General features: G+C 46.0%; 1 protein-coding gene across 2 annotated transcripts; it reads left to right on the top strand.

Annotated features, from left to right (window-relative positions):
• The first annotated feature begins 14,198 nt into the window (after positions 1 to 14,198).
• On the top strand, positions 14,199 to 49,572 carry LOC149306649 (hexokinase-2-like). 2 transcript variants are annotated; one of them, XM_089538143.1, is made up of 18 exons: positions 14,199 to 14,495; positions 35,895 to 36,057; positions 36,376 to 36,524; positions 37,127 to 37,246; positions 37,617 to 37,712; positions 38,613 to 38,712; positions 38,872 to 39,055; positions 39,780 to 39,935; positions 40,060 to 40,293; positions 41,050 to 41,354; positions 42,199 to 42,347; positions 43,522 to 43,641; positions 43,846 to 43,941; positions 44,073 to 44,172; positions 44,274 to 44,457; positions 45,209 to 45,364; positions 46,161 to 46,394; positions 46,504 to 49,572. In XM_089538143.1, the coding sequence occupies exons 1-18, from the start codon at positions 14,445 to 14,447 to the stop codon at positions 46,646 to 46,648; spliced, it is 2,742 nt and encodes a 913-aa protein (XP_089394269.1). In that variant the 5' UTR covers positions 14,199 to 14,444; the 3' UTR covers positions 46,649 to 49,572. The 2 variants fall into 2 exon arrangements, with proteins under 2 accessions (XP_089394269.1, XP_089394268.1); XM_089538142.1 differs by lacking the exon at positions 14,199 to 14,495 and adding an exon at positions 26,682 to 26,747.
• The last annotated feature ends 21,709 nt before the right edge of the window (positions 49,573 to 71,281 follow it).

Raw genomic sequence — 71,281 nt, 5'->3', positions numbered from 1 at the left:
CTATTCAAAATGCTGGTTTGCAGGATTGTGTTTCTGGATGCACCTTGGATAGTTCCTATAAAATCTGGAATAAAACCTGGAGCGGACTCACCAATTCTGATTACGAAACCTGCTATCATTGACTTCCTGGGCCATGCCTATGACAATTGACCCTTGCAGCGTGGAGTTTCTTGGCTTCTCCTCTTCTATAACAGAATAGATGGATGCCTTTCCAAGCCGCTTTCCTAACCCAGGAACCTGTAAGGCATCCAGCTGCATTTTTGGCCTGGTCAGGAGATGCCTTAGTTGGCAGCAGCTGGTTATCAAAAGCAAGGGCAGTGTTTTAACCCTTGCCGGTGCTTATATAACTGCCTTTGCATCCCTGGACGAATGTGTCTCTTCGATTTTCTCAGCCCGTTGCATTTTGCAGGCGTGCCGTTCAGCACATGCTTCCTTCTCCAGGGAGGGAGGCGGCGACGCTGACGTCCGCCTTTCCGCATTGCGCATGCACTCCCCAACCGGGGAATGTCTTATGTTATTTTGAGCTCACTTTCTGCAAAAAAAATGTGAGGAAGCAATTCTGGGAGAGTTTGGCTCCATGCGGAGTTGGGATCATGTCTGTCACTGGGATGCTTATGGGTAAAGAGAAGTGGGGTTGCCCATGTGTCTATTAACTGGCCGGGGGTTGGGAACCAAGGAGGAAGGGTGCCTCTCCCTCCGTTTCACAGAAAGAGTCCATCTCAGGGTGCATCGGCATTGCAGAAACAATGTGGTTTGACACCACTTTGAATGCTGCAGCTCCATCCTATGGAATAGTGGGGTTCATAGCTTGTTGGACTCGGACTCTGACTTGGACTTGGACTAAGGCAACCCTATCAAGGGGTTTTCTTGACAGGTTTCTCCAGAGGAGGTTTGCCATTGTGACTCACCCAAGGCTACCCAGAGGGTTTACATGGCTGAGCCAGGATTTGAATCCTAGGCCTGATTCCCATTATCTCTTAAACTGGATCACAAATTGGTTTGAACTGGTTCAAATGAGGCTGGTTCCCACTTGAATCGTTTTGCTGAAGCAATTCAGAGAGGGGTGGCGGCACTAGACCCATTTAACTCACGTCTTTTTGACGCTGATTTTTTCCACCTCTTTTTGGATAAATCGATTCTGCTCAAGTGTGAACCAGATGCGGGTCAGAATCGATTTAAATTTGCCCTTCGGCCGGCTGGAGTGCATCCATTTTGAAGTGATTCGTTTGTCAATGTGAACCACAAGGGGGTTATTTTATTTTATTTTGCAGCAAGAATATGCAATTGGGGCAAATGTAATAATAATAATAATAATAATAATAATAATAATAATAATAATAGAGTTTATTTATATCTTCCCACCTCTCCCAATTGGATTGAGGTGGAATCACAGCAGAGTTTAAAACATACAATTAAAACGTTACAATATTATTCTCACACAAGTTAAAACCACAGTTAAAAACATAAAATCAACAATGATGGGGTCAGATGCTCTTGTTCCAGACAGAACAGCCTGTAATTCATAGAAGGCCAGGGGGGTATGTACGCCAAAAGAGCTCTGTCTTAACCGCCTTCCTGAAGGTTTCCAGGGATGTAGCAAGGCGGATCTCCTCTGGGAGTCCATGCCATAGTCTGGGGGCGGCTATACTAAATGCTTTTTGGGAAGTAGAAACATATTTAGAGGCTGGTACCTCTAACAATTTCTTCCCATTTGTTCTGAGAGTGTGGGGCGGATTGTATAGGGAGATGCGTTCCCGTAAGTAACTCGGGCCCAAGCCATGTAGGGCTTTAAAGGTAATGACCAACACCTTGTATTGCACCCAGAAGCTGATTGGGAGCCAGTGTAGATCTTTCAGAATAGGTGTTATATGGTCAAATCTCGAGGATCCGGTGACCAACCTGGCTGACGCATTTTGCACTAATTGAAGCTTCCGGACTAGGTACAAGGGTAGCCCCATGTAGAGCGCATTGCAGAAATCAAGACGAGAGATTACCAGAGCATGCACTACAGCTTCCAGGTCCTTTCAGTTGAGGTAGGGTCGCAGTTGGCGTATCAGACGAAGTTGGCACCAAGCACTTCTGGCCGTCGCATCCACTTGAGATGACAAACGTAGAGACGGATCCAGAAGTACTCCCAAACTATGAACTTCCTCCTTCAGGGGAAGTGTAACCCTGTCTAGGAGTGGTGGACAAATTTCCCTCCCCGGACCTAAGGAGCCTGTGGCAAGTATCTCCGTTTCCTCTGGATTCAGCTTGAGTTTGTTTTTCTCATCCAGCCCATTACTGACTCAAGGCAGGGATTCAGAGGGGAGAAGTCATCCTTAGTCACTGTAACAGTCGGGGACATAGAGAAGCATATTTGGGTGTCATCAGCGTATTGATAACCCTGCGCCCCATGTCTCCGGATGATCTCTCCCAGCGGTAGTGTGAACCACACTCTGATGTTGAATCAGTCCATCGATTCGTATCGCACACCTATTTATTTGTAAGTGGGAATGCAGCCCTAGTCTCCAGAGCCACAGTCCAATGCTGAAGCCACTGCACCATCTCATCTTTCCTCTTTCTCTGCCTTGGGGCATAAGTCTTCTTGTGACAGTTAAAAGCACAGTTCTAAGCCACACCGAGGCCTGATTTTGAGCAGGGGACAGAAATGGGGTATTGATAAGACAGATAAGGGACAGACAGACAGCCATGACAGTTTGCAGGGTCTGCAATAGACAATCTCCTCTCTTCTTGGGAGGCAAATCTCAAACTGTCCTTGAATCCCATCAAGGCAGTTATCAGGCTCCGTGTGCGACAAGCACCAGATACTGCAATAAAAGTGTTAAGCACCGTCTATCTTTTAGATAAGCATTCAGCAAAGGGCAAAGATTAAGGCTATTAAACTTCCTTAGGGAGGGAGCAGCGGAACAAGTATCTAGAGAACAAGTGTCTTCTTCATTCTTCTTTTCAAAGGTAGGTGAGAGGTGGTGGGTTTTGGAGGCAAAAAATTGACTCCTAGACCTGTCAAAGTTGCCTGTCCCTAATTTTGAGTCAATGGCCATGGCTGGCTGGGGGATTCTGGGAGCTGTAGTCCAAAAAAGGAATGCCTCCTCGCCAAGTTCATTGAAGGTATGCCTGTGGACTGTAGAAACCAAGTAAAGTCATTATTCACTCCAGAATGCTGAAAGAGCCATTTCCAGGTTGCTTTGCAAAATAGGGCACCAAAAATAGGAGTTGTCTGTTGAGATCCAAGTCAGGAAAAGGAGAGAGATAGCAAAAAAAACCACAAAACCCTCCATCTTAGAAATACATTTTTCTTCTCCATGTTTTTTTTAAGTTGGTGCCGAGTCGTCTATACCCAAAATAATAAAGAATTAAAGAAAGGAAGAAAAATGGTGTGCAGCCGCCTTGGAGTCTAAGAGGAGAAGAAGGGCAAGAAGGAAAGCTTTCAGGGGAGAAAAGGGAACTTTTCAGCCAACCTTCAGAGCTGGAGACCAGTAGCTTTTTTGTTTTATTTTGATGCAACGAAGTTGTTCTGATGCTGTAACCGGTGCAAAACCAATTGCCCACCCCAGATTAAGCAATAAATAATAGTAATAATAATAGTAATAATAATAATGATAAAAGTTATTTATGTCCCGCCCCTCCCTACGGATCAAAACCTCTTAGTTTAATTATGTGACTGTTATGCAATTAGTTGTCTAATTAATAAATCATCTTAATTATGCACAAATTTAGCACATGCAAATTTGTGCAAACCCCTGCACACTTAAGTGCACTCTTTTTCTTTTTGGTGATGCATGACCTCCTTTGGGTGACCTCTCCATAGCCATCCTCCTTTCAGCTTCAAGGAGAGATGGCATTTCTTAATGCCAAGGCTAGGTAAGAAAGCTCCTTTTGAAGGCATCCAATCTGTCGAAGGGACAGAGAAGCCATCTCAGAAAGGAGCCACCTTCGTTCCTCTGCCTCTTCTACTCTCCTCCTTGCATAATGACCTATTAATTTCCCATTCCCTTCTCAACTTTGCCAGATGCTGGGCCCAATAGAAGCTCCTCATTGGAATGGAGGTGAGCAGCAGCCTGGCTGTGTGAATACAACAGGGAGCAATTCAGGCCCCGGTTTGCATTGTGCCAGTCCTTGTGCCAAAGCAGCCTGGAGCATCCTGAGGTCACCAGCGGAAGAAGAAGAAGGTGGCATGTGGCCTGGCATCTCCCTGCCTTCCTCCAGGAAGAAAGATGATGATGAGCTCAGATTGCAAAGCTTTTGCAACAAGAGCCTCCGCCGACTGTACTGGCCTCATTCGCCACAAGGGTGCATGGCGTTTTTCTTAACTGTCACATTTCCAGAACCCAGGCAAAAGATGTGGTTTCTGATGCTCTGTCATGAGTTCCTCATGTGGATGGAAATGAGACCCACAAAATACTCACCAGTGCATCTTTTAGTGTAAAAATGCATGCACTGAAATAAAGCATGCCATTGACAAGGATAGGGCAGAAAGCATTATACAACAAAGAGATGGTAGAGCTGAAATATTGTACAGTAGAAGTACAATACACACACACACACACTTCACAATGAGAGTACAAGAGAAGCCCAATTGGGATTCAGGTAGTGACCCATTTCTTTTAAAGCCTACAACCAGGGACGTAGCCAGGATTTTGGGAAGGGGGGAGTCCAGACTAAGTGCCATCATTATAATGGGGCTTAAATGCGGTGGCGCAGCAGCACACACCATTCATTTTTCTAATGGAAGGGGGGGTCCGGACCCCAAGATCCCCCCCTTGGCTACGTCCCTGTTGCAACCAGTGCCAATTCTGCAAGAATCTTGGGTCTCTCTTTGTTTCAGTTGCTATTAAAATATGACCAGCCTGCAATTGTGTCTCGAGTCTTAAACCATGCAATTTGATCCTTGAATAAATTCAATGATTCTAGTGACCCAACAAGGCTCTTTGCTTATATTATTTATACTTTTATCTGGGGTATAGTTTGGATATATGGATTTTTTTTTTAGCTTCAATATGTCTTTTATATCAGTTATGTTTTTGGCAGGTAATATACTTGCAAATTGGTGCAAATAGGTTTTGATTTGAAATGGTATTCTGTTTGCTTCTATGTCATGATTCCCCCCCCCCCATTTCGAAATGTCTGCTCATGATGCACTGAAGGCGCATTATTGACCAGCTTAACCTCATTCCATGAATAAAGTCACAGGAAATCCTCTTGCCTTTAACTCCTCCGTAGTGTAGCTTACAGGGCTTTGCTTTTCTGCCAACGACTTTCAAGGTTGACCCAGGACGGCTTTCACCCAAAGTTATTTACCGTGACTTGACCATGTTTGGTTTATCCACTTTTCAATAGGCATTTGCAAGAGATTTCTGGGCAGAATTTGAAGTTCCGGTTACAACCTTTAAAATCCGGCGCAGGTTGAGTCCAGACTATTTGAAAGACTCTATTATCTCATATGAACACTAAAGTTATGTTCGTCCAAGCCATAGCATTTCCCATCACCATGTCTGGATGTGAGATCTGGACAATGAAGAAGCCTAATAGAAAGAAAATCAACTCAATGAGATGTAGGGCTTGACTCAGTCGCCCAAGACACCAGATTGCTTAAGTACCTTGAGTATTCCCAGTATGCCCAGGTTGCCCAGTTCAAGTTCAAGAAAAGGCAGAGAGGACTGGAAAATCAGTTGGTTTATTCCTTTATTCCCTCCTTCAGTGGTTGCCACTCATTTGGGAAGCTCTGGGAACAGGTGAGGCTCCTTTCCAGGCAAGGTGAGGGTAAGTCCCTCGATCGCCTGTCTCCAAATGGTTAGGAAACACTTCCCAGGGATCTCCGTCCTCCTTTTAAAGAGCTTTCATGACTTGTGTGAGCAAGCTGGGCAAAGTGGTTGTGAATCATTGGTTTGACAACTTTCACATAAAGACTGGTTGCCATATGCCGGCTCCCCAAATCCAAGCCAGCTCAGTTGGCGCATTGTGCAAACAGCTGGCATAGCATGCAAATCTTGAGGCGAAGGGCGAAGGTATGTAGGAAATTTCCCAGAGGGAGAACCTTCAGCTATTTGGTAACCTAACAAATCTGAATGGAGCCTTGCAAAAGACCCTGGGTTCTACACACAACTGAACCTTATGATTATCACCATTACTACTACCATTACTACTATCATTATCATTATTAATTTCCTTAAGAAGACAGCTCTTTCCCAAAACAGGGACTCAAGTGCGGAGTTGGGAGGAAAGAGGTTGGACTCTGTTTCTGTCTGATGGGATGTTTTGCATTTTGGGAAAAGGGTGACTGGAAATCCAACCCATTAAAAAGAAGGAAGTTATTGCTGGGATAAAATTCTTGGTAATGACCACTCCTGCAATACATTAAAGTGCTCTTAATACTCCCCAACACTAGTTAAATTGCTGAGATGTCACAAAACGTTGGACAGATGAGGAACCTTGTTTTCCTACCATTGATACCCACACTTTAAAGGAGTTTCCTTGGTTGAATCTTATTTGTCAAAACAGATGCACTCTTTTAAAATCCTAACTGAAACACTGAATGGATCGCCTGTCCCAATGACATAGGAGCCAACATCTGCCTCTTCAACAACCACTGGATGGCCAAATCCTGTCCCTGGCTTAGAAGCAGAGATTCACTGAAGCTGTTTATTCGTCCCACTTTGAATGTTGGTGAGCAAAAAATTTGGGACAAAGGGATGTGTGTGTGTGTTTGCATAAGAATGAGAGAAAGGAGAGGGGACCTTTGCCTTTCCAACTGCATTTTTATCACACTTCTCCATTAAAAACAACAACAACATCTGAAGGTGCCCAATTCTGCTGCAGGATCAATGCACTTTGACATCACTTTGCCATGGCACAGTGCTATGGCATTCTGAGATTTGCCATTTCGTGAGCTATTTAGCCTTCTCTGTCAGATAGCTCTTGTGCAACAAACTACAAATCCCAGGATTCCACAGCATTGAGCCATGACAGTTAAAGTGGTGTCAAACTGCATTAGTTCTGCAGTGCAGATGCAGCCCCAGGCGCAATTTTGTATAGGTGGCTAAAATGCTCAGTGCAGTGTGGGAGCATCCAGCATCGCAAAGAACACATTAAACAGTAAAAAGCATTGTAATCACAACTAAAAACAAATGAAGCCTTGCAACCATTAAAAAGGTTGCATTAAAAGTGTGTGTGTGTATTTATAGGTATATATGTGTATGTATATATGAGTCTGTACTTGTACAGCTGTATTGTTTAATTTGCTTTCAGTTATGGTTTTAATGGTATGTGTGTTTGTGTGCAATATTTTAAAACGGCACTCTCTCTTTGGTGCCTGATGGTGCCACTCCAGCCTTAAGAGCCCCTGTGAGGCCTGAAGGCTGCTTTTACTACTGAAGAAGATGCCATTGAGTCCCTTGCAAGAAGCCAACATCTCCTGCAGCCATGGTCAGTCATGTTGCTATAAGCAGAGCAGATGAGCGCAGCTTCTTCCTCTTCCTCCTCCATTGCTCCTCTCCCTCCTTCCTTCCTTGCTCTTTCTCCCTGAGGTCAACATTCTCCTGAAATGACTGCCTATTCCCAGCATCCACATCCAAGGAATTTCTGCAAGGGAGGCTTGTGGTTTAGATTTCCCCAAAATGGTGTTGGCTTGTTGTTTCCTTTACTGGAAGTTTACTTCCTTCTATGCCACCTGGAGAACGTCATGAAAGGTGGAGATTATGGCTCAGGTCCAGGCTATTTGGCAGACCCTGTCCTTAGGACTGGAGCATGGCTTTGGCATGGCTTCTGGCCTCTTAGGACGCATGCATCATTTAAACAGCATTCCTCCAAAGTGACCTGAAGCAGCATTATTCTGGCCTGTATGTATGGGCTCATAGTTACTTATGCTGAATAAGTAAATAATCTAAGAAGCCAAAGATATATATATGGATCTATTATGCAACAGTCTGTCCTATGCTCCAGTGAGCAAGTGCCCCAGGAACCAGGTAGTTGGAAAGCAAGGACTATGAATGGAGTAGTTAATTCAATCTGGGTCAGTTACAGGCTATGCAGCACGATGAAGGGAGAAACAAGAGAGTGGATTACAGCCAGTCTGGCAGTTGTTACAAAGAGTTAGTAGTCCAGATAAGAAAATGCTAACACCAAAGAGTACTGCCAGCCACCAAGACAGAACAGTTGGAAGTAACAAATGCCCCAGGGAGATCTTGAAAGGATGGCAGCCGTGTCATCGGCATATTATTTTATCTCCCAGATAAATACAAACAAATAAACTGTCTGAAGGGGAAATTGCACCCAACACTTGCAATAGGGCTAATTTTGGACGGCAGGGCATCCATATGATGATTTACAGCCACCTTCTTGAAAGTTTGGAAGTTTCTAAAGAAACGTGTGTTCTCCTAATGCCAGTGATTCAGAGATCGCTCTTGAAAGTGGTTGAGAGAGGAAAGGGGAATTCATGCTGGAAACAGAAGTGGTGGGAAGGAGCTGGTTTTGGGGATCATGCCTCTGATGTCTCATTCATGGTTCAGAAAGTCCCCCATGGACACATATCTCTGCACCAGGGATGAGCAAAGGGAAGAGTTGCAACCAGGTTGTTGTTGTCATTGTCATGAGCCTTCAAGTAGTTTTATGACTTTTGGAGACCCGAAGGTTGAGAGTATGTGATTCACCCAAAGTCCCTCAATGGACATTTCATGGCCAAGCCTGGAACTGAACCCCCTCAAAACAGATTTGATGAACTTCAGTCTCTGCCTGATCCTTTTCCTATCCAAAATGAGAACATGGATTGCTTTTCTTGGAAGCTTCACTTTCAAAATAGGTTGCAGCCGTGGCAGCAGTTGGACCCTGAGTCCGTGGGGCAGGGAACCCATTGCAGCAGGGTTTGGCTTGCTAAGAAGTTTCTCTCCAAGGACCTATTTGGGAAGATAATGTTCAGCACCGTGGACCGTTTTTTACAAGCCCCCTTTAAAACCTGCATTGGACTTAGGGCCCCACATGCTGCCCTGGGGCTGTGGAGTGGTCAAAAATACCTGGTTTTCTAATCCAGAAGTGGACCTCTAGATGCTTCTGAGTTTTTGAATGTTTTGCCAGCCTATTTTGCTCCTTTTCAGAAAGTCCCATGGCAGAAAATGAGGCTTCAGGGCTACTTCAGTTGCTCCTCCCTAATCTGTTGTTGTTGTTGTTGTTGTTTTGTGCCTCCAAGACACCGTCTGGTGTATCAATGTCTTTCTCAAACTGTGATGCCCTGAAGTGGATGCATGAGGCCTAACCATAGAGAATAATTGTTGTTGTTGTTGCTGTTGTGTGTTGTGTGCCTTCAAGTTATTTCTGACTTATGGTGACCCCTATCAAGAGGATTTCTGAGGCTGAGAGCATGTGACTTGCCCAAGGTCTCCCAATTGGTTTCCATGGCTGAGCAAGGATTCGAACCCTGGTCTCCAAACTACTGCTCCACACTGGCTCAGATTGACTGTTTTCCAGGGAATGAATTTTCTCTACCTTCATATATTTTTCCTGAACGGGAACAACCCCCCCCATCTAATCCTAAATCTTCCGTTTATTATTTGTTTTATCACATCTATTTATTGCATTTATTAGAGGCCAGTCTAATTGGTATTATTTTCCAGATTAGATTAGAGGTTCGGCACAGCAGTCATTAGGAAGAGATTATGATAAAACTGGTGATACCAGAGAACACTTAATGATTAAATTGCAATAAAAAAGGTTCCTTGAGAGGCTGCCCTGCAGAAATGTTCCTCTTTAAAATGCCCTTAAATTGTCTGTGGTTTTAGGTGCAGGAGACCTAAGACGGGCGAAAGGAGCCCTTTGGAGGGAGACTGTTCCTCAGGAATATCTATGCCAGGGGTGAATGAAGGGGGCTTTGGCCATCCCCTTGGCATCCAAAGTGCCCCCCTAAACTGGCATGGGAACTCAACATCTCAATTGGGAAGTGTTCAAGAAATGCCAGGAAAAGGGCAGACGGGGGAATCTGCTGGGATTGGAGCCCATAAAAGCAGCTTAGGGGCCACATACAGCCCCAGGGCCACATTTTGGCCACCCTTGATCTAGGCCTTATGCCCAGGAACGCATCTGTCTATATCTGGTTCATACCACTTGAATTGCCATGGGTTCACCCTATCGGATCTTGGGATTTGTAGTTTCATGAGGTCCTTAAAGGCATTTGAGCTCCCTAGCAGAATTGTTCTAGGCTGATAGAAAGACAGAATGGAACCGGAACCGGAAAGATCATTGACACTAACTGAGCTCTGCAGAGACTGGAAAGACCTGTCTCACATTACTCATCCCTTAGAAAATGTAGGGCAAGGACATGATTTGCAACTTTCTGGATCCTGTTACATTCCATCCTACTCCCACAATGGCATAAATCTGCTTTATAACCTGAGGCTTTAATATGCCTCTATTGTTGTTCTTGTTGCCTTCAAGGCATTTCCATCTTATGGTGACCCTAAGGCGAACCTATCATGGGGTTTTCTTGGCAAGTTTCATCAGAGCGGGGTTGCCATTGCCTTCCTCTGAGGCCAAGAGAGTGGGACTTGCCCAGGGTCTCCCAGTGGGTTTCCATGGCTGAGCTGGGATTCGAACCCTGGTCTCCAGAGTCATAGTCCACTATGCCATGATGGCTCCAATATGCCTCCATACTGCATCCAAAAAAGTGGGTTTGTAATCATGCTCCTCTCTGGGCCCACAACAAGCTCCAACTCCCAGAATTCCATAGCTTTGAGCCAGAAAGAGTTAAAGTGGTGCCAAACCGGGTTATTTCTCCAGTGTGGATGCAGCCATGTCTACCTTGCTGCGATATCTTCACAGCCTTCCTTCTGAGGAATACAGATAATCAAATGAAAGTAATCAGTTATGCAACAAAAAATAACTCCTTCCCCTTCTCTTTTGTTACTCTCTGTTTGCACTGATGAAAACAAACACTTGAACCACAAACAATTAATTGGACTATTTCTTGCACAAACAAGAATTGAAATTGCCCCAAAACTGGAAGACAGGGAACGCTGGGATGGGAGTTTGGTGGACTAGACTGGGGAATGGGATTCCTGATTCCTTCCATCAGAGTAATTCTCCTTGCTTTTCATTTGAAGGAAAATGGTCTTTGTTTTTACAATACATCGATGGAATGACGGGTGCATGCCCTCCACTGTACAACATTTCAGTTTTGGGTCTGATACTTTGATAAATGAATAGCTCTATTATCTCTTCTTCTCTATTTGTAATTGGCTTCAGTTTTAACCTTGCAATCGCATTTTCAACTTGCATTTTGTAGTTTTGCATACCATCATTTATGGCAGTTGTATCGACAACTAAAATGTTGTTATGTATTTAAAAATGGAAATAATCTAGCTTCGTCTCCTCTGGGTTTATGTGTCCATTTGCTTTTTCCATCCTCTCCTTCACCTGTCTTCAAAACTGGTGTAGCAACGTGGAGTCTTTCGACAGTCACAACATTCTTCATCCGGCTGCAGCTCAAAACTTGCACAGTGTTGCAGCGACGAAGGATGGGATGCAGGAAGGCGTCTATTGCCACGGATTAAATCCTGTGCCACATTGGGCTTATCTGAAGGGGGTCACTTGGGGATAATGCTTCTCCCTCCCACCCACCCCCTGCGCCGCTGCCTCTGTTTGCAGTTGTGGCAATCCATATAATCTCGATTTGATAGAATTAATAGTGCACCAGCGCCACGCTGCCCTTAACCTCTTTCCTCTTGCGTTGCTCATTCCATTGGACACAAGAGCGGAGCAGGCCTTGCTCATGCGCGCCTCCCTCTTGCGCTCTCCTGCCGTGTGTGCCTCCGATCACGTACTTAGCAGAGTGAATGGAAAGCCAAGCGAGTGACTGGGTTGGGGCACTGCCAAGGAAGCCAGGCGGGCATCGCTGCCGCTTCTTCCCCTTTGCTGCATCTTCCTTCAGTTGGCATGGGTCCTCTTCCCCGCCCGATGATCCCTCTTCCCAGATTTTGCTTCTGCCACAGTGCAGCTAACACACAAACACACACAGATTGAGAAAGTGAGCGAGGGAGCTCTGAATAGGCAGAAGCCCTTGGTGCTGCTGTCACATGAGATCCCAGAGCTGATTATCCGCTTTAGAGGGCACCCATTTAATGAATGGCCATGCGCCCAGACACGTGGCCAGCAACACCCCACTATGCGCGCACGCACACACACACACACACACACACACACGCACACACACTTCTATTCCTCTTGCCACATGCTCATGAGATGCAATGCTACATGGACAGATCCGAGCATCCTGAGGGCCCTGCTTGCTTTTGCAAAGTCCAGGAGAGGACAACATTCACTCTCTCTCATTCGATGCGTTTCATTGCTTTAGCTGTGAATGGACATATATTTTATAAACCTCAAGAAAAGAGAGTTTTTTGGAAATATGGTCAACTTATATCAATGCATATCTATTACATTATGCATATCTCCCCTTCCTTCCTTCCTTCCTTCCTTCCTTCCTTCCTTCCTTCCTTCCTTCCCTCCTTCCCTCTTTCCTGTTTCCTTTCTTTGCAATCATACTTATTCTTTTTGAAAGGGCACACGCATAATGGACCACCATGTGCACCGACACATGGACAGCAACATCCACTCTTCCACAAGTAGTGTATAGAGAAGGCAGGCCCTCCCGCTGCTTCCTCACATTTGGTACTCCAAGGTAGACTACTCCCAGACAGAGAAGCTCCATTAGGCAGCTTTGGCTAATGACCATTAGGAAGCCCAGTCCTCCCTCAGTTTGTGTAACTGCATTGCAACATCATTAATGTCTCGCAAGTGTTTTACGGTAAACATTGTGTCCTTATCTGATTATAGAACAAGGAAATTAACCCACTATATTTCTTTTCTGGCTTGACTCCAGATTTGCGTAACTGAAGTTGTTCCGGTTCAGTTCCGGTTCAGGGCAACAGAGGCAAGTGGAAAGGTAAATGCTATTCCCTCCGTGTTGCTTCTCTTTCTGGATGGGGATAAGATGACTTATAATGTTGCAGCTGTTTTCCAGCCTTAAGAGTTGTCAAGAAGTCCTCCCTGTTTTTGAAACCTGGCCAGCAAACTGGGGGTTTGAGGGCCACAAAAACAGTGCTGTGGCCCCAGGGCCCCACTTTGCCCTTCCATTTCTTAGAGGGAGCTGTTTTCGACTGAGCCGCACCTGGTCCAGTTGATCCGTCTCCTCCGGTCCAATCTCCTTTCCCAGAACTTAAGCCACAGACATCTTCTTCTAATCCTCTATCTGAAAGACTCCCACACAGAGAAAGAGGCTGGCAAAGCTAGACAAACAGACAGGCAGCCGGCCAAGGAGGAGCCACACTGCACATTTATAGTGCTTTCGTACCAATTTAACACCTGTGGCATCGTCCTATGGAATCCTGGGATGTGTAGCTTTCTGGGGATGGGCCTGAAAATTCTCTCTCTCTATTCCGCTCTGCAAATTGCAGTGGTTTGCGTGTTGGACGATGACTCTGGAGACCAGGGTTCGATTCTCAGCTTGGCCATGGAAACCCACTCAGCGGCAAATCACACTCCCTCAATCTCAGGGTAAGGCAATAGCAAACCTCCTCTGAACAAATCTTGCCTAGAAAACCCTATGATGGCATCACCATAAACAAAAGTATACAACACAGAGAGAGAGCTCTCTAGCAGAGAATTCTCAGTCTCTCCAGAAAGGACAAAACCCAGGTTTCCATAGGATGGAGCCATGGCCCTTAGAGAGGCATCAAAGCACTGTAATTCTGTTGTGTGGATATACCCACAGATAGGCAGCCAGATATTGAAAGTGTGCATGCTGGATCCTGATCCAGGTTTCTATAGGATGGAGCCATGGCCCTTAGAGTGGCATCAAAGCGCTGTAATTCTGTTATGTGGATATACCCACAGATAGGCAGCCAGATATTGAAAGTGCGCATTCTGGACCCTGACCCTGGAGCAGCTGTTTGTCCCTGGTTTGTGCTCCACAACTCTGCTCCTAGACCGCATGCAGCTCCTCACTGAGTCACAGCCCTGAAGGTGAAGCAACCTCAAATAAATAGGTTGCCCTAAACCCCATGTGCCACTCCTGTGTGCCAGAGATAGGCGGAAGCACTCGGGAGTTTGGGGAAACCCCTGGGCCTCCAAAACACCCCACCTGGCATCTCTATTTAAAGCCCAGGCCCTGGGATCCTTTGCGCCAGGGGTGAATTATTTATCTTTGCTCCTCGTCTCCTCTTTGCTCAGCCAAGGCAGGGATTAAAGGGCTGCCTAGTACTCCCCAGTCTGCATGCCATGCCTCTCTCCCTCCAGTGACCTCAGCCTTGACGTTGTTGCGCACAGATGCTCCGGGAGCTCTTTCTACATTCACTCACACAGTCCTTCCCTCCTTCCTCAGCAGGTCCTTGAAGAGGGAACTCTAGAGCATACAGGCACCACCACAGTCTTCTTGGGTTGCCAGCAAAGGACTGGAAGCCATGGCCGAAGGGTACCTGCAGGATGCCAAGGATGGGGAAATCGTGGACCAGGTAAGGGCAGCTTCTTTGAAAATACCTTCTGAGTGTCTCTCCAAAGCCTTGGCTCCAACTGAGAAATCATTTTGCATTTGCAAAATCAAGAACTTTGCAAAAAGCATGCACCAAGGCATTGGTTCCTTGGTGCAAACAGGTACCTCACCTCTCAGGTGAACTTGAATAGCTTTTTGCACAGGTCTTAGGGAATTCTTGCTGTGATGTCCTTTAAAACAAAATGAAAACAAAAGGAAGTCGTCTCTGTCCAACGTTTTTGCACGCACAATGAACTGTGTTTTGTAGTCGCCTGCAGCAGTGTTTGTAATTTTGAAAAATTCAGAATGGAGAGAGATAGATCAAGGGATACTTTTCAGGGGATGTTTTCTCTTTTGATCACTCTGTGGGTTTCAGATGCTTCCTCAGCCTTGTAGGAAAAAAGCTGAGAGGTTTGTAGAGATCATAGAAGGCAAATGTTTTGGTTCAGCAACAAGGGGGAAAAATTCAACTATAATCCAGCTCTGCAATGCAAACCTATTTCCTCACATTCTCTGGGACCCAGTTGAGAGTGATCCTGGGTTAAAGCGATGTCTAGTTAGACAGATCCTAATTAACTAATAGAAAAGGATGAGCAGATGTTTAGACAGCAGAATCTGGAAGCAAAGAAGAGCTTGGAAGGGACCTTTTCTGCGACACATGCAGCAACAGCCTTGTCCTAAAGGCACCTTTGGTCAAACCAAAAGAAGCTTTTTTAAAGGGGAGAGATCATACCATGAGCTGAAATGCCCACTTTCAGACTGTATTTTTGAAACCAGCCAGAGAAGTTTTTAATCCTATCACCCCCTTATTTTGGGTCCCTTTGCTTCAACTGGGATGGGCAAACCTTTCCCAATCCCTGGAGTTTGTTCCTCTAGCACCCCAAAAACCCTTTTCTTGGGAGCAGAAACAGCAGGTGGTTCACATGTCAATGGGAATCCATATTTAAAAGGCATTATCCAAGGTGCTGAACCTATTTTGGGGATAGAGTCCATCCCTTGGAAAACTCCTTTCAAGTTTGGACTAGAACCCAGAATGGATTCACCATCCCCGCTGCAACCCTGATATGGAAACCACCAACCACCATTGTTTGTGGTCTGGAAGACCCCTCTGGAGGAGGTTTAAAGGGGGGATTCAGTGGGGCAGAGGGAGAGAAAGTCTGATTCTTCAGGTATTTGGATAGTGAAGGGTAGTGGTTGGATCCTGGCCTTTGCTCTGTGAGAAGAACCAACCCTTCATGCAAGTGTATGTTATTATTACTATTATTATTATTATTGTTATTATTAATATCCTGCCTCGATCCCTTTGGGGATACAACATAAAAAGTACATAAGTGAAATACATAGATACACACACAATTAAAATTACACGATCCCCTTATCCCCTCCCTTAAAACTAAGCAACAACATTATAAAATGTGATAAAATCACTTAAAATTAGACATAATTGAAGTGAGATATCTTGTCTAAGAATGCAAATGCTATGCAGGGCTTCATCTACAGTGCAAAATTAATGCAGTTTTATATTGCTTTAACTGCCATGGCTCCATGTTATGAGATCCTGGGATCTGTAGCTTGTTGTGGCACCAGAGCTCTCTGACAATTAAGGCTAAACGTCTTACAAAAATACAAACCCCAGGAGCATTCAGCCTTGGCAAAATGGTGTCAAACTGCATTAATTGTGCAGTGCAGATGCCCCTCAGGAGTAGTAAATATGGATGTAGAGAGAAGGATGCTTTGGAGGACCTGGGGGGCAAAGCGGTTCTGTTTTCTGGCTGGATTTGGGTTCAGCTGGAATGAATCCCATTCTTGGGTTCTGGATGAAATCATTCCTGTTGGGTTTATCCTAAAACCAGAAGTCCTCTGGGAAACTGTACAGTTGCAGCCAAACTGTGTGAGCATTTCTGACTGTTTGTGGAAAATAGGACTTCTGATGGGTGTCCACAAGTTGCGCAGGGTTAAGAATCCCAGTTTTGCCATCAGGACTGGTATTCAAAGAAACATGAAGTTGTGAAGTGTGGGAGTGGATTGGACACACCTCTTCATTATGCAATAGGCAAAAGTTTTTTTAATGAACTACGTCTGACCCAAGAACACATTTGATAATATTAAAATCACCCTCGTCATATTAAGTAGACAGTTCCTGCGAAACAATATCTAGGGTTGTTCCTGGAAAAAAATGCTTGTGGGGAGAAAAATAAAACCTATTTTTATTTGGGGGAAAAAAAGAATCCAGTCAAATTTCCAATTTAGACATAGATGCCAAAAGCTGCTGGCATGAATTCATTGGTTTTAATTGGGAGATGGGTTGGTTAATTAGTTAAATATGTATTTAAAAGGTGGGAGTTTAATTGCTCTCTTTCCTGGCATTGTTGGCAGTAATTCTGTTGGACTCTTAGATCAGAGGGAAGCCTTGAATAAAGGGATTTCCCAAGGAATGTGTTAATTGTGTGTGTGTTAATTAACTGAGAAGCTATCTCCCTTTGATTGTGATGCAGTTATATTTGCCTTAAGCAGACAGGTGGCTGGGTTTGTAAGCAAGAAAGTTGGCAAGCTACACGCTGTTTCTGGTGACTAGTCCGAACTTTTGGATGCTTCAGTGTGATTTGACCAACGCTTGCAAAAAGAGAGAGAGAAAAGAATTCTCTCATTGATGGAAATTGACTTGGCTTTAGCCAGATTGCAAATGGATACCATTAAATGCCACAGTTCCTTTGTTTGGGTTTAAAAGCTGAGTTTTTGGTTCTTCCACTTTCTCCCTCTGGGTTACTTGACTTCGTGTGCTCTTCTTCCTCATTTCGTCTCCAAATGTGTCCAATTCTTTCTCCCTCCCAGGAGGCTGAGACAGTGACACTGAGACTGGCTTCCCCAGACAGTCTTGCAGTGAATTCTGGACCAGTCTTTGCAACACACTTTTCTGTTCCTGTGATGAAACCAGTTGCATAAGAGCCCATCCTTCAGTTTGGAGGAATGCTCAGCTGGGGACCATTTTATCTTCTCTGGACTTCTTATCAGGCAGCATTTCGAATCTGTGCATTTCAGCCATTATGTGGCACACAGCAGAGAGTCCAGTGAGCCCATCGGGAAAACAAAGCCCATACAAAATTGGGAAAAGAGGAGGCAATGAGTTTGTAGCAGCCTTTAAAGGAGCAATTGATCCTCAATAGGATATTTGTTGGACCAAGAAACTCAATTTATGAATGAGTTTCATTTCCATCTCACCTTCCCTCCCTCAAGCTCAAGCATGGCATACGCAGCAGCATAGAGGAATCAGGGCTTGCAAAGTCCAAGGCTGGGGCTATTTTGATGAACAGGGATGATTTCCATCATCTGCCACTTTCTCTGGATTCCCATGTTCCTTCAGTGACTCTTGCCCAAATGATTCAGCTGAGGCCATTGCACTCTGAACATATGACAAGGACTCACTGATAAAGATGATAATGCTTAGTAAAGAGGAAGGAAATAGAAAAATAGGAAGGCTGCATTACAGACTCCATTTGAGTTTGCAAGACCTGAGAAGGACTGTTGATGACTAGGGCTCTTGCCGTCTCTCATTCAAAGCTGACTTGATGGAAAACAGCAATAACAAGTATGCATCTGCAGGGCAGTTTGCTGGTGAGCGCAAGATGGAGGTTGCATTTGGAGTCCTCTTGGGGCAACTGTTTGGCTGCCATGCCAAGAGAATGCTGGACCACTGAGCTTGACCTGGCATCTTATGTTCTCCAGCAAGCATCACCATGGCAAGGACCTCTTTCTTTGGGAAGAATAACAGCCTATTCTCTTGAGCATCTTGGGAGCCTTGCTCAAAGCGTTGCGCTGACACAGTTTGACTTCCTCCGTTGCCAAATCTGGGTTTCAACAGACCATCAGCAATCCTAGCAAGTGCCTAAGCTTGCAAAAGGTGTTTTGTTTGCATATGTGTGTGCAGAAACCCTGTGCACATCTATGTATACTATTAAATGGGATACCAAGGTACAAAATATTGGAAGAGAAGACCCTGCCCCAAATTGCTTGTAATCCAGAGTTTTGGCAGAGGAAAAGGAGAAAAGGGAAAAGGAGGGCGGAAGAAGAGATTGTGTTGATTTTACTTCTTTCATGTTATAGTCCCAGGTCCTCACAAGGTGGTTTCCCATCCAAATATTCTTTAGGCCTGCTTTGCTCCCAAAATCAGGTTGGGAAAGTCACACTCTCTCAGCCTCAGAGGAAGGCAATGGCAAACCTCCTCTGAACGATGTGTAAAGAGATCTACTACAAGTTAGTCTCAAAGGGTGTTACAAGATCTCTTCACATATTGATTTTGTAGACTAACCTGGGTATATCTTTGAATTCTCCTCTGAACAAATCTTGCCAAGAAAACCCCAGGACAGGGCCGCCTTAGGGTTGCCTTAAGCTGGAAATGACTTGAAGGCACACAACTGACACACAAGAGGTGTATTCAGGGTGAGGAATGAGGGTCTTGCAAGCCTTTCCATCCCAGCAAGGGGAGTTGTGTTGAGGAGGAGCCTTGTGCGAATGGTGTCCATTTCCACTGGACTCTTCTTTCCCAGAGAATCAAAGCAGCCCTCGCTCCCATCATCCATGCTTCCCCCCATTTCTTCTCAAGGGCTGTCACATAGTGTTTGTCACAGAGCTGTACAAAACACAAAGAAAGAGGAGGCGAGATACACACTATATAAAGCACAGCCTGAAGGAAACAGATATTATTCACAACCATTTATTTCTGCAATGAATGTCATTGGTAAGGCTGCCCATAGTTGCTAGCAGGAGTATAGCCACCATTGCGATGGTGGAGGAAGGGGAAGAGGGCATTGCGCCTTCCCAAAGAAGAATTATGCCCCCTTGAAGTTTTCCTTCAGTAGCCAAATCTCTAGCATGGCAATAAATTTCATGCTTCCTAGTCATGCTCAAAATGGAGGGCAGTTTGGAATTCTTCCTGGACAGAAGGTTGAAATGTAGGACATCTCCTGGAAAAAGAGGATGTCTGGTCACCCTGAAACAGGGACATCCCTGGCTAGTCCTTGGATGGGAGACCACCAATGAATTCCAGGGGCTGGAGGCTCTATTTCAGAGGAAAGAACTGGCCAAACCACCTCTGAGTCTTCATTGCCAAAGAAAGTGGTCTCCAAACCTTGGTCCTCCAGACATTTTGGACTTCAGCTCCCAGAACTCTTTACTGTTGGGGCTTCTGGGAACTGAAGTCCAAAACTCCTGGAGGACCAAAGTTTGGGAATTGCTGAAAACCTTCTAAAAATCATGCCCCCCCCCCACAATTAAACTGAAGGCAGCCATACACATGTGCAGACCCACAGACCCACAAGTGAACAGGGTCTCGGCTGATGTTTTTTTATAAGCACCAGATATATGTGCTCTAAAATGTTCCAGCCTTAGACACTGGGCTAATATTATACCCAGTTCCTCTGTGTGTAATATTAGCCCAATGTCTATTTTTTCCCAGGGCAGCGTGCCTTTGGAAAATGAAAGTATTTGTGTTCATGCATACTTAAACTCTCCCCATCCCTCTCAGGATCCCTATGGCTGCATCCACACTGGAGAGATAACCTGGTTTGGCACTGCTTTTCAGCATCCTGACTCAAGGATATGGAATTCTAGGAGTTGGAGTTTGTTGCAGGGCCCAGAGCAGAGCTGAGGCTGAGAGTGTATGACTTGCGCATGGTCACCCATTGGTTTTCATGGCCACATGTCCAAAGTTGCAGTCCAACAGTCAAAGCAGTATGCCACACTTGCCCTCTGGAGTAGTTACACCTCTCCTAGACCTTGTACTGTTACCTGAGTAAGTGATCTGTCTCTGAAGTGTATCACAGGAACCCACAGAAAGGAGGGTGGCACCTTCTTCCAACCCTCCCAGTGCTTTGGTGCCAAGTCCTCTCCTTTCCTGGCAGGCTGAGCTGCCAGCGCACCCACGCCCAGCGTCACATGCTCTGCTTCTCCCGTACCCTTTGAAAACTGGTCCGATCACCTTTCTTTCTATTTTGAGCAGCTGTAAGGTGACCAGGACCCAAGTAAAGTGACTCCTGCCTCCCTCTTTCTCCTGATCACCCACACTTGAAGGTCTCCAACAGAACAAAAAGTGCCTTCTCCCAGTTTGTTCACATTATGGGTTTTTCTCCCTTCCTTGTGAGGAGGCTGCTGCCACCAGATGTTCTTGGTTTTCTGTTGTTCTTTCTGAAGGTGAACCTAGAGAACCAGTGTGGTGTAGTGTTTTGAGTGTTGGGCTATGACTCTAGCGACCAGGGTTTGATTTCCAGTTTGACCATGGAACCCCCTGGGTGACTTTGGGCACACTCTCTCAGCCTCAGGCAATGGGAAACCTCCTCTGAACAAATCTTAGCAAGAAAACCCCATGATAGGTTCACCTTGGGGTCATCATAAGTCGGAAATGAGTTGAAGGTGCACAACAACAGCCAGGTGAAACTATCACAGGGTTTTCCTGGTGAGATTTGTTCAGAAGTGCTTCTTTGGAGGCTGAGAGCGGATGACTTGCCCAAGGTCACCCGGGGGGTTTCCATGGTTGGACAGGGATTTGAACTCAGTCTTAGTCCAACAATCAAACAATGACAACTGCTGGGAGTTGCAGTCCAGTATCTGGGAATGGGGATATACTTCGATGACCTCTGTTTTAATGCCTGAGAGTCCAGTTTTATGAATGTGATGTACACAAGAAGCGGGGCTAAAATGAAGGCATCCCCCTCCAAATAAGAATTCTTCCCCTCACCCCCATGAAATGGTCCTTCACTTTCTAGCAATGCAGCCACTTAAAATGTCAGTTGAGCATTTAGAAGTACAGTTTAGGCATCCAAAGAAAAGGGTCAGTAAAGTGACCCAAGGAATGTGGATATAGCAAACAGAACAGTTTGGGGCTTGAGTGAATTGTGGGGACCGAAGGGGAAAGAGTTCTTATTTCTGCACCCCAAAACTCTGCTTCCAGTTCTTTCCCCAGCACTACAGTTCCCCCATGGGCTCAGGCCAAGGAAGCCATGATGCTATAACCACTTCAGATCAGATACTGACTTCAGAAAGATAAAATACCTGAGTCACGAATAACTGTCTTTGCAAACTGAAGAGGACATGGAAGCATACAGAAACAGAGAAATTGTAGATGGGTACTATCTTTTATTAGGACTAATATCTTAACAGTAGCTTTTTAAAAACTAGTAATAAAATATCTTATATTAGGACCACTGATGTGTTACAAAAGTCATGCAAATAAGTTTCACTCATGCACTACTTTTGCAACACTTCAGTATTCCCAATAAAAGGTACTGGCCATCCAGTCCTTCCATACAACCCGCTTCAGTTCAGACAGAAAAATCCAGCATGTCCAGCATTGCAAGTTGGCCAAGCGGGTTTGGCTAGGAGGCTTGTTTGTCCTGGGCATCAATTCCTGGAGAGGAAAGGTGAAATACCTGCTGGGTTCTTCCAGCCAGGGAAGGTCAGACGCCGGATCCGCTGGATTTTTGGCCTGAAGACACACAGTTCTGCCAGGAGCCAAGGGAAGGCAGCTTCACCAAGGAGCTTGGTTCGAAAACCAGTATTGTTGGAGTGGTTTGTGAATTGGACTACAACTCTGGAGACTAGGGTTCAGTTCCCTGCTCAGCCATGAAAACCCACACTCAGCAGCAGAAAAACCAAGAAGAAGGTCATCTTGGGGTCTCCATAAGTCAGAAATGGCTTCCAGGCACACAACAAACCAGATGGACTTAACTAGAAACCCACAACAGTTGGTTTCCACCAGGAAAACTCTGGATGGATGGTGCCCTTGTCTAGAGGGAAGATGGCATTCAGGGCTGTGGAAATTGTGTGTGTGTGTGTGTGTGTCTCCTGCTGATTTATGGCCACCCCATGAATTTCAGCGGGTTGTTTTAGGCAAGGAACCCTCAGAGCTGTTTTTGCCGGCTTCTTCCTCTGAAAGAGAGCCTTCAGCACCTGGGATTCCTCAGCAGTCTCCCATCCAAGTCCTAACCAGGGCTGATCCTGCTTAGTTTCTAAGAGCAGACAAGAACTGGTGCTTTTAGGGGATGTAGGAGTGTGTGGCTATTTGATGTTGTTGTGTGCCTTTAAGTCATCTCTGACTTATGGCAACCCTATTACAGGGGTTTCTTGGCAGAACTGATTCAGTGAGAAGTTGTCCTTGCCTTTCTCTGAGGCTGAGAGAGAGTGACTTGCCCAAGGTCACCCAATGGATTTGCATGGTCAGAGGAGGCAAAATGGGGCCATTGCCCCATTGGTAATACTTCTGGGGTTCCCCTTACAAGAGAAATTTCCCTTCAGTCTGCAAATGTCTAGCTTTGCAATAACTTGGAACTTGAATTGAGCATTTAGAAATAACAACTTAGGCACCAAAAAGAAAAGGGGCAGACAAAGTGACCGAGGGAACGCAGCTCCAGCAAATATCACTGTCTTGTTGCAAACAATTTTCAGCCTCCCGCTGTCTGCAATGCAATGGGTTGAGGAGTCGCCCATCTCTGGTATATGTGTTTGGAAGCACATTTTATCATTTGTATTATTTTTAAAAGCCGTTTGCAAGGGAAAGGCAGATGATCCCTGCTCCATTTGGCCTGAGTCACGCATGCCCTTTTTGCCAGGGGTTTAGTCTGAGCAGATGACCTGCATCACGCGCTGCAAAGATTATACAGCATCCGACATCTGCAACAACACGCTCTGCCTCTAAGGCCGGGATGGAGGGCCCTTGGGGTGACGCTGTTGTTGTTGTGCGCCTTCAAGTCATTTATGACCTCCCCCCCCCCCTTTAGGCAAATCTATTCCAGGTTTTTCTTGGCAAGGTTTGTTCAGGTTTGCCATTGCATTCCTTTGAAGCTGAGAGAATGTGACTTGCCCAAAGTCACCCAGTGGGTTTTCATGGCTGAGCAGGGATTCGAACTCTGGCCTCCCAGAGCCTTAGTCCAGCACTCAAACCACTCTGCCATGCTGGCTGCCATAGGAGGAAAATAAGGCTACATTATGCAGAGTTATGACGCACAATGATAATGATTTTTTTTATTTATGTGCCATCTTTTCCCTCGATTTCGGGACTCATTGCTGGGCTCTTTATCAAACATAATTATCAAGTTACCAAAGCCTAAGCCTAAGCCTCCCCTCCAGCCATTTCCTCAGCTGGAATTGCACCTTCCCCAGGATTGGAAACAAGGGTCATATTGTGTTTGCACAACACAACTGGGCTGGATTTGTGTGAATTTCCTCTGGTTGTTTTGGCTTTGCAATGATGGCGAAAGGTTGACGAAACAGGGAGAGAGAAAGGAGGAAGCTGGCTCTCGGTTCCTTACTGAGTCATTGCAGAATCCTATAAATGGGTGGGAACTCAGAAACCATCCAGTCTAGTGGTTCTCAAACTTAGATCATACAAATGGAATTGGGCTCCTAGGCGAGTCCTAGTCGACTTGGCCAAGGGTCAGGGATGCTGGGAGGTGCAGTCCCAAGGTTTGGGAAGCACTGGCTTTAGTCCCACTTTCTGTTCCTCCTTCAAAGAACTACCTTTATGGGGCTATGACTGTGGAGGATGGTAAAAGGCCGCCAGGCTCCCATGCGCTTTCCCAGAACTCCCTTGAGTAATAGCGTTCAATAAATCTGAATTGAGGTTATATTTAGATGTGCCAGATGTCCAGGGAGTGGCTTTGGAGTATGTTTAAGGTCAGCCCAGAGGAAGGAAGGGAGGACTTGCTCTCCATTGAAGGATGATAATAATAATAATAATAATTGTTATTATTATTAATATTGTTATTGTGTGCCTTCAGCTCATTTCCAACTTAGGAGGACCCTCAGGCGAAACTATCATGAGGTTTTCTAGGCAAGTTTTGCTCAGAGGAGGTTTCCCATTGACTTCCCTGTGTCGCTTCATGGGTTTCCATGGCTGAGTGGGGATTTGAACTTGGGTCTCTGGAGTCATGGCAGCCAATATGGCATAGCGGTTTGAGTGGGGATTCGAAACCTGGTCTCCGGGGTCATAGTCCAACACAAACCATTATGCCACACCAGTAATGCCCTTTCCACCACAGGGCAGAACATCATGCACACAGAATTAAAGACAAGAGCGATAAAATATAACACTATAAATATTCAGTTTGAGTCTCTTTTATATTGAATTCTGAAATCTGAAATACTCCAAAATCCGAAACGGGCGGCTGAGACAGTGGCACCTTCGCTTTCTGAATATCTTGACAAATATCTTGCAAAACTTCAAATCCCAGCATTGAGTCCCGCCAGTCAAAGCGGTGTCAAACTGCATTATTTCTGCAGTGCGGATGATGCAGACTAAGCCTAAGGACTCATTGAATCAGTTGTTGAACTGTGTGGGTCAACAGGTCAGGGACATTCCATAGGTTTACTCCAGTTAAGACACTTCATAGGATTAAGACCAATGGAGATCTGGAAAGCCAGCCTTTAATTTCCTTTGTTGGTGTTAGGCCTGAGTTTTAAGGGTAAATGGTTTACTTTGGATTCAGTTTGCAGTTATTTCCTTCCACAAGTCTACTCTGAATTGCTCAAACCTGATGGTACTTTTAGGTCAAGCCGTGTTCCACCAAATGCATGTTGTGTTGGAAAACAAAAGAACCCAGTGAGTTTCAGTCTGGAAAAGGGGCGAATAATGGCTTTCCTCTTCTGTGAGTCATTTCAGAGCCTCTGCCCAACCTCTTTTCATCCTCTATCTTCCCTTTCCCCCCTCCGCTTCTTCATCCCAGGAGCAAGCTCTCCCTGCCCTGAGCCTCCGGGGATGGAGGGCCATTGGCCTCACAAAGGCTGGCCTTTGTTTGGGGAAGAGGCTTCCCAATTGTTGCCTTTGCATCTCCAAAGGAAGGAAGAGGAGACTTAGCACCTTTTGAGGGGAGAGGATTGGCTTTGGCCCTTTGTGTGGATTGGAAGCACTGGAGCTGTGAAGACTGGGAGACTGGGAAGCAGAAGCTGGAAGGCCGTCACCATCCTCTCTCCTGGAGGCTCTGGCCCTGTCTTCCTGGATGGCCCTCTCTTCTGATTCGGGGTCTTCCTGCATGGCAGCAAAGGTTTGGACTGGCTGGCCCTTGGGGGCCCTGTGTGTTCCTGCATGGCAAATGGGGCTGGGCTAGGGGGCCACTGGGGTCCCTTCCAACTTTAGGGTCCTGTGAAGACCAGGTGAAGGGGGGAGGGGATGGCCGTCTTTCAGTAGGAGGCCTTGGATTGGGTCTCAGGGGCTGGGCTTGGAGGGCCCTTCTTGGGGCCCCTTGTAACTCTAGGCTCCGATGTCTTGAGTTCGGACTAGGTGACCCTTAGGAGACCCCTCCAACTCCAGGAGTAGTCTTTGCTGGGGGTGTTCTTGCTCGGCAGAAGCGGGGCTCCGATGGGGGGGTCCTCCTGGAGATTCCATCTGCGGGGGGGCTTCCATTTCTGGGAGGAGGCTGCCTGGGGTCCCTGCGTGGGCGGCCCAAGGGGGCTGGGCTGGGCTGGGCTGGGTGGCCCTTGGCTCAGAGGCACCGGAGGGCCAGGCCTCCTTGCCTCCTTGCCTCCGTGCGGCTGGGCACGCGCTCCGTCCCAAGAGGAGGAGGAGGAGGAGGAGGAGGCGGGGCTTGGGGCCCCTGCTGCCAGGCCCCTCATCCCCCGGCAGCATCCCTCGGGACTTCTCTGGCCCTTCTTTCTGCCCCAGTTTGGAAGGAAAAGTCCCTTTCTCTGGCCAAGGAACGACGTCTGGGCTCTTTCCCCAGGAAGCCTGATCCGGGGGCAGAGGAGGGATCCCCCCCCTCTCTCTCTCTCTCTCCCCCGGAGGGACTTTCCCTGGGGCTCGGGGGTCTCTCTCCCTCCCTCCCTCCCCTTCAGAGTCCAGAGCAGCCAAGGCAGGAAGAGAAGGCACCAAGGCTGGGGGGGGGGGGAGGGGGGCTGGGGGGGAGCCCTCTGCTTCAGGCGCTGAGAGGCGCTGTCTCTCTCTCTCTCTCTCTCTCTCTCCTCCCGGACCCGGGCTGCTGCCACACCCTCCGGCCCAGGGCCAATGGGAGGCAGGGCTGGGGTCACGAGGGAGACGGGCCCCCGGCAGCAGCAGCAGCAGCGGGAGGAGGAGGAGGAGGAGGGAGGCTGCTGGCCCCACCGACCGACGGAAGGCGAGAAGTCGTGTGGGTCTGGCTGGAGTCCGGCGCCGGGTCTCCCTGGCGGGCGCTCTTCCCGGGCGGCAGGCAGCATGATCGCCTCGCACTTGCTGGCTTACTTCCTGACCGAGCTCCAGCACGACCAGGGCCAGAAGGTCAGCCCCGGCCGGGACTCCTCCTTCGGGGGACAAGGCAGAGGGGGAGAGCCCCAAGGCCTCCGGGGCCCTGAGCGGCAGGGAGCCTCGCCCTCGCTTGGCGACGGACTTGGGGCTCTCCCCTGACGGCCGGCCTGGCTGCCTGCCTGCCTCTCGCCACGTGTTTCTCGCCTTCTTGGCTGCTCTGCTCCTTCCTTTCTCTCTTCTTTCCTTCCTTCCCGGCCCATGGCTCCCTCCGGAGGGGCTTCAGGGAGGAAGGGGTTAGAAGGCCTCGGGGGCCGAGCTGCTCATCCCTCGGAGGGAGGGAGGGAGGGAGGGAGGCTGGCTTTAAGGGGCCGCTCCTCTTGGGGCAGCCAGGGAGGGATGCTCCGCTCGGGACAGAGGCCCTTGGGCCCCAACTCCCCTCCCGCTGCTGCTCTGTTGGGGGCAGGGTTATTTGGGGCGGTGAGGGATCCTACTGGGGGCACTTCTAGCCTCCCAGCCCTGCTGCCTCTCTCGGTCTCCCACCTGGCAGACAGGCTTTCCCTCTGGCTCCGCTTGGCCTGAGTCAGCTCTCCTCCTCCATCTCCTCCATTGGGGCTCCTGAGTCCTGCCTCCATTTATTGGGGGGGGGGGTCTGGAAAAGAGAGAGCAAGAGAGAGGGAAAGGGGTGCTGCCCCTCTGGGCCAAGCCCTCGCAATACAATGGGGGCAAGGGAGGCCCTCCCTGCCTCGGCTTCCTTGGCAGGACTTGCCTTTCGGGCTCTCCTCCTTTGTCCTCCCGGAGGGGAAGAAGAAGAAGAAGAAGGGGCCCATTCAGGCCCCGAGAGGAATGGGAGGAGGAGGAGGAGGAGGAGGAAGGCCGACCCTCCTCTTCCTCCCCCAGCCCCCACCTTCGCCCTCCTCCATCGCCCCCCCAGATTCCTCCTCCACTTCCCCCCCATTCTCTCTGGCCAAGAAGGCAAAGGGATCTTGCAGCACCTTTGAGACTAACTGTGCAAAAGAAGCTATAGCCTAAGCTTCCATAGATCTGACCTCCTTCCTCAGATGTAGGGAGAAAGTGGGGTCCAGGAAGGACCTTTGGCACCACTTATGCATCTGAGGAAGGAGACCTTTGAGGCTAACTGTGCAAAAGAAGCCATTTGTAGACCTGGTCTCCTTCCTCCGAACCTGGGCCCCAGTTTCCTCCCTGCGTCCCTCCGTCGGAGGAAGGAGGCCAAGTCTGCAACTTAGTCCCAAAGGTGCCCCAGGATCCCTTTGCCTCCTGATCTTTTCCAGACGATGTCTCCGACGCCTTTGAATTCTTGCCCAGAAGTTCGGGAAAAGGTAGCCTTGAGGACAAGGAGCCCAAGAAGCCTCCAAGGCTCACCCTTGCCCCACTTTCAGGACCCCCTTTTGGGGTTGCATGCTGACTCCTGTGACACACAGACACACCCCGCTGAGGGGACTTTGCAGTTCTGGGGAAGTGTTGCCTCATTTCCTCCAAGACACAGGGCTTTTTAAACACTGTCTTGTCTTTTTAAGAATCCCTGAAGGCCTGGGAGGGGCCCCCAGGCTGACTTTGGGGAAGTTTCTTTTTCTGCAGAGGACCGATTATCACAAGCCCACATGGGTCCAAAGCATTTATCACAAGCCCACATGGGTCCAAAGCATTTATCACAAGCCCACATGGGTCCAAAGCATTTATCACAAGCCCACATGGGTCCAAAGCATTTATCACAAGCCCACATGGGTCCAAAATGTCTGGCAAAGATGACTGATTTCTAACCAGACTTTTTGCTTCTCTTGTGTCTGAAATTGCTCTCAAAGAAGCATGCGTCTGTTTGCAACGGATGGGACTATCATGCCTTTTCCTCTTCAGATCCTGTGACTGTTGCTGCTGCCTCGAAGTTGGCACAGTTAATTTTTGCTTCTGTCTCTTCCGCCAGCCCTGGAACTCCTCCAGATGAAGGATAAAGGGTTTAGAGAGATTGTATTTAAACAAATACAGGATATACTGGTTTCCATCTGGGTCGAGATGCAGTTTGAAGGGGACAATCCCATCCCAATCTCAGGGTGGTCCAAAGTTACCCAAAAGGAAAGATGAGCATGTGCAGAGTGTCTTTGAGCCATTGCCAATCTGCGACATCTCAAAGACAACCTCAGATGCAGGGAATGTAGCTAAGTTTTTAAAACCTATTCCGTCTTGTCACCAAACATACAGATAAGATGACCCTAAAACTATTTAGAGGAGGGATTTGGGGGCTTCAGTGCTCCCCCAAAGGACCTCGCAGGGCTGCCGTCTGATGCTGGTGTTGCTCCACCATGGATTTTGTTTTACCATTTCTTTGGCCCAAATGCCAAGAGCGCCCCCTAAAGGTTGTTGTTGTTACTGCTGTTTGTCATCAAGTCATTTGTTACTCATGGCAAGAGAAAGGTAAGGAGGAGGAAAGGCCGTCAATGACTAGAAAGGGAGAGATGTGGTCCGGTGTCATTGGACAAAAAGTCAATAAGCCGAGCTGATATTAAAAGGCTTTATTTATCTTGCTTGACATGTTTCAGGGGGGCTTTTTTCAAGAGCTGGTTCTTCTATTCCTCTCTTTCTTTGTGGACAGAGTTTCTGCGTCTCATCCTTGAAACGCGTCGGGCAAGATCAATAAAGCCTTTCCATATCAGCACGTCTTATCAACTTTTGCCCAACAACACCGGAGCACATCTGTCCCTCCCTAACCCTAAGGTGAACCGATCATGAGTTTTCGTGGCAAGATTTGTGCCTTTGCCTCCCTCTGAGGCTGAGAGAGTGTGACTTGCCCACCATCTTTCAGTGGCTGTTGCATATGGTCACATGCATACTTTGTGACATCTTGGCAGAAGCTGCCTTTGCCTTCTGGGTGTGGGTGCATGGGACTGTTGTGTAGATGACGGCAAGCAAACGCGCCGAGAAGAAGCAGCTGCTCTCAATGGCGTTGCAAACAGAGAGGCTTTTGCTTGTTGGCTGGGCTCTAGTCCAGGAAGGAGACAGACCCACATTCTTGTGCACACAACACACACACACACACACACACTTACACTCACTGTTACCTTCATTCATGGAAAGCAGCAGAGAAATTGCATCCCTCTTGGACAGGGTCACGCAGCTTGGCTTTTGAACTCAGGACTTCTGGAGGGGTCATCCTGTCTTTGGTCCAAAACACACTGTGGAAATAATCCAGTTTGAGATCCCTAGCGCTGAGCCAGGGCAGTTAAAGCGGACTCAAACTAGATTATTTTTGCAGTGTGTGTTTTGGACCTTTGTTCTCCCGGCCACGTAAAGTGGTGCCAAACTGGACTATTTCTGCCGTGTGGATGCAGCCTACAAATGCCAGGCTTCCATAGGATGGAGCTACAGCACTGAAAGTGGTATGAAAGTGCATTTATTTCTACAGTGTAGATGCAGGCTTAGTTTGGCTTTTGGCTCATGGCATTTACGCTGGGGAACCCAAGGCCACTCTTCCTCCTTTGATACTCTTTGCTTCTTCTCTAGGTTTTCAGAGAACAAAGGAATGAGTGTGTGAACTTCACAGTGATGGATGGATGGGGGAGATCAGCTTTTCTTCCCAATGGAGAAAGGTTACTTTTAACCAGCCATGTCAACTTGTTTCAGACCTCTAGTTAGGAACTTCTGCTTTCTCTTTCTCTTTCTCTTTCTGTTGCTCGGCATAGTTTCCTCTGTGGGTCTGTGTATATCTACTTCTGCAAAATGCAAACATTCCCCTAGTTCTACTTTCTGCCCAGACAGGAACTGAACGGCAAATATAGCGGCAACACTGCATTTTTTGTATTCACCTCAAAGAGGCATATCTTGGGTTCTGTCCTTGGGCTTGGAAATAAATAGCAAGTAAAAATGGAGACTCCCATGATCTCAGTCTCTTGTAGAGAAAGTCAGTGGAAAAACCATGTTGGGGGTCGCCCCAAAAGTGGTTCGAGAGAAATTCAGCCACTGTGGAAAGTTTGCAGGAGTGAAGTTTAAAAGAAGGAGCAGGAAAGAAAAGGCAAGGATTCTGTAGAGAATGGAGCCATGGCAGTCAAAGTGGTGCCAAACTGCATTATTCCTACAGTGTAGATGTACCCCAGGAGGACTACAGGCTTTCCAAATAGGTCTCATGGTTGACTTCTTTTTTTAATCCCACAGACACACACATTTTGCCTGGCATTTTTGAAGTCCATGCAACTCCAGAAGTGGGAAAATGTTTCCCCAGACCTACTTTGGGCTGCAGAAATAATCTGGTTTGACGCTGCTTTAACTGCCGTGGCTCAATGCTATGGGATTCTAGGGATTGTAGTTTGTTGAGAGCAGAGCAAACTACAGTTCCCAGAATTCCGTAGTATGGAGCCATGGCGGTTAAAGTGGTGTCAGACCTGATTATTCCTGCAGTGCGGATGCAGTCATGGTTGCCCACTACAAAGGCGATGCTGCCATTGGAGATGCCTGTTCTGTTCAGATTTAGTGGCTTCCTTTGGGAGCAACCTGGGAAGAGCAGGCTGTGCCTTCTCTGTTTGATCCTGTGAATTGCTTCTCCCCAGAAAGAGGAGACAAATAAACAAAGGATTTAATGGCTTTATGGAGGAAAAGAAAGGAAAGGATCAGGACTTTGATTAACTGTTTCCTGGCTCTCCCTCCCCTCTTGGTCCTTTGAAAGTTACTTATCTCCTTTAAGCCTGCTGTGTATTATCTGAGTGGCTTTTTCTGAATCAGAGGCTGGTTTGGGGCCCAGAGCAAAGGAAGGTATTATTAATTAATTAATTAATCAATATCCCACTCTGTTCTTAACAGTAGGAGAGAATTGCCAAAAGTGACTTCAAGAAGGCTCATAACAACAAACCCAGCTTTATATCCCAAGATATAAAGGCTACAAATGAAATCAGTGTAAATAAAGTAAACAATGTTCATTTTAAGCAATGAACATAATGCAAAGATGTGGTTATTGTGTGCCTTCAAGTCATTTCTGACTTAGGGTGACCCTATCATGGGATTTTCTGGGGCTGAGAGAGTGTGACCTGCGCAAAGTCCATGGCCAAGCGAGGAATCGAACCCTGGTCTCCAGAGTCACTCTCCTATGCTCAAACCACTGCACCACACTGGCTCCCAGTGTAAATACACTAAAAGCTTATTAAACACAACGAGAAGTTACAAATAGATCAAGGAGGTTATGCATAAACCATATGCATAAACATGGGTTTGGAGTGAATCGAGTTGGGCTCTGTATATGTAGCCGAGATGTGTATTTTGCAGGCCATAAAGATCTGAAGAAGCAGAAGCTAGCCATAAACACTCATGCTACAATAAACTGGTTAAAGGTGCCACAAGACTTTCTTTTCTGCTCTTTATAAAGACCAGCATGGCTGTTTCATTTGAAACTGATTTGGCAAATCTTGATGCATTGGATTGGGAGTGACATTAGCAAAGCATTGGATGCTATTTGTAGAGGCCTTGTATTGAGATCTGGGGCTGGAAGAAGCCCCTTCAACTTCCCCACTTCTCAGGTGGCCTCCTTTTGTGATTTACACCTCCATCCTCCTTTGCACAACTGTGTGTGTGTGACAGACTGTAGCCAACCAACTAGGAGTAGTAACTCTTCCTTTGTCTCCAGTCGCCCTTCCATAACATTGAAGGAAAGGCTCATATTGCAGTTGCAAAAGGGAATGTTTTCGGTTTACCCAAACTTCTGTGTAAACTGAAAACATATCTCAAATGTTCCATGATGTTCCAATGGCTCTTTCTGTGGCTATCTTGAAATGCGGGAGGAAAATATTTTATCTGCAGGACAAATCTTGTAAACGCGGTCACATTCAGATTGAGAACGCATGCACCCCATGTGCTAAATGTGGCCACTGGGCTTGTTTGAAACTTTGCACATTCTTTCCACCTTCTATCAGTATTCCTATGGACTAGGGACTTGACCCTTTTTTAAAAAAATTAAAGAAAATAGTCCTGGATTATCAAGATTCAAATACTGCATGTTGGAATCTAGAAGTATCTTAGTATTAAACTCTTGTGTCATTTAATTGTGGCTAAGGACAACCCAGTCGTGTTCCATGCTTGCTTCCAAAAAGCTCTCCTGTGTGCACTTATGGTGACCCTAAGGTGAACCGATCGCATGGTTTTCTTGGCAAGATGTGCTCAGAATGGGTTTGCCTTTGCTTTCTTCTGAGGTTGAGAGAGTATGGTTTGCCCCAAAGTAACCCAGTGGGTTGCCACAGCCGAACGGAGATTTGAACCCTGGTCTCCAGAGTCGTAATGCACAATGCTGGCTTTCAACCTCGTGTAACTGATTCCCAAACCATTTTCCTGGCAGCATTCAGAGACCTCCCAGGCCCTGCTTGGTGCACCTGAAGGGCACAGGTGAAACGCTGGCGGAGAAACCAGTCCAACTGGAAACTGACTCACCTGTGGGTGCTGAAAGGGCAACTGTGATGCTTCGTTCTGCAGGTCCTCAATGGCCTAATCCTGCAAGAGATACTCACCTTCTGGAATCCTTAGAGGAGCACAGTGTGGCCTGAAGGGCTTTAGTGTCCTGCTTCTGGCATTGCTCAGCACTGTGTCAGGATTAATGTAGACATTGCCTGGCACACTGGGAGCACGGTGCCTTGGCACCCTTTGTGGTCTCTGGTGCGTCAGGGCACCAGCCAGAGAGTCTTGGGACCAGAGTTCAATGTTCAGGTTCCCCAAATTGGTGCAATAAAGCCACAGCACTGAGATGGAGTTCTAGCAGGCGCAGCTGACATGCCACTCACAGCGGCCATTTTGAAAACTGTTTGTTTGCTTGTTTTGGTATGGCTACAATTGCAGAAGTTAATGCATAGAAAGAAGTGAAAACCCTAATACTCAATTATAAGTATTTGTTGTGGCTCCGCTCTGGGCCCCACAAAAAACTCCAGCTCCCAGAATTCCATAGCCTTGGGCCAGAAAGAGTTAAACCGATGCCAAATCGGGTTATTTCTCCAATGTGGATGCAGCCTGTGATTGCTTCAGAAATCTGTTTTGGCTGGGTCTGAGAGAGCATGCAAGGGATGTGCAGCTTGTTTTGCAATGTGTCCTCATGCCTTTCCCATGAATATTTCCACTGCTTCCTGATGGCTCATTCTTATGTAAGCAGATACATTTTTTTGAGTCTGCTCCATAAATCTCAGACGCCTGAAAAGAGGAGAAGCCCAAAGTTAACACAAAGTTAACAAAAAGCTTTATGTGTGATCTCTGCGTCTTTAAGGTGGGCGAGGTTTCCTAAATTTGCCATGCCAGAAAACAGCCATATGGAAGAAGAATGTGTGTGTCTGAGCAAATGAGCGTATGCGCTTTCAAGTGCTTATGGTGACCCTGGAATATACCTTACAAGGAAACGCTAAGTTGTACTGAGAATTAAAAAGATGGGAAGCACGTCTGGTGTTGAACTTGTCCTTTCAAAGCAATGTCAAATTCCCCGTTCTTATGAAACCTGTCAGATTGGGTGGAGCACTTCCAGGAAATGCTCTCTCTTGCCACAGTCACATCCTCCTCCTCCTATTTCTCATTCAGATTGCCACAGGGTTGTGAAAGCCAGCGGTAGACATGGCGTCTTCCAACGTAATCTGCTGCTGCCCCCTGCCTGCATTTCTCTCCTTTCTTCTGCACATGAATTAATAGCCCAAAGGTTGTTCTCTATGTAGTAGTTCAAACACTGGATGACAACTCAGAAGACCAGGGTTTGAATACCCGCTCGGCCATGGAAACCCTTGGGCAAGTCATGCTCTCTCAGCTTCAGAGAAAGACAAGAGCAAACTTCCTCTCAACAAATTCTGCAAAGCAAACAAACCCAAGAGTCATTCACACATTGTTGGTTTTTAGCGCAACTCTCCGAATGCCTGGGACCTTCTTATCCGCTGGGGCTTGGTTCCAAGGTCCGCCATGGATAACAAAATCTATGGATGCTCAAGTCGCGTTAAATATAATGTCAGAGCAAAATGGTGTCCCTTATATAAAATTGAAAAATCAAAGTTTGCTATTTGGAATTTACGGGATGCTTCTTTTGAATGTTTTCAAACCATGGATGCTTGAATCTGTGGATAAACATCTATGGATCAGGAGGACCGACTGCAATCTCACTCATGCATTCTGGGTTTGTTGTCCACACTGTGGAACCACATTTCTGTGCATCTCTGTGAGTTTGGTTGCTCACATCTGCCATTCTTTAAAGAAAAGAAAAATTAAAGTTAAAAATGGAATTTTATTTTATTTTAATAAAAGCCCTGGGGCCTCTCCTTCCTCCTCCCTCGGAGCCTCACCCCACTTGCCCCAGCTCTTCAGCATTGGAAAGAGATGCAGGCAAATGCCGAGGCCCCGTTTCTGCCCAAATACTGATGTTTGAGGAGCAGTAGGGTCACCTCCCTTTAAGGTGTCATCTGGCGTGATCTGCGACCCCCTTGAGGCACCATTGGGGTCGGAATGGGGATGGTGTCAAAAGCAATTTGAGGCTTGGTCTGGTCATTAAGCTGGGCAAACATGGGTGGCCAGCTCCCCAGGGTTCGTCCCAAGTCTTTCATCTCCCTCCATTGCCTTTTAATTTAGCTAAAGCTAGGTAATTCAATGAAGCCCTTCCATAGACTGGGATCTGGCAGCCCCTCTGTCTGGACTGTGCCACTGAGGAGGCTAATGAGGGCCTCTTGGCTGGAGGCCACCTTGGCCAACATTCAACCAAGGAGAGAGATACCTTTTGTTTGGGGTCCGTGGGGTCCTTTGATGGCTCTGTGCTTTTTAAAAGTCTCCCTCTGGCGGGTTCTGATGTTCATGATCCCCCCCCCATCAGTTTTTGTTATGAAGGTTTGCAATGGTGTTTGTGTGATGAAGGTTTGCAATGGTGTTTGTGTGTTTTCGATAGTAAGATATCAATTGTAGGATTGTGAAACGCTGGACTGGCTAAAGCAAAATTTCCCTCTGGATTCTGCAGACAATAGTCTTAAATAGGTCCCTGCTGGCTAAAGTTTTATGAAACCCTCATTTTTAAAAATCAGAAGTGAATGTCTGAAACATTTTGCTAAAAAGGCATGTGGCAGAGCGATCCTTCTGCCATGGGGCTCCATGCAGAAAGTGGAACTTGCAGACTGAGCCCTTGAACCTTTGCTTCTCTACTTTGGTGGTTCTTCCAAATTCTTATTTGCTTTTCTCTTTTCTCCCCAGATTGACAAGTACCTCTATCACATGCGGCTTTCAGATGAAACCCTGCAAGAGATCTCAGACCGGTTCCGCAAAGACATGGAGAAGGGCCTTGGGGCTGACACCAACCCTACGGCCTCCGTCAAAATGTTGCCCACGTTTGTGAGGTCTACCCCAGATGGAACAGGTAGGAAAGCATACGAGGAAAGGAAGGATCTTTGTTTTCTAAATCTCAGCTCTAGAATGTGTGAGCAGGTGAGACATGAGTGTGTCTCTGAGCTTTACAAAGAGTGCTTTTCCTTTGAATCAGTAGGAACAGTTCTGTGTAAGCACTGCTCACCTTTTTAAGGAGAGATGCCAGGTCTTAGCCAGCATAGCCAAAAGTGGGGAGCACTGGCAGTTTCAGCACAAGATGTCCATCCACCTTGAACTGCCCTATAACTGTATATTATTTTTATGGTTGGATGGATGAAATAACCTCTCTCCCTCTTCTTTCCCATTGCAGAGGAAGGAGACTTCTTGTCCTTGGATCTCGGTGGAACAAACTTCCGAGTGTTAAGAGTCAAGGTTGCTGACAATGGCAGCAAGAAAGTAGAAATGGAGAACCAGATCTATGCGATTCCAGAGGATCTGATGAGAGGAAGTGGTACACAGGTGAGCTGGGATGATGTGTGAGATGCCTTCAAGTCAACTGGTCGGGAACGGTGATGCCTCTCATTTTAGTCCATGGCAACAGTGTGGAGCCACGCAGGAGGCTTTGGTGGTCCAGATACAGCTCATGGCCTTCTGTTCTCAGCCCACTGCTAGGCCACAAAAGAGGCAATTGGTACAGTAGCTCTGAACCAATTCTGGGTTTTTGTCTGACCTTTCAAGGGTGGTGAGCTTGTTGTACCTTAGGTTTGTTGTTGTTGTGTGCCAGAAAGTCATTTCTGACTTATGGTTACCCTAAGGGTTTTCCAGAGCTGAGTGCATGAGACTCATCCAAGGTCCACTAATGAGTTTCCATGGTTGAGCGGAGAATTAAACCCTGGTCTCCAAAGTTGTAGTCCAGCTCTCAAACCGCTGCACCGCACTGGTTCACCATGCATCTTAGGTTGCTCCTTTACAATCTGGATTAAAGCCCAGATGGATTCACTGCTCCAGTGATAGTCCTCAACTCAGGAAGAGCATTGAGGCATGCTGCAAGTACCTAGTTTCTCCTGTCGCTGTCCCTGGGAGGGTTCCTTACCATGCGTCTGTTTGTTTCCTACCTTCAGCTCTTTGACCACATTGCCGAATGCTTGGCCAGCTTCATGGACCAGCTGCAGATAAAAGACAAGAAGCTTCCTCTGGGCTTCACCTTCTCCTTCCCTTGCTACCAGACCAAACTGGATGAGGTCAGTGAATTTTTTTACCCTGCTGGGTTTGAGTTTTTGGGCTTTTGGAAAGGATGCAAGAGCTCACATAACTTTGGGGGGGTCTCCTTATTCAAGTGTTGGCTTCCTATGTTAGTGGGGTGGTACATCTTCTCTAGGTCTTGGTCTATAAGGTAATGATCCATATCTCCAAAATGAGCCCTAGTCTGGCATTCAACAAGGAGGCCTGGCTGATGGAGTGTGTGAAGACCATGGTTGGGTGGTGAGAGAGGTACTAAGAGGGGAACACAAGAACTGCAAATAATATGAGAAACCTGTAGTTTATGGAACACTGTCTCAGCCTTGTTTGGATGTGAATCTTTACCCTTGTGCTTCCCTTCTTCCCAAACAGAGCATCCTTGTTACGTGGACCAAAGGATTCAAATCCAGTGGTGTGGAAGGGAGGGACGTGGTTTCCCTCTTGCGCAAAGCCATCAAGAAACGAGGGGTAATTTCAAATATTCTTTCCATTCTCCCTTCCCAGAATTGTTTCTTGTGAGCTTGAGTAGAGATGCACAATCCTTTTATCATGAGCTGGTATGGCGGAAGCAATGTTGGTGGTTGAGTCCTACCTTTCCAAGTCTGCAATGTTGCTTTAATGCCAGGCTTGGTTGCAGGGGCTGGCTACAAAAGAGGATGAAGACAAAGGCAACCATTTCCACCCCCCAAAAAGTGTCTGTAGTGAATAGGACAAGGAGCAGACAACAGACACCAGAATTTCTGGGGAGAATGTACTGAAAGCTAACTAAGGGTGAGAATCACATAGCCCATTGGAACCCTACTCCAAGCCCTCAATGCTCCCCTATTAAAAAAATCCAGCTAAGGGGGGGATCCTCTCCTTTTGGTCACAAATGTTCCAGAATGGTCAAACTTGATGTTTTTGGGATGTTTCCCCACCCAAAACAGCAAGAAACCATTCCAGAATGCTGTGCATGGCAAGGAGTTGGACTGGATGGCCCTTATGCTCTTTTTTGGTCTCTGATTCGATAAGGCAAATACGAATTATGCTATGCCACTTCTAATCTTCAAAATGGCAGCCATGCCACGCCAAATCTCTGGAGATGCTGAAAATGAGCAAGCAGGACACTCTGTGCTACATAGTATGCCCATCACTGCTTTATAAATTGCAATGACTCCGCTCTGGCCCCTTAAACATGAAGGTGTAGGAGGCACTGTATCCTCCTTTAAAGTCCATAGTCTGCATTCTTTGAGAACCAGAATGTGGCTTCATCTTCACTGGCACCGCCAGCGGATACCAGCTTGACCCAGAAAAAGATGTGGATTATTCATCGGAAGGCTGGAAGCCAGTTTGCCAAGCTGACCATACTCTTACTCCTTGTGTTCCTAGGACTTTGACATAGACATCGTTGCTGTGGTGAATGACACTGTTGGGACGATGATGACCTGTGGGTACGATGACCACAACTGTGAAGTTGGACTAATTGTCGGTAAGATTTAACGTCCAGCCATTTTCCTTGGAAAATGCAGATGTGTCTGGATTTTATGCAAAGCAAAGACAGACTTGTGGCAATGGAAGGATCTTCATTTCCCTTTCTGATTTTTCTTGGTGTTTCTTTGTGTCTTTCCTTCTCCGTCTCCCAATCCAGGGACTGGTTCCAATGCTTGCTACATGGAGGAGATGCGCCACATTGACTTAGTGGAAGGGGACGAGGGGCGCATGTGCATCAACATGGAGTGGGGAGCCTTTGGGGATGATGGGATTCTGAACGACATCAGGACGGAGTTTGACCGGGAGATTGACATGGGCTCCTTGAACCCCGGCAAGCAATTGTACGTAGAAAACCTTCACCTGGTTGCAGCCATCATGGCTTAAAGATTACCTTTGGGGATGTGTCTTGTCTTTCTTGCACGGAAAGGTCCTGCAATGCTTGATCGACTGATGAATGCAAGCAGGTGGGGCAGTGAGTTAAGCTACAGGTGAAAGGAACTTACCTGGTGAGCAAGTCCATTCCTGCAGCCCTGTTTTCCCCAGAGCGATGGATAGAGGCAGGGAGACCGAACCCAGGGCTGTATCAGTCACGCCTCGCCCTTGCATGTTCTGGCATAAGGCACCATCATGTGCAAGGAGCCAAGCACATTGCAAGGTTGTAAAGGGGCAGGAGAAAGGATCAGAGTACTGGAGCCACTCCCCTGTGGGGAAAGGATTGCTTGTTTGATTGATTTATATCCCACTTTTCTTTTCTTTTCTTTTCTGCAATATGGGACCCACAACAGCTTACCAAGCAGGCGATAACGAAATAGTTAAAACAATAGATGGTACAAAAGTATTAGATAATTAATTAAAGGTTACTTTGTTTGGGGCTGTTAAGTTGAGATGGAGGGTGCAGTCGTGCTCATGTCCTGCTGTTGGGCTTCTTGGAGCAACTATATGGCTACTGTGTGAAGCCATTTGCCATGGTTTTAGTTTTGAGGGGCTGGGACCAGCACCAGTCCTCCGTCTCATTGCAGGTTGCTCTGCCCACTAAATCCAACCTCTTGCTCTCTTGCATTGCAGATTTGAAAAGATGATCAGTGGCATGTACATGGGTGAGCTGGTCAGGATCATCCTGGTGAAGATGGCCAAAGAAGAGCTTCTCTTTGACGGGAGGCTCACTCCGGACTTGTTGACCCGGGGACATTTTGAGACCAGATTTGTCTCTGCCATTGAAAAGTGAGTGACTGGCCCCAGGGCAAGAGAACACCTGAAAAGGACCAGCATCCAGACGGATGGCTCACACGTGCATGCACTACAGAAGGCCCCTTTTTCACAAAACCGTCTTACTTGACCCTTGCAGGGAGAAGGAAGGCTTGTCCAAAGCCATGGAGATCTTGACCCGTCTGGGCCTGGAGCCGTCCCACCAGGACTGCATTGCCATCCAGCGCATCTGTGAGATTGTCTCCACCCGGTCGGCCAACCTCTGTGGGGCGGCTCTTTCCGCCGTCCTTCGCCGGATCAAGGAGAACAAGGGGGTGGACCGGCTGCGGACCACTGTTGGGGTGGATGGCACCGTCTACAAGAAGCACCCGCAGTAAGTCAAGGAGGAACCGGGGGGAAAGAGTGATATTGGAAAGCAGTAGGAAGACTGGTATGGCTAGGAAGGGGTCCTACGTTGCCCCCAAGACATCCCTGGCCAGGATGACCAGATGTACTCACCACGAAGGAGAACAGGACACTGTAAAATGTAGGACATTATATACCAAATAAAAGCTAAAAACACTCATAAATTCATGCTGCCTAGTCATACTCAAAATGGAGGACATTGTGGAATTCCTCCTGGACAGAAGGTTGGAATGTGAGACATGTCCTGGAAAAGGAGGACATGTTTGGTCACCCTGCCTGTGGCCCATTCCTGGAGAGAGAGGGGTTTCATCATGTCCAGATTTTACTTTTCAAGGGCTAATTTTAGAAACATACAGATGGCATTTCTACAAATTTTTGTGGCATTCTGGAAGTCTTCTCATCCAATGCCACCCACCTCCAAGGAATAGAAAAGCAATGAGTGCCATAACAAATAATGCAACAAGTTGTTTTCCCCAGATTTGTACTGAGATTATTTTATTTGGGGTGGAGGGGAAACCATGCATTCCAGGGATGATTTTGTTTAGAGCAACAGATTAGTGATTTTATTTGGAATTATGTTATGGGGGGAGTGGGGGGATAAGGAAAAGGGGCCTTTGAGGGAGTCTGGTGGGGATCTAGGTCCAGAGAAGACAATCTTGGGGTGCATCTGGTTGTCCATCCCATTCCTAATGTTGTCTTCTCCCTCCTCGATGCTCTGTTTCAGTTTTGCCCGCCGCTTACAAAAAGCAGTGCGCCGCCTTCTTCCAGATTGTGAAATCCGCTTCATCCGGTCAGAGGATGGAAGTGGCAAAGGGGCGGCCATGGTGACGGCCGTGGCATACCGGCTGGCAGCCCAACACAAGGCCCGGCAGGAGATCCTGGATCCCCTCCGTCTGAGCCATGAGCAGCTGATGGAGGTCAAGAGGCGGATGAGGCAGGAGATGGAGCGAGGCTTGGGCCAGGAGAGCCACCCGGAAGCTACTGTCAAGATGCTGCCCACCTACGTCTGCTCCACTCCGGACGGCACAGGTGAGGAGCAATGTTATTCTAATATTTCCACTCTATCCCACTTTGGTCAGGCCTCACTTGGAATACTGTGTCCAGTTCCATTACAAGTTGACCATAGAGTCACACTGGAGAACCTAGAAATGCCCAGAGAAGTGTTCTCTCCAGGAATGTCTAAATCAGTGGTGGCAAACCTGTGGCATGCGTGCCAGAGGTGACACTCAGAGCCTTCTCTATGGGCACACGCACCATCATCCCAACACAGAGTTTACTAGAGTTTATCACTAGAAAGCCAGAGGGATGCGGCACTTTGCGATAAATAAGTGGGTTTTGGGTTGCAGTTTGGGCACTCGGTCTCTAAAAGGTTTGCCATCACTGGTCTAGGTCCTCCAGCATGACCCTATGGTCACTTTTTGGAGACGCATACCATAGAATTGCTCTAGAGGACTGAAAAAGTATAATCTTGTCGTAACATATCAAAACCCATAAAAAATCTAGCATGCACTCATCCATTAAAAAGACTCCATGCAACCATTTAATTGTCAGTAGTCTGTTTTTTGCAGTTTGCCTGGGATTTGTAGCTTGTTGATGCGCTGGCACTTGCTGGCAAAGTATCTTACTAAAAATCCCAAGTTTCCATAGGAGGGAGCCATGGCAGTTAAAAAGTGGGATCGAAGTTGTAAAAGACCTAAATTTGGGGGTTTGTTTTTAAAACTGCTGTGAGCTTTTGTTTGTATCTATTTCCATTTTTAATGAGCTGACGTGCATCCCAGGGCAGGGGAGAATGTGGGTTATATAGGATATCAAGAACAGCCTGATGTTGTGAAGGGAGAAAGCACTAAAACCCGGGGCAATTTGTGTGTTGCAGAAAAAGGGGACTTCCTAGCCTTGGATCTCGGGGGCACAAACTTCCGCGTGCTGCTGGTGCGAATCCGCAACGGGATGCGACGGAGTGTGGAGATGCACAACAAGATCTATGCCATCCCTCAGGAGATCATGCAAGGGACAGGAGATGAGGTGAGTGAGTTGAAGCAGAGGACGGAGCGGAGGACCTTAAGAAGCCACCCTGAATCCCATTTTGGGCAAAATACAGGATATAAATCCAATAAATAAACAAAGCAAGCAAGCCAAAGTTAAGAGGTGAACCCCTTGCTTTGCCTGCAGGATGTCTGTGGCACCGTGCAAGAGCTGTTTTTGGGGCACAATCTTCTCTTTTGCAAAAAAACCTTCCTTTAAGCCTCAAAAAGTTGTATTTTAGTGGCCTTCTCCAAAGTCATTCAAAAAATATAGCCTCTCCTGTCTCTGTACAAATCTCCAAGTGAGACTCTTTGGAATCTGAAGGAAGGTCTCAGAGATACCTAAGTTCTAGGCATCCCAAGAATGAGCTGACATCTGGATCTCTTTTACTTTGAAAACAGGAGTTGTATCAGCTCAGGAAATTGGAGATTATTTTGGGGTTTTTTTATTTAAAAAAAACAGCCCTGTACTATTGTAAAGATTGGAGATGGGAGAGTTAGTTGAAAAAGGATGAACTGTTTCATAAACAGAGCCGTAGCCACGCTAGTCTGGAATATCACTCTGCAAAGGGACCTTGTGGCACCTTTGAGATTAATTGTGCAAAATAAGTTGTTGCATAAGCTTTTGTAGACTTGCATCTCAGGAAGCAGACCAAGGTCTAAAACACTGCAGGTATAATCCAGTTTGAGACCATTTTAACTGTTCTGGGAATTGTAGTTTATTGTGAGCTCTGACAGAGAAGGCTAAATATCTCACAAAACTACAATTACCAGAATTCCCTAGCATTAAGCCAGGGCAGTTAGAGCAGTCTCAAACTGGATTATTTCTGCAGTTTGTTAGGTCTACTTCCCCAGAAGTGTATGCAACAATTTATTTTGCGTCATTAGTCTCAAAAGTGCTACAAGATCCTTTTGCAGAATGATTTTCCAGACTAACAGGTCTCTCTTTATTAAACAGTTCATCATTTTGTACTAGCTTTCCCATCTCCAGTTTTGGACCCAAGTCTACGAAAGCAACATAAGATGCATAAGCAGAAATAGGATCTATAAAGGCACAAATGGGTCGTTAAAATGTCTACAAATGCAGCAATAGGAATGGATTAAAATTGCATTGTGAAGACAAAGGGACTGTGCCTCTTCTTGGGCAGGCTTGACCAAGCTCTTTTGCCTTGCAGCTCTTTGACCACATTGTCCACTGCATTGCGGACTTCTTGGAGTACATGGGAATGAAAGGCATCTCCCTTCCCTTGGGCTTCACCTTCTCCTTCCCTTGTCACCAGAACAGCCTGGATGAGGTAAGCCTTGGTCACCTTCCTCCTCTTCCTCCCTTCGCCTTCAGGAAAGTAGTTGGCAGCCCTGGTTCTTCAGTTCTGTCTCCACAAGAGACTTCTTGGGACACAGGTTGCTGTGTCCTTAGTGCTTTATATTTCACATTTGTTTCCTCTCCGCTCTCCATGTCTCTTTCCCCATCTCAACTTTTCTCTCTTGGGTTTCCGAAGGGAATTCTCCTGAAATGGACCAAAGGTTTCAATGCCACGGGATGCGAAGGGGAAGACGTGGTGGGACTCCTGAAAGAAGCCATGCACAGGAGAGAGGTGAGTTTCCCCCCTGTTGCTATTTATTTAATGCATTCTGTTAGGCTCCCCCTTCCCTCTTCATTTCATTTATATCTTGCCTTTTCCCTAATACTTGGACCTTATTGTTTTCTTTGTTTTCTCCTTCTCAGGAGTTTGACCTGGATGTGGTTGCTGTTGTGAATGACACCGTGGGAACCATGATGACCTGCGGCTATGAAGACCCTTATTGCGAAGTTGGGCTTATTGTTGGTAAGATGCAAAAGTGTGAGATTATTATGTCTTGGTCAACCTTGTGCCTTCTGTGCAATGATAACCTCCATCCTGACCCCTTGTTCCTTCTCAACCCTTAGGAACCGGAAGCAACGCTTGCTACATGGAGGAGATGAAGAACGTGGAGCTGGTGGAAGGGGACGAGGGGCGCATGTGTATCAACATGGAGTGGGGTGCCTTTGGGGACAATGGCTGCCTGGATGACTTCCGGACGGAGTTCGACGTAGCGGTGGATGAAAACTCCCTGAATGCAGGGAAGCAACGGTGAGCAGGAGTCGTTTGGAGAGGATTCCCTGTCTCCCTGCCTTGCTTTCCTCCTCTTCTTTCTTTCTTCTCTTCATCAGAGCCACAGAAATGTAGACCAAGAAGGGTATACTCTGAGCTGGACCTGGCTGCAATTCCAGGCATCCCCAAGACTTCATTTAATAGCAAGAAGTCAAGGCCCAACATTAAGGAAAAATTGTTAATGAAGATATTTTGTTCTGACATTAAGAAAACAAAAATAATGACCACAGAGGATCTATGTAATTGTAAAGTAGATGATGAATGCGTTGAAATATTCAAGACACGTCCCATTGCCAGACCATTCTTACTGTCGAGAAATTTCTTCTAATGTTCAATTAAAACCTACCGTCGTGTAACTTACAACCATTAGGATGGATTATACCTTCTGGGCAGCAGAAAACAGGCCTGCCCTCTCCTCCTCTCTGCAACAGCCTTTGAGATATTTGAAGTCTTCAGTTTGGGAAAGACTTGGGGGTGACATGATTGCCCTCTTTGATCTGTGACAGCCTTTGAGATATTTAAAGAGGGCAATCATCTCACCCCCAAGTCTTCTCTTCTCCAAACCAAACATGCCCACCTTCTTCAACCTCTCCTCATAGGTTTTGTTTTCCATGCCATTCATACACGTTCCATGCATCACCCTCCCTGGACTGGTGTCAGTCCTCTCTGCATTGAGCTTTGCACCTGGCCAGGAAACATCCCCTTCTGCCTTTTCCTTTTCCTGTCCCAGGTATGAGAAAATGATCAGCGGCATGTACTTGGGGGAAATCGTCCGGAACATCCTCATAGATTTCACCAAGCGAGGGCTGCTCTTCCGCGGGCGGATCTCCGAGCGCCTGAAGACCCGGGGGATCTTTGAGACAAAGTTCCTCTCTCAGATTGAAAGGTGAGTAGGGGTGAGCTTGAAGCGGAGCGAAGGAGACTCTATCTGTTGTGCCCCATGTGAACCCAATAGATCTGCACTGGCCAAAATGAAGGTGGCAGTGACCTTAGCAGAAGTGGGCATGGCTGCTCTGACCCCTTCCAGAACTTGGCTGGGCCATTTTAGAGCCCCATGGCCATTCCTGTTGGGATGGTGCTTAAGACATGGTTTGTAAACTGCAACAAAGGCAATTGATTGATTGGATTGGTTCAGATATGGCCTGTGTTTGCCCACCATCAGTCTCTATTAATGTTCAGTTTGTTCTCCATAGCTATTTGCTGCCACCTGGCGGCCAGAAAGATGATCGCCTTGTTGTGCGAAGTTTCCCTGCTGCAAACCTTCCATTTTATTTCGTTCTCACATGTCCAAGGCAAATTGTTTCAGTTTTTCTCCTTGCTAGGAGTGATTTGTGAAAGCTATTACAAATCTTTTTTAAAAATGTGTTTGTGTTAAATCAAACAATTTTACTTTCTTCTGTACAAAATGCATCATTTTAATATATGTTTGCACAGAAAACAGCAGGGGAAGCTAGTGGTTCCCATGTCGGTGGGACAGTGAACCTATGCAAGGTTTTAATTAGCATTAAAGGAGCTCTGAAAGTTCAGGACCTTTTCTGTGCTAAGCATTTTTCTTAACTTAGCTTTAGCTTCCAAAGTCAGGCAAGGCCAGGGCTACTAAGACTAGGAAGGCAGGATGGACAATTCCGCAAGATGGCTGACTACCATTTCCTGAGGCTCTCTGCTCCCTTCTGCCCCTCCAGTGACCGCCTGGCTTTGCTCCAAGTCCGTTCCATCCTCCAGCACCTTGGCCTGGAAAGCACATGCGACGACAGCATCATCGTGAAAGAAGTGTGCACCATCGTGGCCCGGCGCGCGGCCCAGCTTTGCGGGGCAGGGATGGCGGCCGTGGTGGACAAAATCCGAGAGAACCGGGGGCTGGACTTCCTCAAGATCACTGTCGGTGTGGATGGGACCCTCTACAAACTCCATCCTCAGTAAGTCCCTTGATCCCAGATGCCTGAAATGATCCAGAGAGGGAGGGAGCTTTGATGGAAAAAAGGAAACGCTCACCTATCTTTTCTTTCTCTCTTCCTTTTTCTGTAGCTTCTCGGCAGTCATGCATGAAACCGTGAGGAAGCTTGCTCCCAAATGCGACGTGAGCTTCCTCCAGTCCGAGGACGGAAGCGGCAAAGGGGCAGCCCTCATCACGGCTGTGGCGTGCCGCATCCGGGAAGCCGGCCAGCATTAAGTTGACCGCTGCTGGAGAACTGGGTCTCCCTTTCCCCAAGACCCACCTTTGTGGGTGTCCCTCCTTCATTCCTCTGGGGTCTCAGGCTGAATCCTCATTTCCCTCTGCTTTTGCTCCGAAGACGCCAACAAGGAGACCCAAGGCCCGGTGTCTCCCCTACAGAAGTATTCCTTGGACTCTTCTGCATGACCTACGAAGAGTACATATCGAGTCGAACCCTAAAAGTGTCTCTCCTCCCAACTCCAACACAAGTGTCAGCTGTAACCTATGGCAGTCCCCACACTGTGTCTTCTGTAGATGTGGTGGGTGGTTTAAGACGCCCTGCATTATCCCTTTACCTCCAGGGAGGACCCATCTTGTTCCCTCTCCAAATCTTAGGACCAACAGGAACAGGAATAAAATATATACAAAAGGGATGGAGAATGGGCTTGAAAGACCAAGATGATGTTTCCATGAAAAGCCAGGGCATCTCTCCTTTTCAAAGCACAAAGAATGCTCCTTTTCAGGCCTGGAAAGTTCACAGAGGGATACTTGGAGTATATCCACACATTTATAGGTCTTTGATACTCCTTTGATAGCCATGTATTTCCATCTCGTGAAATCCTGGGATTTGTAGCTTAGAATTCCATGGCAGCATTACTGCAAAATCCCAGGACTCCATAGGATGGATCCCTGGAAGTTAAAGCGGCATCAAAGTGATGCAACTGTGGAGTGTAGACCAGTGGTTTTCAAACCTGGGTCTTCCAAGTGTTTGGGACTTGCGACTCTGAATAGTCCCAGCCAGTTTTGTCTACAATTAGGGATTTTGTGGAGTGAAGTTCAAGATCCCTGGGCTTGACTTTGCACTCTGAGTATCCAGTTTGGGAGAATGATGTAGTTTAAACAATAACTCCATGGGATTTAGGTGAAGATGCTTCATTGATTTGGAAAGCTGAATGTGTGCCTGGGATTTCCAGGGCTAGAAGGGAGATTGAGGCGGTTGGCCTGTCTCCTACCTTGTCCTTCCCTTTTAGGTTCAGATGCATCCCACAACGATGTGGATGTGTGGGTTCATGTGTAGAAAAGCCTGTCCCTTTGGCAGCCGGCATCCTTTTGCCCCTGCTTTCTGCTGCTATTGTAAATAGATCAAGAGAAGTCATCTCCCCCAACACTTTCCCCCACAAAAACCTTGCAAAGCACTGTCTTTATCCTGGTCCCGAAGGCGAGGGGTCACTTATTTTCCGTCTGTGGAATCGCACCGTCACTTGACCTCACATCTGGCATGCTCCTGTAGAAGAGATCTGTTGCAAAAGGGAAAAGTGTGTGTTTCTGTACATAGAAAAAAAGAAGGCAGGGATTCTGTGTGTGTATACTATTGCCAGTATTTATGTTTAAGCGGAGAGTAGTTTGGAGGATAACACTTCTTCTTTGAGAAACCAAAATGTTTGAGGTTGGCTCATTGGAACGTAGGCTGAAAACTGCGTCTGGAAGTATTCCGAAATTTAATTTATGGACTGATTTTCTGGGCAGTTGGTTAAACTTTAAGACTTTGCCTGGAATTAATGACCATAATGAATTTGCTGCAATGGGAAAAGTCGAAACAGTATTGTTTGGTGTTTTGGTGGTTAAAATCATTTGTTGCTATAAAAGTGAACAAATCAGGCCAATGGATTTTTCTTTTAACATATTATTCCAAAGCTCTGGGTTTAAGCTGGTCTCCTAATCAGCCGTGAAAATCCCATTAACTTTTGGGGAATATGACGTGCCCACGTTTCAGTAAGTAACATTTTACATTTTATGTCCAGTTCAAAATAAAACCAATTGAAATATAGAGTCCACCACCAACTCCAAATCCATCCTTGTCTTGGTCCTATTTGATTCCTGTTGGAAGTCAAGTGGAGTTTTGCTTCCTAGCTTTAGCAGGATTAAGGTTTGGTGCTAGTTTTCTTATTCTAGAGGAATTGATGAATTTGCACCATCCCTTAAGTGTGGCTATGGATGAAATGGGGGAGAAAAGGGATGTTGGTGGACTCTTTGTCCAAGATGCTTCCAAAGGTGGTTTCAGTCTTTAAAAAGGAATGTTTTCGTAAGTGACACTTACTCACCTCTTTGGTTTCCTATTGCAGTCCTCTTTTGTTTGGTCTTCAATGTGAAGAGAGAGAAAGGAGGATTATTCCTAAGGGAAAGTCATAGCTGGAATGGAAAGGAGGGGGAAATAGTCCCAGATTCCTAAACTGCCGACCAAGCAGTTGTATTATTAAAGAGAAAGAAGACATTATTTTTGGTACCTATTCAATGTAAGGCAGTGCCTGCTGGCGATGTACAAAATACGTTCTTTGAGTTGGCTGCTGCTATCAGTTTGAAGGGAGATATTTTTGTTGTCTATTTTTTTAATCTCTATATCTATATTTATATAGCTTGGAATGACTGAAGAACCAAAACAGTATCTCCGGCAGCGAGCTCTGGATTCAGATTAAAGCACATGTTACCTTTCCTCTCTCCTTTTAGTAAATTGTCAAATGTGTGCAGTTTTGTTTTGAAATGAAAAGCGCCAAAACTGCAACGAAGGTGACAAATTCTGAAAACTGCACATTGCAATGAAAATCTGACGTTGAGCAAACCTTGACATAAATTTGGTGTGTTTTTCAGTAAAACGGGAAAAGAAGCTACTTGCGCCAAACAATTTATTGTACTGGTTTTACTGGAAATCGTGCTGGAAATGATGGGAAACACACATCTTTGATGTATTGTCTCATGGAGAGAGGGACGGTATTTTTTTCCTCCAAAACTTGAATACGAATAGTTGCCAAGATTGTACCTCCTCTGGAAATGCATTTGTATTTTGCCGGTTGTGAAATATGTTCAGTGAAAAGAAAATCTTTATTTTGCCATGATTGTTTATTCAAAAGGGAAGAAAAGAGTAGTAATAAAATATATTTTCTGTGTGACCGTTTGGATTTGGATTCATTGCAGCTATTCCTGAACGTAAACAAGTCTGAAGGTCTGAACACGTTTGGCTGAACCCATGAACAGAGTCGGCCTGAATAGGAATAGTCACATGTGTCCATCTGGCCCATGACCGCTTTGGTCAGTGGCGGTCAGAGGCCTATTGCCGGGTGGCTGGGAATCATGCATTCCTCCAGATGTGGTTTGACTACAACTCCCAGCATTCTTCACTATGGGCTATGTCCCTATCTTCAAAGATGGAAACGTAAGACCCAAATTATCACCCAATCCACCTTAAATTAATACCAAGAAAGATCCAGATCCTATGAAAAAGACAGTCTGTAAGCACTTAGAAAGGAACGATGTGACCACTACAAGTCAACATGGGTTCCTCGAGAACAAGTCATGCCAGACTAATCTGGTCTCTTTTTCTGATAGAGCCACAAGCTTGGTAGATGAAGGGAGCTGTGCGAATATCTTGATTTGAGCAAGGCCTTCAACAAGGTCCCCCATGATAGTCTTGCAAAGAAGCTAGTAAAATGTGGGTTAGGCAATGCAATTGTTAGGTGGGTTGACTATGTTGAATATGTTTATCCTGGAGAAGAGCAGGTTAAGAGGTGATGTGTAGCCCTGTATGTTTGTATGTGAAGGAGTGTCCTGGTGAGGATGGAGCAAACTTGTTTTCTGCTGCTCCAGAGAACAGGAGACGAGCAACAGATGCAAATTGCAGGAAAAGAGATTAGAAAGATCTTCCTTATGGCAAGAGCTGTATGATGGTGGCATATGATGCTGCTTTGGAAATTGTGGTGGAGTCTCCTTTGGAGGCTGGGTGGCCATCTGTCCCAGGGAGGGCTTGGATAGTGTCTTCCTGCATGTTACAAGTTGGTTCGATTGGATTACTCTTTTGGGTCCCTTCCTGCTCTAGGAGTCCATGATTCTAAGCCTTGTTTCACTCCAGGAGGTCTGTGCAAAGATCTCCATACTGGAAAAATAAAATGCATGGCAAAAAGTGAGGACACCAGATGGCACTGCTTCCCTTTCCGCTAACATTGCAGAACCACCGAAGGCATCCTTCTTCCTTGGCTGCTTTAGCAGCTCTCAGAGCCATCCCAATAAGGGCTGAGACCTTCTGAACCATGAGTTCTCAGCAGCTTATCTCCTAAAATTACACAGAAATGGAGTCCTAGCATAAGCCTGGAATACAAGAAAAAGATACAGCTCAGTGTATTGGGAGAAAGAAACCAGGATGAGGCCAAAAGAGGTGGTTGGAGGAGTGACTCCAGTCTCAGCATTAACCCAAATTTAAGGAGCTGTCCAAGATTCGGGACCCTAAGCCCTGTCCAAAATCTGCCCAGTGCCCTGGATAGATCCTAAAAAGCTCAGCATGGATTCACTGTTTCATGGACATGGGTTCTATTGTGGATGAAGCTCTGCTGAAAATGGTTTCCTGCATCCCTTGTTGGCAGAACTCTGAATTAACCTGGGACTCTTATTTGTGCCCAAATAGGCTGGAGGTAGAGAAGTTCTTGTTCCAATATGGAAAGGATGGGAACCCACTCTTTATGTGAGACCTGGCCACTCCAGACCATCAACCCTGGCTGCTGGTCACCCTAAGGCAGCAGATCCCACCTGACCTTGGAAGCTAACCAGGCTCAGCTATGGATAGTACTTGGATGGGAGACCACCAAGGAAGACCAGGTGCCCTAGATTATATTTCAGAGGAAGGAACTGGCCAAATTGCCTCTGAGGATTCCTTGCCCAAGAAAACCCTGTGAAATTCATGTGGTCGCCCTAAATGGACAGGTGACTTGAAGGCACACAAATGCACAGGCATAAAGCGGACTCAAGGTGCTACAATGCTGCAGTGTGAGAGGGACCCAGGAACAGCTGTCAACTAATCAACTAATTAGCTAGCTGTCAGAGCCTGGGTAAAGGTGGGCCTTCGCTGTCTGCCTTGAATTGATCATCTATATTTCTCCTAAGAGGACATGGAAGGTTTGGTAAGGGGTTTCTCCCTGTATCCTTTTCCTTTTGTTTCCATCTCCCTCCTTTAACTACCTCACATTTTAAAGGAGTTGAGTCTTAAGCCTGCCTTTCTGTGTTTCACTGGGAGATGCCTTTTTTCCATACCAATAAAGATCAAGTCAATGGAAGGATCTGCTGGCATTTTTCTCCATGCATCTGACTCCATGTAACTAGGATGGAAAGCATAGCCTCCTTGTTCTCTTTTCATCTTTCGCTTCTCCTCTTCCTTGGGTTGGCTGCAATAGATCATCCCTTAATTTTTCATTTTGCTAACAAGGGAAAACATTCAGTACTGCGAGTGGGAGTCTTGCCACAATATTGGCAGTGGCAGAAGCTGGAGTGTTAGAAGTTGCTCAAGCAAAAGAGCTTCATGCATTATTGCGCAGTGCTTTTGCCGCCGCTCAGATAGAAGCAAGCCCAGAAAATGAACTGTGGTATCACAGGCGAGTAGAAAGTATGGCTGGTGGGCCAAATGTGGCCTCCTGGGTCATTTTGTGGCCCCTAGAAGTAAAGGAAAATAATGGCTAAGACAGTGAATCAGGAGCCACAATGCATATTTTTACAATAACAGAGCTGTTGCTGAGCCAATATGCAACTATGCTAGTGAATTGAAATGATGCACAAGATGTTCTCTCCCACCATTTGCCACAACATTGGGTTGCATTGTGCATGTTGCACAATGGCAAGGCTTCTGCCTCTACTTGTTCAATGCTCCCAATGCAGTTGCCCAAAGTCTGTTCCCTTCCTGAGAATGCAAACGTTGCACAACGACACAATTCAGCTTTATGAAATAACAAGTCACCAAGGATCGGACTCCCCCCATGTGCCAAAACACTGCGGCTGAAATCGTACACCAGGGTTGTGGATCTCAATGTGTGACCATAAGCTTTAATAGTGCTCCACAATGCTTGTTTGAATGATAACATGGTGCATTAACAACATATGCCAAACACATGCTCCAGAATGCTTGTTGCAATAATAACATGGTGCAATGACAACATGTGCCAAAACATAACAACGCCTACATCCACATCCTTGCGCAATGTACAATGTGCATCAGGAGCAATGCATAGGTACACTTACAACTCATCTTCCTCAACCTTCAACTGAAGAAGGCCCTCATTGCTGCCAAATTTCTTCCATTGTTTGTTCAAAAGGGCTGGATTTGGGAATTTCTTTTGCAGCTACTGAGATGTGTAGACATATTTAGTTACTCTTTGGTACACAGGTACAAACACTTCTGTAAAGGCATTTACGCATGTGTAAGGCTCCAGAAAGATCCCAGCCTTTATGTTCATCCTGCCCCTGATGTTTTGAGATACACTGAGGATGAGTTAAAATGCCAAGTATTCTTTGCATCTCTAGGATCGGAGGGAGGGGAAGGGAGCGTGATTCTCTTGCAAAGGACATGATCAGACACATTCTCTTGCAAATCAGTTCGCATCAAACTTGTTTATGAGCCCAGTTTGTCTTTCTCCAGGCGGAAGAGAAGCCACGGAAAAGCCAAAGGCTGACTCTCTGCTCGCTAGCTTTACAGGATGCCCTTGAACCTCAGAGGGGAAATACTGCTTTTGGGGACTGCAGACAGCTTTGGCCAAACTGGAGTGGCATGGACCCCAGAAGAAGAGGGATAGGTTAAGGGGGAGACTGAGCCCTCCCTGTATTGATCTGGCTTGCTGCCGAACATAACGAAAACAAAAATAATGACCATAGAGGACCTACATAAATTCAACCTAGACAATGAGGAAATTGAAATAGTCAAAGATTTCTTGTATCTGGGACAAACATCATTCAGAATGGAGACTGCAGTTGAGAGATAAGAAGAAGACTAGGAATGGGAAAGGCAGCCACGAAAGAGGTAGAGAAGATCTTAAAGACATAGATATACAACTGAGCACTAAAGTCAGAATTTCCCAAGCCATGGTATTCCCCATCACCATGTACAGAAGGTTGATAGGAATAAAATCAATTTATCTGGGATGTGCCGGAGGAGAGTGCTGAGGATGCCATGGATGGCCAAAAAGACCAACAAATGGGGCCTGGAACAGATCAAGCCTGAAATACCCCAAGAAGCCAAGACGACTAAATGGAGGCTGCTGTACTTTGGACACATCATGAGGAGGAAAGACTCATTGGAAATGACAATGATGCTGGGAAAGGTTAAGGGTAGAAGAAAGAGAGGAAGACTGCACACCAGATAGGCTCTATTAGGGAGGTCACAGGTATGAATTTGTAGGACCTGAGCAGAGAAGTGGAGGACAGGGAGACTTGGAGATGTCTCATGCACAGGGTTGCCATGAGTCAAAGTCAACTCAAGGGCAGATTACAACAACAACAACCTGTCCTATACACAAATGTTTGGAAGTAAGAGCCACTTAGGAATTAGGAAAGCGACTTATAAATCCATTGCACTTGTCAGAGTCTTTGTAGGGGGAGAAGCCATGCCCATAATGTCCTGACAATGTGGGATGAGAGCAGCAGGCCAACTCTAGGCAAAACGCTTCTGAAGCAGCAATGCCACAAAAAGAAAGTGAAGAAGGAAAGCAAAGGGAGAAGAGCGGGGGAAAATAATATAGACATCAAATTCCCAGTTTGTATGGGAAGCAGAGGACAAGGCGCTCCATCTGGCTTTGATCCGTTTGCTGCTGGGCTTCTGGGTGAAGATGCCAGGCTCAGCATGCGGCGCATGGAAACTTTCCTTTTGCCACGGAGCTCTTTCCTCCCAGGTTCTAGGAGCATCAATGACTTTTGGTGCCATCCATCATTTATGAAAGAACGCATGTTTCCTGGAAGCTCCCTGGCTTCGTTTTAAGACTCAACCTTGCTGAGAGGGTTTTGGAACAGCCACGCATGAAAAGGCATTTGGGCATGAGAATGTTTTTGTTTCTGAAGGCTGTAGGCGTTCATTCTCTCTTCCAGCTATTCTGGTCTCTTCTCATCTAGTGATGCTGTTTGATCTCCCCTTCTGCTTCTGTTGTCATCTGCCTCTTTCCTTTACTGCGCTAAAAGGAGGGAGGGAAAGAGAGAGAAAAGGAGGCTCTTTCTGGGGATGGGTTTCTCTCTGTCCTGAATATGTGCCAAGGCAAATTGTGCAAAGATGTTTTGCATTTGTTACAGACTCTCTCCAAATTTTGAAATTCTCTGACTGTGGAGTTGTGTGTGGATAGATGCACCCTACTCTCCAACCCCATGGTGTGGTGTAGTATGCATGGTGTAGGACCCATGGTGTAATAGAGGGTTGATGCTCTGGGATTTTTCAATGAAGAGGGACTTAACATCACCCGCCTTCCCTCCTGGGATTCTGCATGGCTCACATGGCACAAATACACAGAACAATTCATGCAAAACTCTGCATGGACAGGTTTTCCCTCCACAAACTTGATGCACAATCTCAGCTGAAAAGTCTAGGAGATTTTATTAGCCGCGTTTTTGGAAGTGGAGGCAAATGGAGTGGTTGTGAAATGACACTAGACTACTGCTCCAACTCCAGTGGTGACCCTCTGCTAGGCGTTTCTTGGCAAGCTTTATCTGAGGCAGAGAGAGTGTGACTTGACCAAGAGGGTTTGCATGGATCCACCGCAAGCGTTTGAATCTGATCTCTTCTCCTTCTTTGCCTCTTTGTTGCAGTGGCTCTCTTCTTGGATCCCTTACCTGAAGTGGATCAAGGCCTCTTAACCAAAAAATGAGCTATATTTTTCCACCTCCTTCCTCTGTGCAAAGAATTCAGATGACTTTTCATTTTTCAAAGGCTTCTCTTCTGATGGAGAAGGACAAAGAGGACCTGTAAACAATTTTAATGAAATCTGATTTGCAATTGAATGTGTCTGATCATATTCACTGGAAATACATTCTTCCTCTATCTCTCTCCCACAAAGAACAGAATTGTTGATTATATAAAAATTCCAGATCCTGGGCAAAGATGCGTTTCTGGAAATTGCCGCTCTCCGAATTGCCCTGCCAGCATGGCTAGAAGATGCAATCCAGAAAAGTAACTTTTCCCCCAAGGTCTGGGAAAGTCAGTGGATTGCATGGAAACTAATTAAATGGTAATGAAATGCTAAGTGCATTTATCTACTTGGGATTAAGAAAGAGATCTTTCTAAAACTGGAACTGGGATGATCCTAAACTGTATAACCTTTTTCAGTTTTTGGCTCCATAAAACATTTCCATTAGGATGAAATGACAGATTACAGCAAAACAAAAATGGCTTTAAAACAACTTTTCCAGAAGGCTGGGAAACATTTTCATGTTCCCTCTTGCCTTCTTAAAAAGAAAACTAGGCCAAAGTATCTCTCCCAGTTAGCGACTATGCTTTATTTTTCATTAAATTCTTCCTCTCTGTTGCAGAATTCACAAGTTAAACTCCTAATTAGACAAAGAATCTGGGACACGGAGAGAGAGACGGAACGCCTTGCCAAGAACAAACAACATCTGCTTACCTTCAGTTCACCAGGTAACAGTCAGTAACATTATGCAAAGCCCTAGATGTTTACAGATCTTCACAGTTTCAAAGTACTGTCTACTTTTTTACACTTCCAAGTTTTAATGTGTTCCAGACTGGAGTCCTCTTGATGTCTTGCACATATATAACTTACAAAAGCAGTTTAATATTTTTATCAAATGCTGATAAAAAGTCTGCATTCAATTCAAGGTTGCAGAAGCCGAGTGTGGTGCCATTGCTCATGGATGCACAACGTACATGAATGCACAGAGACCACTACACATAGATGTACACATTGTGCATGGATTCCTATGGATATCTGGCTGTGCAATTGGTTGCACACATTATACATAGCATTTGTAGTGGAGAGCCACTAAACCAATTTATCTACTTCTTGACTCACTGTTCAGCAAGAGAACAGGTCTACTCTAGTTGCAACTAACCATGAAACTAACCCATGCAACCCCTATGTAAGAACTTAGCCTCACGCTGCATCAACTCGTTTGACACCGCTTTAACTGCCATGGCTCCATGCTATGGAATTCTGGGATTTGTAGTTTTGTGTAGTTTTTCTTAGCCTTCTATCAGAGAGCTCTGATGCCAGAACAAACAGAAGAGTATTCCATAGGATGGAGCCATGGCAAAGTGCATTAATTCTGCAATGTGCCAGCAGCCCAAGAAAATGCAACTTTGGAAGGGTTTTTTTGCAGGTCCTTAAGCAGAGGTTGGATGGCCATCTGTCTCAGGGAGGGTTGGGATGGTGTCTCCTTGCATGGCAGAAGAATGGAAACCCTAGGATTCTATGTTTCTAGGTCAGGAAAACTGCACGCCGAGCAGAGGCATCTTGCTTTTCCTTTGCGCAGAGCTGAACTTCGTCCACCGCGCATAAAACGATTACCTTGAAAGCAGCTGCCTGCTTTATGACTCCAGGACATTAATGTGGCCCAAGAGGGAGAAGAGGAGAGATTCTCTCGGCCACAACTGCCTTCCATTGTCTTGAGCTCCCAAAGTCTTGCGGCTTCAAGATTAAAACATTACACATGTGAGTCACTGTCAGGCCTTGAAACATCGCCTTAATTTCCAGCTATACAAGAGGCATTAATATTTTACTCTTCTCCAGCAATGTTTAATGGTTCAGGAAAAATGAAAGCAGAACGCATTGCAGTTTCCAAGGCAGGGCAGATCCGTTGTGTGTAGAGGTTAAAATCATGCCAGGATCCTGTTGATGTCATACAATTGTGGACGTTTTCTTACAAATGCAGTTGTACTTTTAATGGCCGTTGTGCAATGGTAGGCATGGGAAGAACATGAGTGCATCCGCACTGTAGAAATAATGCACTTGCACTAGCCCTGGTTCCATCCTACAGAATCCTGGGATTTGTAGTTTTGTGAAGCACCAGCAATCTTCGGCAGAGAAGGCAAAAGGCTTTGTAAAACCACATTTAGTTGTGCGTGCAGTTGGACATTTGGTGTCTTGGTTGAGTTGCGCAACCTGGTTTTTCAACACAAGGTTATTGAATGATACTATGTTGTGCCACACAACCCCAAAGTAGGACCATCCCCATTGATTTGGTGGGGCTACTCTTCGCTCACAGCAGTTGGAGGCTTTTAAAGTTTTTGCCTTACTTTTCAATCAAGCAGAAGAACCACCAAGACGACTCTGGCGAAGCAATCTCCCCAAGTCCCAGCCGCTGAGTAATTTATCAGGCAGCCTGGCATGATGCGCAGGAGGCACAATGGGAACCTGGAAAGACGTAAATATGCAAAAGGTGCCCATGGAAAAGGTTTGTTTGAGAAGCACCGTGTGCTGAATATTGCCGGCTGATTGATTGGGAGCCTGTCACAGAGCGTGACTCAGAGGCTTGGATGCCATTTGGAAAAGGAGATTCATTATAAAGACCGACAAGTATTACGATACTGAATTTGCATTTTCTCAAGGCTTCCTCTCCTAAAGATCCTGCAGTTGAAGAACATAGTCAAGTTTTCCATGTCAAAATCTGCTTCCAGCTCACCATGTTCATGGGGAACATTCATCATCATCACCACCACCACCACCACCATCATCATCATCATCATCTAATTTATTTATATTCCACCTTCTCTCGAGGGAATCAAGGTGGATTACAACACAATAGCCTCTAGACAATGTTAGACAATGTTAACATCTAGACAATAGTTAGAGACTGTTAGACATCTAGATAATGATAGACATAGGCTTGCATTTTATCAAGATGTTGTGGTTGTTGTTCTCAGCTCAGATATTATGGAAGGGTATTCATGTGGGCCCTTCCTCCTTCTGGCCATATGGATATAGGGAGTTTGATAAAGCCTAAGAAATACACTTTAAATTCTGTTAGCAAGGCAAAAAGATGCTCCCTTCGAGGTCCAGTTTGCCTCAAATCCTTTGTGAGGCTACAAGGCCCTTTGGTACGAAGAGGACACCGAATTTCTCTGCAGCCTTTATGAATAACCCTCCACACCTTCCTGAACTGAGGACGACAACCACAACACCTTGGCAAAATGCAGCCTTACAACCAACAACATCATTTTTCTTTCTTCCACTTGTACTGTTTTAATGCCTTTTGCCTGATAAAGAAGAAGCCAGTGGAGCTTCAAAAGCTTGCAACATGTATTTTGTGCATTTTGGTTAGTCCAATAAAGGTCTGGTATTAACCACTGTTTGGTGGGGTTTGGATGTTATAAACCTCAATAGGTGGAGTTATCAAGTGGTGTGCAACTGAAACACACCTCAATGAGTGTGCATTTGCACATCTCCATGGACAATAGCACCTTGTACCCAACTCCAGTTTTGCAACCTGGAACTGAACATAGACCTTTTGCACCACTTCAGCATAGGAACATACACACTTCAACGGCACCAATGCAATTCTGAGTAAATTTCGATTGCTGCGCGATGTTAGGTTTGTGACTTACAAGGTGACCTGCTTTCTTTCCCCCTTTTATCCCCAGGAAAAAATATTAATGGCTGCTCCATTTCATCAGGATCATGGGAAAGTCTTTATGAATCGGGGGTTAATGAGTCAGGTGCAATTGCAAGCCTTCCTTCTGATCAGAAAGCAGGAAGGCAAATTGCTGCCATTACGCCATTAGTGTTTTGATTATCTATTTCCATTTCCCCTCCTTGAGGCCACACCTAGGAAAGGATATTTTTTGCAATGCTTGGGAGGGTTTAAAACCAGCCACTATGCTATAAGTTGCTCTGTCTGTGAAAGGTGGGTTTTAAAAAACGAAATGAAACGAAAGATCTGTCTTAGTTCAAAAGATGACTTTGACTGGGAACTAACTCAGAGAGCTCTTTGGCTTAGCAAGGAAGGAGTGATCAAAGGCAAGGCTTACTGAGCCCAGAATCCAGAGATACAGCCATGAAACTACTTTCCTCAAGGTGTGCAAGGAAAGAGATACACAGCTCTGTAATTTAGGCTGCATCCACACTGCAGAAATAATCCGGTTTGACCCTGCTTTAACTGCCATGGCTCCATGCTATGGATTCTGGGTATTGTAGTTTGTTTGGGTACCTGAGCTCCAAATCCCAAGATCCTGTAGGATGCAGCTATAGCAGTTAAAGTGGTAACAAATGGCCTTAATGGTACGGTGTGAATGTCTAAAGGTGCATCTACACTGTAGAAATAATGCAGTTTTAAAACCACTTTAACTGCCATGGTTCCATCTTACAGAATCATGGATTTTGTAGTTTTGTGAGGCACCAGCATTTTTTGGCAGAGAAGGCTGAAGACTTTGTTAAACTACAAATCCCAGGATCCTATAGGATGGAGCTATAGCACTTAAAGTGGTACCAAACTGCCTTATTTCCACACTGTAGACCTGTGCCTAGTTGTCTTATGGTCTCCATAAGTCACAAATGACTTATAACTATAGCATTTCAAGTGATGCCAAACTGCATTATTTCTACAGTGCAGATGCAGGCTGAATGTCTGTGACATAAAACATGGACTTAGTTTTCCCATTTCTTTTCTGAGAGGGAGAAATACTTTCAGTACATTTAAAAAACCCAAACATTTCAGATATAACGTGTATAAATATTCTGACACATGCAGCTCAGTTTTAAAGTGGAGGCTTAGCTACAGAGAAGGAGAGCAATGGTTTTCAGACATGATTTAGTGCCTTGGTGTCGTTTGCTGTGAAGTCGAAGGGGAGGTCTGCGGCTGAAGACACCTCAAGGGCCCAGCAGGGAATGCTCAGAAGCAGTGCGCTTTGCAAAAAGCAGCCATTCATCTCCCTCCCTGTGCACTTTTTGCGTGCACCTTTATTGCCAGGCATCAAATGATCAAGGGAAGATGGATGTACAAGACTGGAGAGAATCAGGAGGCAGATGCCGATGGATCTACGCCTGGAGTTCTGCAGCTTTGGCTTCATGTGCAACGCCTAGGAACAATGACAGTTGTGTGTGTGCGCGCACACATTCTCTTTGTAGAAAGTGTCCAGGATATACAGTGCAACCCTGTGACTGCAGCAGAGGCTGTAGACAATGCTAACAGAACATTTGCAAAAACATATACTTCAGGTAGCAAATAGTAAAACCATGCTCCAGTCTGCCTGCTCCATCTGAAAGAAAGCTGACATTGTGCATCGGTTAAATGTGGATTTTAGAGCATGTACAGAATTCATTGCAGAGAAAAAGAGCTTAGAAATTACTAATGGTCCAAGGAAGATCCAAGACTGAAGTAGGGTTTCATTTCATCTGAGACCATCCAAAGCCATCTTGGCAATGGGGGACTGTGGTTTTGTCCAGTTGTGATGTTAATGGTCTAACTGACCCATCCAGAAGCTGTAGCCACTTTTTCATGTCTATCAAATAACTAGCCTGCTTCTGCTAGTTGCAGTATTATCCCAAAAAAGGGTTAGGTTTTTGGATTTATGATAGTGAATGATAAGGTACAGACACTGTAATTTGTCCCTGCAGAATATAGGGTTTGTCACTGGATGAAGCCATACAAAAACTGGGATCCTATTGCTTATGCATGCATAAGTTCTCCTTTGGAAGCTGCTTGTCATGTCCCCCCCCCCCGATAAAAGACATGTAATTACTATAATAATTGTAATAATTAGCCTAATTTGGGGGTGATCTTGAGCATCTTGGATAGATCCTGGAGTAAAGGTGGATTTTTTTGCCTTCCTGACAAATAAACCACCAGATACCAAAGAGCATATCTATATTAAACAGTTCGATTCCACTATAACTTCACCTTATGAAATCCTGAGATCAAGATCAAGATAGAATGTGCAAAGGGAGGGGAAGATGAAAGAAGAAATGGTTAAAGGAATGAGAGAAAGAGAAACGAGGGAAAAGAGTTGGGTTCTTCCTCTCCGTTTTCCTTTGAACGAGGAGGATATTGGAGAGCAGCTAGGAACAGAATGTGATTGGGATGAAAGGACATAAGCGAAAGCAGCAGAATAGCAATTACCTTCAGATTCTGAATGGTTGACACACAGGTTTGTTGGGTGTTTTTTAAGTTTGTCTGAAAGGTTTTGTTTCAAAGTGAAAATCAATAAAATGAGTAAATCATGAAATCCTGAGATTTGTAGTTTGGGAAGGGACTTGGAATCCTCTTCTGGGGAGCTCAGGTTTGCTATCTTTTGGGTGAGCGGAGCTCTCTAGAAGAAAATTCCAAACTGTTGTTGTTGTTGCTGTTGTTGTTTGCTTTCACCAGGCTACCAATCCCACAATCCCATAGGATGGAAACGTGCCAAATAAAGTGGTATCAGACTTCTCTATTATGTGATGTAGAAAGGAACAACAGAGACATGGAGCCATAGAATTGCAAGGGATCCCAGGGTTTATGGAGTCCATCCATGGCAGGAGTCAATGGGGCAAAACCATGGGATCTTAATAGAGTTGGGAAGAACCCCACAAAGGACCAGCAGAAATGAAGGAGAAACAGACTTGATAGAAGATTAATGTCACATAACTATTTTGAAGGAGAGCCGGAGTAATTGCTTTCTTAAAAACTGAAAATTGGAGTGGCGGGTATTTAGCAGCACAGACTTAATATGCACCGATTTCCCAGTCACTCAGAGAGTGACACAAAAATGGGGGGGAAAGGCAAACTGATTCTCTGTCAAACTGTTGTCAAAACAATTTCAGTCCTCCGGCAGAAGATTCAAAGCTCCCTTCATAGCAGATCTGCAGATGCTGAATGTGAAACAAGAAGCCAAACGACATCGAGGCAAAGCCACAGTTTCTGTGGGGTTTCCCTGCTCTCTCTGGTGCTTTCCCCACTTAATGGCTTCCACTGGTATTGCATTCTCTAGTTTTATGACACAGATGCAAGCGGGGCTCAGGCAGAGTCTCATGCGGCGCAACAAACGGCAAGCAGCTGCATTTCATGGGGATGTGCTACGTGTTCAAGAGAAGCCATGTTGGGATGGAGAAACACCTGCCATAAGCCACAGAGAACATCCAGAAGCAAGTAGTATGATGCATCGAACAAAATACGAAGCAGGTAGTATGATACATCAAACAAATATCGGAAGAGATGCAACACACGGATCCTTGCCATACCTTTCCCTTGGCCAAAAAGATTGGGCTGAGATGCTCCGCTGTGCTTGCATAGTGTAAGTCTACACTTTGTACTTGGATGGGAGATAGATGGTAGATTGGACAGACAGGCAGACAAATAGATATCCAGAGCTAGCCTTTCACTCACAGTTGTTTAGGAGATTCTGGGTTGTTTGTTGTTGTTGTGTGCCTTCAAGTCATTTCCAACTAATTGTGACCCTAAGGTAACCCTCTAATGCGGTTTTCTTAGCAAAACTGGTTCAGAGGAGGTTTGCCATTGCCTTCCCCTGAGGCTGAGAGAGTGTGTCTTGCTCAAGGTTATCCAGTGGGCTTCATGGCCAAACTGGGAATTGAACCCAGGTTCCCCAGAGTTGTGATCCAATGCTCAAAGCACTACAGTAAGTTGGCTCTCTGGGTAAGAGATGCATTAGCCAATTCACGAGATCATTAGGACTTACTTAGAAATAAGTGCAAAAGGGCTTCAGCCTAATGCAAGCGAAACCCTCTCTCTCCCTCATCTCCATCCGACAGAGAAATTTGCACTGACACGTTGCTTTGGAAAGGTTCAGAAATGCTGAAGTTTTCATCCTTTCGCCAGGAGTCTAACAGGAGCTGAAGACTTTATCTGGCAGCGCACACCATTCTCCCTTGATCATGACTTTTAAAAAAGTAATGGACATTTCTACTGAGTTGACTGTAATTTGTGTGGAAGGCTCAGCGCATTAGAAGCATGGCACGCCTAAGATGTTACCACAGTAGTAACGGAATGAACGATGGTGGGTGCCCACAATCAGATTAGCTTCCTCCCTCGCAGATGACAAATTGAAATGATCCTGAAACTTGCAGATGCTGATAAAGCCAGGGAAAAGAGACGAGGGAAAGGGGGAAAGGAGTTGGGGAGGAAACACACTTCTGGGAACTTCTCCATTGCAGTGTCCATCCATTCCCAGATCTGCAAAAGGCCCCATGGGAACAATGGAAAGAGGTGCGGGATCCATTTTGGGAATAGGACCCAGCCTTTGGATAGTTAGACCAGTCATTCCCTACCTTTGCTATTCCAGCTGTTTTGGACTTCAGCTCCCATCATTCCAGACTGTTAGCTTCTGGGAGCTGAGGTCCAAAACATCTGGAAGACCAAAGGCTAGGAACCACTGCTTTAGACTAATCCCTGGAACGGATTTGCCATAAGACTGATAATGGAAGCCACCATGGATTGGAGGGCTGTGGCTCGGATCTAAGGGTCCCTGAGTGACTTTCTCCTCCACAACATTCATTTCTTCTAGGAAAGTGTGGAACAACTCTGGAATTGGCGCCGGTCACTAGAAGCTTTCATCCTCAAGGAAGAAAAGTATTTGCAGATGAGTTAATAAAGTCCTCTAAGGAAGAGGAAGAAATGGAAAATCCAAGCTTCGAGCAACTATCCCCGAAATCTTGGGAATGAGAACCCACAAGGAAGACAGAAACGGGTCAAGCATGATGTTGAGGCCTGAAAGGAAGGAGGAGGCTTTAAAGAAGGCACAACCGGAGTCTGATGCATTGTGAATGGTGAAAAGGCAAGATGGCCAAAGGCTCAACCTGAGGAGCAAACCAAGACATGGTGCATTGATATCATCCTCAGCTGCCAAACAGTGATATGTTTTCCCCTCCTAATTCTATAACTGGAAAGATTTCTTTTTTATAGGCTGCTATTAATTTTCTCTGGTGTTTGTTTTTAGTCTTACAGCAAGAAAGAAGCCAAGAGAAAGGGCAAAACCCAGGCAGAGATCAGCAGCGTCAGGTCTTACTGCCTTTAGGAATCATGGAGCATGCATGCTGAAATTGCCCATAAGAAAGAAATTTTGCAAGGGGAAGAGATGCATGCATGCACATTCCTTTTGCACATGTCACCCAGGGGATGCTGCCCTTTGTGTGCATGTATGTTGCTTCAGTCTTGGGTCAATCAGGCTCTTTCCTGATCGACATTTGCTTCATAGAAAGTCACCCAAAAGAGACCCTTCCAGGCACAAAGACCCCAGGAAAAACTGGCCCTGGAAGGATGTTTCCTGCTCTTTTGACTCTGCTTCACATTGCATCCCAGCTTTTGATTCTTGCCTCTTAGGTAAAATTGTGGATGGTTGCAACAGCCAGACCCTACGCTTTGGCTTTCTACTATTTTCAAATCACTCTCCTTGATTTCTCCACAACAACACAAACAAAAAAGCCTTCCATCTTCCTTTGGGCTATAAATTACTCTCTGGCAAATTAAAACATGGTTTTCCTTGCTGACAATCTGACTGAATAAATGCATCTTTATTAGTGTCTCTGTGGCTACTTCGATTTGTTCCAGATCATTTGGAGAAAGCAGCCAAAGCATGGCATAATTCCTGTCTCCAGCCGGAGGTTTTGGAAAAGGGATGGAGGCACTTGCATGATCTTCATGAGCATGGCATTCATGCTCTATCTTATTGTAGAAGCAGGGTTCAGAAATGACACCTGATGGACTAAGGATCTGTCTGGGTGCTGAGGCTCTGTTCATCATCCCTTCTTACCTGAGAGCACCAAATACATAAACACAGACCCAAAAATGAAAATTGCACACACTCTGCTAAACTCTATATACTGAATTAAACAGGTAAGAACAAAACATTGTATGTAGCCAAATAAAAACCCCTGGGAAGTCCATGGCTAGAACCCTGTTTGTGTTTTACACAACCCCAGCTGCATAACTTGCACTATTTTGCACAATTCATGCAAAAGGGAGCAAAGAGTTGTCCTAGGCCTTGATCCCCTTCCTTAGAACTCCTTGAAATCAAATTCAGCTGCATACATTTCTCCACTAATTCCAAGTGTACCTTTGCAGCAATATGAGTGTAAAACTATATATATATATATATATATATATAGTCAGAAACCTGAATTCTAAATGCCACATTCTGTGGAGATTCTGCATGCCACTGAGATTGTGTTCGTATCGCCATTTCTGAACCACTTTTGGTTGTATGCTAATAACGCTCTTCTTTCCCTTTGGAAATGGTTTAATAATACATATTGCTTACTCCATCAAGCCCAGGTTCATATCTGAAATATTACCTCCTTAAACCACCCCTTTCTTCCACATCTCTCTCTTGCTCTTTCGGTTTTCTCTGCTGCTTTATGAGGAAAGGTCAGATCTTTGCTTCGTTCGTTGCTCCTTCGGGGACAAAAGACATTCTCAGGAAAAATGGCTGTCAGTCACTTTCGGACAGAAAGGAAGGCTTCAGGCTCTTTAAAAAGCAGAAGAAAGAACAGCTAGAGGAAACTCATACGATAGTCTACATTTTCGACTTGTAACTGGCAAAAGCACCTAATCCATCTCTGAGGATGGGATCCTCTGGAGTTTAATCTGGGTCACCGAATTAGACATTAGATGCCGGCGTCCCGTGTCTAATGGGGCGACCCTGAGGAGTTATATCTTTCAAAATGCATAAGCGCTAAATGTTTTATATTGCCTTGTCATTTAAATTTTATGTCTGCCTTTTCATAGCGCATGGTGCTTTGAACGCTTTGCCTTGTAACAGCTGTCGGTACATTAGAACTCTTTTCTAGGCAAACGTGTTTGAGAACGGAAAGGTTCGGATTGCAACCAATGGCACATGCCTTTTGCTCCTTGGCTAGAAGTTGTGGCTGGGATCCTGCAGGTGTCTTGCGCATGAGTAAATTCCCCACCGGAAAAAAGCGAGCATTCGGTTCTTCAAGCACTGCGTATGTGAGTGCCATTGCACTTATGGAAACACACACTGGGAAATTGCATCTCCAAGGGCTCCAGGATGGCTTTCATAGAACCACGGAGGTATGCCTTGGCTTCCAGGATCAGACTGGAGTTGGTGCCTTTAAGGTATTTAGTCCAGACACCAAAAAGGATTCTGCCTGGAGTTTTCCATTTCAGGAAAACAAGGCAGGTGAGGCTTGCCATCCCTTCTCCTTTGCTGGATGGCTGGACCTGATAAAGAGCAGCGGGGAAATGGATGGAGACACTGAACCCACCAACTCCATCTCCGCTCCTCTGCTGTGTAATAAATTACTCTCAGCCAGGCTGCCTGAGGAGGAGGAATTTGACCATTGTTGGTTTAGGTGTCACAAACAGGGAGGCTCCCAGCTAATCCTGACTATTTTATCTTCTTGATCCTTGTTTTCATTCTGCATGCAGTGGTTTTTTTAATCCCCTTTGTTTGCCGGCGGTTTCTTCCACCATTAAATCTATCCCGGCATTGGAATGGCTTAGTCCAATAATTGACTACAAGAGTCAGAAACATAACAACATCTCAGCCTTTTGAGGGGAGCGGGGGGGAAGTAAACCTGATGTTACAAAGCATTACATTAATTCTGATATCCCCTGCTCCCCTTGAATGTCAGCTTGCTCTCCCTCCGCGGAGCGTGCGAGGTCTGATCACGATTATAGCGTTTAACTGAAACGCACACTTTCAATATTCTCCGTCTAGAAAGGGCTGCCATGACCTGCATCCCAATTAGCTGCCTTGGCTTGACTTCGACTGTGGCTGCTATTTATGCATATCTGATTTCATTTTGAAAACCCTTCCTTTCTTCTCCTTCCCTCTCTCTTTCTCTTTCTCTCTCCAAGCATATTTCTGATAATCCAGTTGCTTTGGGAGGAAATAGACTTCAGAAGCAGCCTTGCCAGGATTCCTTGCAAAGAAAGACAAACAAACAATGGCTTCTAGTGATTTCGCAACTCTTTTGTGACAAAAAGGGCCCGTATCGGGCCTTCAGGCAATTGATGCCAATTCTTTGCTGCTTTAAAATGGTTCCAGCATTCAGTGTTTCTTTCCAGGGGGCAAATGGTGGAACCATATACAATGGTGGCCACATGCAACTTGGAAATGGGGAGCTTGATACAATCATAGAAGTGGCCCCAAAGATTATCTGCACCAAGGTTTCTCAACCAGGGTGCCCTGGAACCAAGCAGTCTTAGAGAAATGGCTATGGATTCCCAGAGAAAACTTGATTTAATGGGAAGTCGAAGGCTTTCATGGCCAGCATCCATAGTTTTTTGTGGGGTTTTCAACCTATGTGGCCATGTAACAGTCATTTATTTTTAGCTATAGTGATACTATTTTTTATGCATGAGTTCCCTGAGACCTGAAAATTATTTCAAGGGTCTCTTTGGGGTAAAAAGATATAGCCATGTTAGTCTCTAGACACAGTATGCAGAGATTTTGTAGGATCTTTGAGGCTAACTGAAAGAAGTTGGCAGCATGAGCTTTCCTAGATTTAAGTCTACTTCCTCAGTTGCATTTAGTGGAGTGGAAGCCAGGGGCAGACCTATATATGCCATTGTGAAGAAAAGCATTGGCAACTAGCCTTTGTGCATGGAAATGAAGTGGACATTCCCACATACCAATGGCCTACATATTGTTGTTAGGATATAGAGTCCCAGGCCAAGGAAAATGTACAATGTGGGTTTTAATAGTAATAGTACTGTAGAATGCTGCCAGTCTGAAAAGTCACTCAGGCACAGTGGCTGGATTCTTTGTGACACCAGAGTGAGAGGCAAGGCCTAGTAGGCCTCAGTCACGGAGCCTTTGCTAGAGTAGTGACGAGCATTTTACCTCAGAGAGGGTTGCTTTGTGACACCAGAGGGAGAGGCAAGGCCTAGTAGGCCTCAGTCACGGAGTCTTTGCTAGAGTAGTGACCAGCATTTTACCTCAGAGAGGGTTGCTACTAGTGTGGATGGTGGATGGTGTCGATGTATATATTGTTGTAGACAGTGGAACTTCTTATGTGAATAAAAGCCTCATCTGAGAGAGGTTTACAGTGTCTCTTTGCTCATTCAGAAAGGGAGAGGGGTTTCTCCAGCTCACAAGCTGCTGCCTACAATCACGAAGGTGGAAAATCTGGTGTCAAACGTTGGCGTGTTGCATCATGCACTGCGCAACATCATGAAAAGTGTTTTAACATATATCAGTCCCTGGCTTTCTACTCCCCCAAATGCATCTGAAGAAGTAGACTTTAGGCTAGGAAAGCCTTGCTAGCCTTCTTTGCAAGCCCCAAACTTCCCAAGCGTTGTGACCTTTCCTCATAAAAGGTTACTAGCCAGTTGTTTGTCCTTTGGTATTTCTCTTTCTTGGTGCATTTTGAAACGGTGTTCTGGGTTTTTATTCTGTGTGAACTGAAACCATGTGAAAGTGTTATTTTTAAAGATGGAAATGAAACATCATTACCCATTCGATGAGGGAGCATCGAATGCAAGCAAATATTCCCAGAGAGCGGTGTGGGATCGCCGCAGGGAGAAGGAGGCCTCCCAGGAAATGCGCGGCAGCTCCTGCGCTTATGCTCCTCTGCCAATAAAATGGAAGTAAGTTTGCAGAGTGAGACGCGAGCAAGTCATCCGCTGAACAAACATCTTGACACCGTGTAATTTTAAACCTGCCATTTTAGGCGGAGGAGCCGAACAATAGTTTGCATTCGCCTAGCTGTTTCTGCTTGCTTAACCCCAAAGAATGACACAAGCACGCAAGGGGTCACTTCCCCTCGAACCAAGAGGATAAAATGATACTTGGGTAAAAGAGTCGGCCATTTGAGAATGTGCAAAATGTGGCTGTCGGAGGCAAACCCAAGGATAGGTTTTGTCTTGGGGTCAATGCAAGTTAGAGCCGACATGAAGGCTCCTAACAAGAACGAATGTAACCCATCCTTCCTTCTAGCAACATAAAGAACCAGCATCTCCCTCTTTCTTGGTCTCTCTCACAAAGTTGTGAGAAGCTGCTGGGGACTGCAGTGTGAATGGGACAATGACTCTGCTCCAGGATTAAAACCTGGACCGGACTCACCATCCCACCGACATGAGGACATTGCTCCTCTTCTGCAGCATTTGGACCTGGATCGGCTGCAGCCTTGCCAGCGTTCGGCTTCCTACTCTTGCTGGGGATTTTCTCTGCTAATAAAGTGTCCCTCCCTGAAGAACAATTTGCAAGTCAGATCCAGGAACGCTGCTCCCAGCGGAAGAGGATCCGCTTTGGCTGAAATAATAACTCAGAGCTCTGTACGGATTTCCGAAAGCGGCCCCTGTTTCCAAGCGTGGATGTCTGCGCAAAAGGGTCATTAAGGACTCGGGTGGATCAAAGGGGCGAGCCGTTTTCGGGATGCAAAATTAATGAAGTGCCAGATGGACCCAGGCCTTCCTGCCGGTGGCAACCAATTGGCAAGCGAGTATTTTTACCCCAGAAGCTGGTACTCAATTAAATCCTGGCTGTGGTTCTCTAACAAGGACAAGAGGTTTTGATTTCTGGATGCCAGGCGGGCACAAAGTGCTTCCATTCCTCAAGAAGCAAAGAAAGCACCAGCCATATGGCACCAACTGGGCTAGGTCCCAAAGGTTTTGTTCTGGTGGTCCATGGCCTTTGATGCTTGTTGACAAACACAGCCCTTGTTGCTGAATGGCGAGCCCACCCTCCTCATGTCAACCCCGTTGGTTTTATGAGTTTAATCTAGTTGGGAATCACAGTTGGAGGGTAGACAGAATGAAAACCAGAGACTGTACATGGATCTTCAAGTCTAAGGAGTTTCTTTGGTGGAAGGAGGAGGCGACAGGATGCTAGAAATAAAGAAGAAATGAGTCTGTCCTGTTGTTTTCCTCGTTGCTCCCATGTCACTGAAATGAGGAATTCACTCTGTTTCAACCTGAACTTTAAAGGTGCTGTTTCAAGGCACTATTTGGGGGATAGGGTTCATTCACAGCACTGTGGGTTCTTCTGCAAAAGTTCGGTCTAAGACCCAAAGCGAATTCACCACCTTGTTGTCATTGACGCCACTAGCTATTGATGGCTTCCCCTACCTGTTTCCTTTCTTACCTGTTTGGCTTTCTCCAAAGTAAGTGTGCAAAGGATGGTCGCCTCAGTCAGGGGAAATGGCTCCTTGAGCCCCTCTGTATGAGAACGATGGGGCCATCCAGAAACCTTGTCCCTAGCCCCTGAACTTTCATAGCTTCATTCCCATCATCCATGTCCCCCCAAATCTATCCATTTATCCCCCCCCCCCCCAAAGCAGTCTGGAAGCTCTTAGGATGGGCTTGGATTCACAGAAACAAATAGGCACCATGAAGCCAATCCATTCCTGAACATGGAATACTCTTTTGTTTTGCAGTGGAAGCTGTGAGTCTGGCTCTCCCAATGGGGTCCGCACCTTGCGCAGCTCCTTTAGACTATAACCCAAGGCAGATTCACCCTCTCACTGCCATGGAAGCCTCCACTGGTGACTTGGAGCTGCTTGTTGTTGTTGTTGTTGTTGTTGTGTGCCTTTAAGTCATTTCCAACTTAAGATGACCCAGGGTTTTCTTGGCAAGATTTGTTCCAAGGGGCTTTGCCTAGGCCTCCCTCTGAGACCCAGAGAGTGCAACTTGCCCAAGAAGAGCACCAATTCCCATGACCCAGCAGGAATTCCAACCCTGCTAATTACCTTTTTAAAAGCTGTTTATTTATTTTTATATTATTGATTCAAGCTGTTCTTCCAAGTTCTGAACAACTTCATGTCCAACCGATGTAGGAATTCTGCACCTATTTATTTATTTACACTTCTATCCCACCTTTCTTCCAAAATGGGATTCAATGCACCCTTGATAAAGGCCTTCCATCAGTTCTGGTTAAACGCCCCTACCAGAGGAGGGTCCCATCACAACCCAAGCCTACATGTGTTAATGCTCCTGGATGCATGCGCTTATCAAGAGAAAGAA

Source organism: Sceloporus occidentalis, unplaced genomic scaffold (genome assembly GCF_023333645.1).
Source record: "Sceloporus occidentalis isolate IW3139 unplaced genomic scaffold, rSceOcc1.0.p SCAF_9, whole genome shotgun sequence".
Taxonomy (NCBI): Eukaryota; Metazoa; Chordata; class Lepidosauria; order Squamata; family Phrynosomatidae; genus Sceloporus; species Sceloporus occidentalis.
This window is presented reverse-complemented; position numbering and strand designations above follow the sequence as displayed.

Coding starts and splice junctions, on each gene's coding strand:
- LOC149306649 (XM_089538142.1), top strand. CDS start 26,685: ATGATCGCCTCGCACTTGCTGGCTTACTTCCTGACCGAGCTCCAGCAC. Junction 39,936..40,059: donor TTTGTCTCTGCCATTGAAAA/GTGAGTGACTGG, acceptor TGACCCTTGCAG/GGAGAAGGAAGGCTTGTCCA. Junction 42,348..43,521: donor TGCAAGGGACAGGAGATGAG/GTGAGTGAGTTG, acceptor TTTGCCTTGCAG/CTCTTTGACCACATTGTCCA.